The sequence below is a fragment of the Cyrtonyx montezumae genome, unplaced genomic scaffold (assembly GCF_038088225.1).
Source record: "Cyrtonyx montezumae isolate F1298 unplaced genomic scaffold, pur_monq_1.0 scaffold_10, whole genome shotgun sequence".
NCBI lineage: Eukaryota > Metazoa > Chordata > Aves > Galliformes > Odontophoridae > Cyrtonyx > Cyrtonyx montezumae.
Genome location: NW_027071826.1, coordinates 48,735,802 through 48,797,568, shown reverse-complemented (window position 1 = coordinate 48,797,568; position 61,767 = coordinate 48,735,802). Strand labels below are relative to the sequence as shown.

Below are 61,767 nucleotides of genomic sequence, written 5' to 3'. Positions count from 1 at the left end.
CGGCCCGCAGCAGCAGCAGAAGGAACGCGGGCTGCGGCCGAACATTGCGGCCACGGGCTCCCACCGCGTGCACGGGCGCCTTGCCGTGCCGTGCCGTGCCGATCCGAGCGCACAGGGCTGCGCGCCCGCCGGCCGCGCCGCTTGAGCCCGGCTCCTGCCGAGGACGGGTTTTTTTAAAGCAGCCGTGAAGGATGCTCAGTCGGAGGTGATTTTTGCAGCGCAGCAGTCCGGGGACGGCTCCAGAGGCAGTGGAAGCGCTGAGAGTCGGGGCTGGACGTCCGCAGCTGCGCTTCTTGGAGGCACTCGGAGAGCTGAGCAGAGCCGGGCGACGCGGACACCGGCGGTGTGCCCTGCAGCGCTCTGCCCACGGATCCCACTGTTGCTTTTTCACGCGGCTGTTTCTGGGCGAGGGGAAACAGGGCTGCTGCGCTGCTGATTCTTCCTTGTAGAGGATATACGGCCTCGGACCGTCTAAGCTTTGCTCATATTTCAATAGGCCTTGCTTTGGTACGAACTCAGGCGCAGGAGGTGACATGGATTAAGGAAGGGCTGCAAGAGAACTTAACTAAAGCAGGCTGGAATGGGTTGTAAAGCTTAACTCTCTGAGAACTGATAATTGCAAAAAGGCAATTATCTTTCGGCATATGCAGCTTATTACTCACCATCAAGCATTAGGCACACCTATAAGCACCTGGCTGCTTGTACAGTGCTTTGTGATTACTGCACACCTGAGTCTTGCAGTAGTAAATACAATGCTGAGACATCCAACCATAGCTTTGATGTACTACACCAAAACCTCAATTCTCTTAAAATAGGGCTGTAGGAAAAATGTGTGATCAAGCTTGTGATCACCAAGATGAACTTAACCCTTGATGTGGAAAAATAGAACAGTTCCAGAAATATCACCAATGGCACTAAATTGATAATTCTCCCTCTTGCCATCTGCACTGTACGTGCAGCCTTCTGGCTGCTGTGTTGCATCTCCTACCATAAGGCAAAAGCGGCATCTGTCCTGAAACTCAGACTTCTCGGGGGCAGGAAGCATAACAAGATAAGCAGATACCCAGCACGCAGATGTTCAGAAACGATTCAAGTCCAACTGGGTGTTTCTCAAAGTTAAGGAATGCATAGGAAAAAACATGCTGTGTTCATGTCTCACCTTTTCCTGCAAGATAAAAACTTTGTTAATGAGCTGGAGACCGGAATACACCTCTGGGGCTCAGGAGTCAACACATTTTACACAACACAGTTGTGCTTCATGTACTTGGACAGTCAGCTTAGGACTCGGAAGTACTGCTGAGGCTCCCTTACAACTAGTGTAACAGATACCTTGGGTTCAGTACTTATTTTTGTTCTCTTTGTTACTGCAATAGGGCAACGTGACAGTGTAGTGCTGCCTCAGCCTGTCCTGTCAGCACTCTGCACAGGGCAATGTTTCTTGCCTAAGAAAGGCTGTCCAGAGGAGAGAGTGAAAAAGCCCCATGTACCTTCCCTGCAGCACAGCACAGCACAGCACGAGCAGTCCTGTAATGAACAGAAGGCAGAGAACTGTGCCAGTCAGCTCAGCAAGGAAACCCCACACCACCAATTCCAGCTACGCTGCTGATGCAAAAAAACACACCACACGAACCAATTTTCTGAAGACTGCATTTTGAGTATCATAATATATATATGTGCATTTCATTTTTACAGATATAAACTCAGTTTATTTTTAACCTGTATTTAAATTTTGGAGGCTTACATTAAATTAAGGTAGCTCGTTTAATATCAATTGTAACAGCAGGTGACATTTTTTTATATAAAAACAGCCAAAAGAAAAAAAAAAACAAACACATTTGATTTAAAAGACCTGACACCAATGATCTCAAGGCAAGATCAAAAACCTATGGATTTATGCTTTAAGAAAAGAAAGGGGGGCATTTGAGCCAACCCATTCACAGCATCTCCCTGCTGGCTTCTTCATACAGTGGTTTTGATAGTGGTCCCAGAGGGAACTGTACTTTGCCTCTCTAGCTAAAATACTAGTTACTATAGCAACTTTGAAAGAAGAAAATTGTGGCTTCAAAACTGGAAGATTGGCAAAACTTCAAATACACTGTCTGGATCAGGCAGACAATCGTACACTAACACTGGGAGTGCAAAAAGAGATGGAACAAAATGCAGCAGTAGTGCAGTCGCACTACCACATATCGGGGGAAAAAAAGTTTTGCAAAATTAGGGGAAAACTGCATTCATAGATCAAAGCCCAGGTTAGCCAAATTATTATCTGTTTTTTAATAGATTGCATATATAGATGTTTCATCCACACACTTCAATCGACTCATTTAAGAGCAGAACTTCACATCTAATTTACATGCTTCAGAAGAGATCACTTTCTCAGTGCTTACAATAAACATTTGTATCCAAATTGCAACTCGTACAGTGAGATCTTTAAGAAAAACAAAAGACACAGAGGGTGTTGCTATTTGTCTTTTTTTAGCAGCAATGAAATATCACTAAACCCCTTTTTTACATAACCGAATTCAAGTCACAACCAGAGGTGACTGCACCACAAAGTCACCAGGTACAAAACTGCTAGGTCATTTTAAATTAATAACTTGAAATTATTTTCCCCAATACATCCCTTCTTTTTTATTTTTATTTTTTTATAAACAGCAAACATTTTGCTATTTTTGTACATAGGCTAGCAGGCTTGTTTCAATATGAAAGTGCTAATTCATTTACAGATTTATCAGTTATGTAGTGCTACATTGTGTCCAATATTCTACATATGAACAATCTCGATAAATGGAAACGATGAAGATTAAGTAAGGCTATTCGATTACCTTATTTACATCGATAGACACCCAAATAAGGGAGAAAAGGGAAGTTGGGCAAATACTCATACCGCCACTGGTGTAAAAATTAAGTCTGCCTCCTAACTTGTACTGTAAATGAGATTTCAAATAGTCCTGCAGCCCATGCCTATTTTTTTTCCTCAGAAAAAGAAAAGCTGCCTTCATGACATCCCTCTTGATTTCCGATTTCCCAAGTGTGTCATTTGAAGCTTTAAATTCAGATTCTTCCTATCTTCAAAAAAAAAACCCCTCTGGTTTGCTTTCCAGTATTAGATTGCATGATCGGGTCCCGCATCTGGGGCTTCTGTCCAATCTATTTATCAATTAGTTTAGAGTGAGCTGTAGATAACATGAACCGATTCTGGAACCACTATTGGGAGGAACACAAGCTCTTCACTACAATCACACAGTAGCAGGAAAAGTGATAATTCAATTCATTCCTGGGGCAGGGCCTCCGAAATTAAACGAAGTTGGCACGACTGGAGCATTGAATTTGTATCCTCCATGCTTTTCAATCATTTTGGATTCTAAAAAACAGAAGAAGAACAAAAATAGAAGGAAAATATTTAGTGCACGTGTAGGGAAGGTAAAGACAGATCAAGGATTTGTGTCTGACCGTTCTGATCCTCCAGGAGAGAGGATTTTAGAACGGGGGCTACCCGTGTAATTAATCACTGCCCACAGAGCAGAAGCGCGTCAAGCCCCAGCAGACAGACTTACAGTTATGCTGAAATGATTCATGACATCTATGTTTCCAATTTGGGAATGAGTATGCAATTCCCACATTTCAGAAACAAAACCCGAACAAATGCTGGATTTCTACAATTGCTGACAGATGCCCACTACTTTCTGATTAGAACACTCTACCATCAGATCAGTAACAGATCACATACACGAAGAAAAGCACTCAACAGATATCGACTCAGTTTTCATTTGTTCCTACGTCAGCTCAACATTATAAGCAGAAATAAGCTTAGTTCTGAGAGAAACCACCACATCTATCACTTTTCATTTTCAACCACGCCTTAACACCTTTAGGCACTGGAGGTATGCACACAGATGCATCCTCTATCTGTTTTTACTAGATACATACTACATCCTTTACAGATGACAGCACGGTTGCCTTTTACAAGTTCTCACCTTTTCAAAAGCTCTGAATGAAAGGAGGGCTCAAAAACAGGTTGGTAAAAAGCAAACATATGCATTTCTGTCAACCAACACTACAGTATAGGTAACATAAAAAGGTTGCACTATGCCTGGCTCAAAGTAACAAAGGTTATTAAATGCCTAACTTCAAGTCTATCTTTCTCCTCTCTCTTGGATTTCCAGTTGACCTCTTTCTGGGAATACAGGACAGCTCACCATCCAGAGGGTATGCATTTTGACTGCTTCATTTGAAATAGGCCAGAAAAATACTGCCATGGCTCACGAGGGACAGGGAGTGAACACAACGGGGGGAACACAGCTTTGTCTACTCTCTGTCTCTTAGAGCACAGAAGGCAAGTTTCTCCAAGCATGTGGAGATAAGGATATGGAGCAGTTACACTACTGAAACATTTAGATTCTAGATCTTTCTATTAGGTCGTGTCCACGGCTGACAAAGCCTGAATGAAGATCAATATAATCAGTTAGTAATAAAGATCCTGCAAGGATCTTATGCCTTAAGTTAGACTTCATGACCTGAACCTAATTTGTTCTATGAATAAGCAGTTGGAAAACAAAGAACGTTCTTATTCATAAAACGTACATGTAGAACACAGTGAGACTGTAGTTTATATTCATCAAAGTGGATCACCCTGGACACTTAATAAGCTTTGAGATAAATTTGGCTATTTTCTGTCAAAATTTTATAAAATGATTACTCTTAATACTAAGCTTTTCACTAAAAGCATTCTGAACTTCTAATCTGAAGCACCTTGCTACATTAAGACGCAGAATATGAACCTAGACAAATCCCTTAAGATTCCTTGACTTCAGAGAATGATATATATTGCCTTATTCTCTAGGACTCAAGAAATTAACAGAAGAACCATGAATATTTGCCCCTTTCCTATACTTAAAAGCCTCAATGCATGTTATCTCCTCTGAAGAATAGTATTTTGAAGTATTTAATAGGTTTAACAGTGTGGCTTTATAGATGGATGCTAGTTTTTAAGCTAGTGTTTTCTCACCCATAGAATCATTGCCTATCCCAGCTGGACTAAATCACATAGCGAAATACTCTATTGGCCACATCATGTTTGTTTAATACCGTACCAGTTAAGATCATCCACTTTGAGGTCATCAAATCAATTGTTTTCAAATCCAACATTATTAACAAGCAATATAATATAGAATTCCATATGTATAATGAAGTACATAATACATAATCCAAATTATAAACAGCTCTTTATTGAGACATTTCTACCATTTCATACAGCCATGATTTGCCACATAGATTATACACTAATGCTCTGTGACCTGGCAATCTTAAGCCTTTTCAAACATGGCTGGACTCTAAAACAAGCCTGCTTTGATGAATACTTTACCAGGCTTGAAATATAGGCTGCTGAGTATATGAACAGCATTCAAACAGCTGAAGAATCACTTAATGGTATAAAGAGGAAACAATACCATGTGCTGCCCGCCTCTGATCTGCCAGAGTTGCTATGTCCTGCAATTGTTTCCTTTGTTCTTCATTAAGGCCCTGCGTCAAAGTTTGGTACCACACAGGGTTACGGTTCTGAATTGCTGCAAGAGAAAGAAAACGTAAACAAAAGGCATACGTTCATTACAACATTCTGTAACTCAGATCATATTAACTCACTGCCAAATCCAAATAATCAAAATTAATTTATCCAAATATTATTCTGGTAAACCCTGTTAGTATTTTCACGTCTCGGATCGTGCAGTCCTCTCTGACTTATTTTCTTCCCTCCCACCACAAATTCATTCCAAGGGCTCCCCTTTCTCTGAAAGTGAAATGATGGCATCATTCTCCCCTTTTTCAAACAAAGAACTCATTCAAACCATATACTGGAAAACCATGTATTTCAGCAAGTTTTGGTTCACAGTGATGGGCCAAAATTAAGTTAAAATGTAGTTTGTCATCCAGAAAGTAAAATAAAATTACTTACTCTGAAAAATTGTTTTAAATATCTGATATTCATCAACAGGGTTGTCCTCATCATCAATAATTGTGGAATAGCCTTCCAAAGCAGTCTCTTCAGCATCATCTTCTTCCCAGTCTTCATCATCTCCATCTTCACCTGCCTGCTTTGCCAGAATTTCTAGATATTCTTGACCATCCTCATCAATGTCATCTTCATCACTCCCCAGTTCCTCTGCGTTAAACATCACACACACAAATGTTTAATCTCAAGAACAGTTAAAAAAGATACATAAACATACAGATAGTTTTGAAAAGCACTTGATAAAACTAAACAAAGCATTTGTACTCCAAAGGGTGTTAGAAATAATTTGATGAAAGCAGTTGTTTAAAGGGGTCTTCTAAAGGGACTTGGAAATGATGCCTGAGAAGTACAAGAAATGATAGGAATAAGTGTGCAATGAAAACAGTCTGGGGAATCCAGAAGGCAATAACAGAAATCAAAGAAACCTGCCTTCAACTAGATAGATGAAAACGACCTTAAATGCTGAAAGCTGCTTCAAATATTCAAAGACATCAGGATGACAATGTAACAAGCAAAATGAAGCAAGAGAAAAGCTTAAGCAGCGTACAGAAAAGATGAAAAACAGACGTAGGGAGAAATTGCATGTAATTTTCAACTTCAAATAAAGAACATGGAAAAAAAAGTGAAAGTTTGTGACGGGACTGTGTAGAGAAAACAGTCTATCTGAACTTCATCAGCCTTTATAATGAGAAATGAAAAATCCCTACCTCAGAAGAAACCTAAGAACTGTTATCTTCATTGGGGCAGTGCCTCTTCATTGGGGCAGTGCCTCTGCCCGGGGTAGGGGAGTAAGAACCAGACCAGTAAGAAAGTCCTTTCCTACTCAAACCATTCCATGACTATGATCCATTTTCAGTATGCATCTACAACTCCAGCATTTCATGCCACAATCTGTAATCTGTATTAGTCCAAACTGTACAATGAAGCACAGTAGGAAACTCCTTCTACTGACTATAACTTCTTTCTCAAAAACATGCTCCAGCACTAATTCCTTTCAGCACCAATAGGACCCACACACAAAAGCTATCCTGACAACAACTTTGAGGAGACAAAGTTGAGGAAATCAGTTTCTAAGAGTGAAGGAAAGCAAGCAGATATGCTTGAAAGACGCTTAAAAAAGTCTAATGCTCTATCTTAGCTTTGATTTTTGGAACTGGGGAATTCTGCAGAATCCCACAAAAAAAAAAACCTCCACACATCCACCAAGAAACACAACATAATGGATTTTCAGTTTCCATACCTGTTTCCTCATCTTCTTCAGCTTCATCATCATCATCACTGTCATTTTCATGCTCTGCATGACAGGCATAAGCTCTTTTTAAACCATTAAATAAAAGGATAAAAGCTGGCAGGATCTGGCCAGCAACTTGATTTAAAACCTGTGGTATTTGCTCCAGATCAATGAGAGCACACAAGCCGAGCACGCACATTTTTCTATCGTGAAGACTGTAAAACAAAACAGCGTACAAATTACAAATTCCACTATGACTCAGAAGCTGATAATAGATGTGTATCTTAAAGAACAATCTTCAAGATTAGAAACACTCACCCCAAGAAGCAGTCCACATCATTAAGCCACTGTGTTATGAAGTGATTAGTGACAGGCTCCACATTATTGGGAAAACGAAGATTTTCCAATGTATTTAATAATAGATGTGGATTGTAATACAAAGCAGCTATGGCAACCTGGAGGCACATTGTTCGTAGTTCACTCGTTTTCACTTCTCTGGTCAATCTCTCTAAAGCAGCTTCCACAAATAAGGGTATGCACTGAAGAAAGAAACGTAGTGGTCAAAATCAGATCTTTATTTCGCACTCCAGAAATGGTTGAAAAACCAGACCAGTCCATAAACACATAGGATGTAAAATGGAAATAATTGTTCAAAGCCAGCAGAAGTCACATATGAATGAAGTTGAAATAAGAACATGAAAAGTTATTGTCTTCTGAAGACATACGGATTTTGTGACGTCATGGACAGAAGTAAATCCCCATACTTTGATTGCTGAACATTTATGGAAGCCAGACAGTGCACATAAATGCAGTGAGATGGTAAGGCAGTGTGTTTCAGTAATGGTGACAGTAGGTCACCTCCACTGGTGCACATATTTTAATTTTTATTACATTCACATACATACACATTGCCTACAGTGACTTCATTGAGAAGTGCTTTGTAGTTGAGAATTTACTCTGTCTTTTAGTGCTATTACACTCTGTATCTGATGTAGTTTCCTTGAAAATAAATAGCAGGCATTACTTTCAGAGCGACCCACATAGCTATTATATAGTACTTGCCATATACACAAAGGAAGTGCACAAATCTCTCAAATCCTGACTTCCATTCGTATTTAATGAAATCCCGGGCTCCTCTATGACATTAATTGTGATTCTAAGAACTTCATTTTCATTCTTATTTAAAGGCTACTAATTTGACAGACTGAATCATGTTCATCAATATTGACTATAACTACCTTAGAATAAAATTAATCAACTTTTAGCTAAGATGCTCCTAAAACAGCTCTCTTCCAGATTCATGAAAACACTTTATACTGAGTTTTTCAGCATCCTAAATCCTGGAGACGAAGTGTGCAGTAACTACTTTCCTAGCGCTGTTAACTGCACAATAGGATTTGTGACACTGAGGGACAAGACAGGATCATTAGTCACCCTACACAAACTTCTTGTAACAGAAATTTTCATGTTAATAGGTAATCGATTCATATTTGAAAAAAATAGATATTTTTTTAACATTAGTAATATCAACCAAAGTTGTTACCAACCTGATCAATTCCACGCCCTTTACACTGAAGAATAATTACTTCTAATAGTTTTGCTGCATGACATTCCGCATCTTCTCCAGCAACTCCTGTCAGGACCTGAAAAGTAATTCCTTCTATTATGTACCGTTGAAAATAGCTCTCAAAATGCTGCTTTGCTCTGAAAAGCCAATATAAATTTACCCAATCTACAATGCTTGTGTGAACACCCCTCAGTGAAGAAGTCAAATCTACAGCAATGCTCACTATCAGAACCACAGAGAACACGACAGTGCAGAGTGCAGTTGAATTTACCCGTGCAAACAGGAAATAACTCTACGCACACAGTAGACCTCACCACACTAACTGCATTAAGAACTAGCTGCCATTTGGAAAAGGTTTATTTCCATACACCAAATAAAAGTTTCTCTTAAGAATTCATGCATTCTGTATTTTTTTTTAATACTTAGGATATTCTTTAGATTATATATCTACAGCTTTTACGCCAAAGATTCACTGCGCTCACCTAATAATACACTAATCACTAAGAGGTTCCCCCCCCAGTATATATTAAGCAGTATTTACAGCCAACCCAGTTGCAACTTTTCATCAAATGAAGATTGGCAACAGTCAGAATCACCACGTTCTACATTCAACTTGAGTCACTGATCTTATATAACCTCAGCAAAACATTTCTATTCCCATCCCTCTACTTTACATCTCCACTCTACTTGTTTTAGCTAACAGAGTTCAGATCTTCAGCATACATACAGTATTTGGTATCCTTGCTGTAGCAAGGTTACAAACCCCAGATTAAATTACCTACTCTTTGCAATATATATGTATGTATACACACATTATTCTATATAAAAAGCGTATTAATAAGACATGCACAAAAAGAGGGATGTTCAGTCTGCTTTTGTTGTTTATGTTTTCTTCTTCCCTTATGTTTTCTTCTTCCCTTTTAGCAAAAGCATATAACAACTAAAATTTGATGCAACCTCTTAACATTTTTCAGCAATAACATTATGATCTGTGAATTAACAAAAGATGGTAAAGAGGACAATGCTGTAAGAGCACACATCAGAATCTAACACTTTTCAAGTTTACTGCTGTGAAAAAGAATCAAAGTCATCTACTTACCTTCTTGCACATACTGTAGATCATTTCAAGGTATTTTGTGTCTGACAGAAGCGTATCCGTATCAACAGTCACATAATTATGTAAGAGAGGCATCATATCTGCATTAAGAATAAGTTAGATTTGTTTTCAAGTTTTATGAACAGGACGGCTCACAAAACCAGGTTAAAAGCCACACATTATGTTTATTTAAGTTTATCATGGTTCGTGCCTGATGTTTTTCAAGAAAGGTACGTATCTAGCCAGAGCTGCCCTTGCAAAGCAGATCTGTTTGCAGAATTAAGTATCTGGAGGTGAGAACACTCCGGTTTTCTCCTAAACATTTCAATAAAGATCTAATTCACTTTTCTGCATGAAATCATACATGAAACCACATGGCTTTCTGATTTATATTACCTACCAGTAAAATAATCAAAGCCATCCTGCTGAAAGACTTCGAAAACAAGAGGAAGAAGCTGCCACATTTGCGCAGAAACTTGCTGACAGGTCAAACTGTGAGCCAAGGAAAAAATCTCCTCGTAGAATTCTAAAAGGAACAGAAATATACACCAGTTTTAAAGCCCTTCCCATGCTACTGAAAACTTAAGCAAATTCAAGTCCACATACCTAATACATGCTGCTGCAAAACTGTTCCAATCACTTGCAAGCAGATCCCTTCCAGCTGCTGAGTAATCTGAAAAAGCAAGAAAATAAAGATTTATGACTGCTTTCCATAGTTTGGAGTCGAAATTAAACATATTTTAACTTTTTCCAACTTGCTTGTCTTTACAAAGTATCTTCTAAAAACAATTTAAAACTTCTCACATTTCAATACTCTTAACACTGGAAAAAAATCTTTAGAGTTTATTACAGTATATCCATTAAAAAAAGTCTGAGTAAGTCTACGCCTTAATTCCGTCCAATTAGAACACATGAAATCAACATACACTTCAAAGACCTAAGCAATGAAAGCTGTAGGAAGTATCTGCTGTTACAGAAAAGTGAAATTTCAGAAGAACCCTAACACTAATATGGATGGATTGGTTGCGTACTACATTAACTCCAGTGCTGGTCTACAGGTTTGTACAGTCTTCCCAAAAATAAGTTCTCAGTCTATGGAATAGCTAACAGAAAAAGTCAATAACCTGGCAATTTATGGCACTCACTCAGGTATAAATATGTATTGATCCATTTCTTACAAATGAGCTCCTCAGGATTAGCATATTGTTAATCCATTTGCCAACAAAAACAAGTAAATGCTTGTTTGGCAGCTTCAGCAGCCAAGTCTATAAGCATAACTGCTCCTTTGTTTATCACATGACAACACTGGACTGTTACACCTTGGACACACAATTTGTATTATGTTTCTTCAGTAAAGTCTTCAGAGTACAACTTATTACTTAACTACTTAGTCAAAGAAATAAAACCCCACTGTTAGTTATCAAACTGCAATAGCTGACTTGGCAGGGAAAGTTTATAATCAGTAGTAGCATATTTAAAACAAGATGTATTCCTGATAGGAGTTAGCCCATTTATTATGTCAGAAACCTGATCCAGTCTGCCACTGTCCTTCGTTTTAAGAAAAGTTTTGGCTGCTGACAGTTTTTCAACTAATTAACGTCAGACACACAAAAGACTTCCCAGTGGCTTAGACTTAAAGTATTCATTTTGAAAGTAAAACACACGTACTTCCTTGTGATCTTCAACTACACTGAGAAGTGTATCAATAGTATTCAGAATTCCCATTGCTGTCACTGCTTTGTCATCACTGCCCTCTTCATCGGGTCCAGTCTGGATCACCTGGTTAAATGTCATTGCCTGCGTGTAAGAACAAAACAGCCCATAAATGTCATTCAGTGAGGAAATGCTTGGAGACGAAGAACAACTGTGCAATTTTGACATTCTACAGAATTAATTTGAAGTGCTCTGCCAAGAAAATATTAAGGTGACAGCTTCATTCCTGAGTTTGTTTTCACGACTGATTAAGTTGGAAAATTAAGCCAGATGAACTGCCATCCCTTATCCATTCATGAATAAGAAGCGATGTTACTTTCCATGAAAAAAAACAAAACGACATTTGTACTACTAAGCTTTCTGAGACAAGGTCTGCAAACTAGATTGGATCTTTTTGCAGGTACTCTCAAGGAGAACATGCAAACCATTCAGACTTAACTGTAAGGTAAGGGCCTTGAACAGTTTGGCACCGAACTGACCTCTACTATTGAAACCATTAGTAGAGCTTGCTAGACACAGTCATCGAAGCTTAATCTCTGCTGCAAATAAGTTAGCTGCAGATTCAACCCTTTTTGTGCAACTCCTACCAAAATTCATTAACGCTTCCAGAAGAAAACATGGATAAGCGTTTCTCAGCAAATTCTACAACAATTCTTGGAAATATCCATTTAGTTCAACTTATGAAACCCAAATTCTGAGAAAAAAGTCAAATGGTAGAAGAAAATCATCTGTATTAATGCACTTAAGCAGATTGACCTCCCACACAGAAAACAACTTTCCAAGTCACCAGAAAGCCTTACCAAGTGCTGCGTCATTTCTACTGCAATTGGGGTAACTTCTTCACTATATTCACAGATCATCTTCTGAATCACGTTGGTAAGATCATCATTTTCAGTCTCTCTTATAATATGAAGTAAAGCTTGCATTACAGGTCTAATGAATGGAGTAATATATTCTTTTGCTGCAAACAAATAAGTGGAAATTAATATCTGACAGTATCACTCCTAGAGAACTACAATACCAGTATAAGCATGTCAATATATACTAGTGCTTTGGCATCACTGTACCATCAAAAAGAGTAGTACAAAACATTCAAACAATATTAACATTTAGATTTTTAATTAAGAAGGCTACATCAAGAGGATCACAACTGAACTAACAAAGGCCATAGAGTTCCACGATGTATGGAACGCAAGATTACTTCTCAACACAAGTTTTGATTAACAAAAAGAAGTATACAAGCATTTCTGTCAAATTAGCAGAACAGATATCTGATACAGAATTTATGCTTGCAGCGTTGTTTTTATTCCAGCTTCAGGAACATTAAGCTACATAAAGCATGCTAGGGCAAAACTTACTGTTTTTTAAGTGACAAATTTTAACATAAAGGAACACAGGCTCAGACATTCACCTATACTGCCACTGTATCTCTGACTTAACCATCAGGAGCTATCAAACCGGATGGGTTATATCATCTTATAACACATTTATTGTACTCATCTGAGTGCCTTAAACTGATGTTATTTATAAGAAACTTCTGCGAGCTGGAAGTTACCTTAAGTGATTACAGAATAGACTAACGACTACATTATCAGGGAAGAACAGAATAAAGCTTCCCTGAACACTACAATATTAATGCCTATTTCATTGACACAATTAAGTGTTATGTCTTCTTGAATAATGAAGTAAATACAGTCACTTGGTTGCAATTCATTATAATGAGGGTTACCTTTCTCTTGATTACTGATCAGAACTTGTAGCGCTATGGCAGCTTCCACTTTCACAGGCATTTCTCTATCATCTATCAGACACCGTCTTGTGAGTTCTAAAGCTGTTTGGAGATTCTGGTCACTCTTAAATTTGACTTCACAAAAATAATGAAGAACCCAACAAGCCTGAAAAAGAAGACACTGAGTAACTTCAGTGCTATAAAATTAAAAACAGGATTATTGACTATCCACATACCTAGAACCCATGCAAATTGTTAAATGTGAAATAAAACTAATGTTGAGTAACAATACTACAAAACTCATAGGATGAAGATGTTTGAGGGTATGGAGGCTGGCCAGTGGGAGGCGTGTCATTCAGACATCACTAGACCAGTACTATGATCTCAAGTTCATCTTTGGCTGCAGGTTTTGTGTGAGCAGTACAGTCTAAATGTAAAACACAAACAGACTATACCACCAGACACAGATGGAAAACTATGCACACAGTTCTGCAGCCATTTCATAGCTCCCAGTAGCCGTTCGTAATCATATACAAACACTGATCTATGTGTTCATTTTATTACAGGCAAGAAACAAGTGCACCTGTTCAAGGAAAAAGTAACACCAGGAATATTCCTTAACTCTTGAGCTGGAAAAACTGTACATTTTAACATTAAATCTTAGGCTTTCTTACCCGCGCTCTCATGTAACCCAGCTCACTGCTGAAGAGAGGGAACACGTGATTCTGCAACATATATTCCATTTGATCTTTATATATCTTCTTCTGTTGGAATATTAACAGAAACATTTATCAGTTTAAAATCTCATGTCAAAACATATTCCTAATACAATAAAAATGGCACATATGTAAGTCTGAACTCCTACAGCATGCAAGCTTAAAAAACCCTCACGTTTAACTTTCCCCTTTAAAATAAGGCATCAAGCAACACAAATCCCAGATTTTGCTCCAACTTTACATAGAATCAACTTGTAATTTTCAGACGTAATGGTTCACTATTTTCTTCATTATTTGTGGACTCTAAGAAAAGGCTTTTGTTTGGTGGCATATTACCCTGGTACCAAAAGCAAATGTGGTCTGAGAAACTTCTCAGTCATGGTCCAAAAACAAATGAAAGACCTTTTTCTTATTCACTGCCACGCTAATTGACAAAGTTCACTGATTTCACTTCATTTCTGCACTTCTACACAGAAAAGATCTTAAGTCATCAGCCCCTCACCGGATGGATTGTTGTCTTTTCTTCCATGAAAACGGAATGTAGTTAAATAGTACAGCATAGAAAATGGCACAACAATTCTTACTACAAGCAGAAAATTTCAAAGAACTTAAACACAAGTCATCTGAACTGGATCAAGACCTGGCAAAACCTGCACGATTAAAATGACAGCTGTATAAAAGCAAAAGAATTAAGTGCAATGATTTTTAAAAAGCCTGGCAGCAATTCCAAAGCATGAAAATTCAAACAGCTATTCCCACTTCTAAGACATACATGAGTGAAGGAAAAGGAGGAGAAAGAAAATAAAAGTAAAAAAAAAAAAACAACACAAGAAGAACCACCAGGTTTCTTACACTTACTTTTAGGAGAATTTCAGCTAAAGAACCAATCATATGTAAAGCACCATCTTTCTTACGAGGGTCAGCATTTGGCTCCGTAAGGATCTGATAGCAAAAGCCCATTGTCTTCTGCAAGACCTACATTGAATACACAAAGTATTTCAATCAGTCACGGCACAACCATTCTCAGTGCTCTGAAATGCTCAGGCTGTGTGAACGTCTAATAACCTGCTCTAAGTCTGGAATTTTGATTCTGTTTTACACATCAGTTGTAACACATAACATATACGATATATGGGTCCTAGAGGAGGATACAAATTCAAGTAGACCAGTACAAAATAAATGTGAGATAGATGGCAAATTTTACTGTACTATAATACGACAGAGCTGAAAAGTAAAGCTTCTCAGTAGTTCTTTCAGCAAGTAAATACAGATTATAAAATAAACCAAAGAAGCACTGTGTTTCAGCAAAATCCTTGAACAGCTTACCTCTTTCCTTTTACTACATGATGTAAACAATAACGTCTGAGCAGCAGTTGTTGGTGAAATGAAATCTTCAAATACATCTATTAAATAAATAGGAAAGCTATAAATTGCAGTCTTTTGATGTAAATAATTATCTTAATGTTATCCAATGGTTTCATACAAAACAAAAGAAAGCAATTTTCTGGTTTTATTTCAGGTGCTTCTTCATGCTTTCTTATTACAGATGTTTCAAGATCAGCAAACAGTAGCAGTGAGTTCAACATTCCTGAGAGCTGCATGATTTTTCATGATCACTGCCTCTGCACATCAAATTTGAAACGTCCCATTATTAGAATAAATATTTTTTAGCTAGACATCACTGCCTGCTTCCCTATGTTATCTGCTGCACCATTAAGGGCATGTAACTGGTTCAGTCAAAAAAGCATTTTTCCTTCTTCCCCTGCAGAAGAGGATTATCAGAGCCATATGTAATACCTGTATTGTTTAAAGGTCCTTCTGACCTAATGGACAAGAAATCTCCAAAACCATTATGATTTCTTGTTCTAACCACATAAAAATCGTAGAGGAAAGAAAGAAGAACTTGTTCTGGAAGTCTGAAGTTTCTTCTTTCTTCTCTAGCCTAAAAGAGCTGCACTGGATTACAATAAACTCCATGAACAAAGTAGCAAACCACAAAATAGGGTAAAACTAGACAAGTCTGGAAGGTGAGGCTTGCTTCATGCCATTTCATTTACTGTTATGGTACATCTGTTCAGAACTACAGCATATTTGAAATTCATGGAGATCATGAGAACACCAGAGCCTAAATTATTAGCCAAGGTAAATCACAGACTTTTAGTAGCACTAAACTTAGGAAAATGTAAGCTAGACCTGGACTGCTCGACTTTCCCAAAAGAAACAATGTAAAAATAAAAACCAGCTACTTTACAAGCACAGAAACAACTGTATCACTGACAAAACACTGTGTCTGTCCCATAGGCCAACCTATCTGAAGGTGGGCTACATAAGGTTGTACCATTTGGACATTCTATTTTTTTAAAGATTTGAGTCATCCCTGTTATCACAATCAAAAAAACCCAACCTTTTTTGTGAAGTTAAATTTTAACGTGAAGACATTCCTAAATTCTTACCAAATTTCATGCGAATATATTCGTATGGATCTTCTTGCCAAAGCTCCTCATCAGCATCTGTATAGCACATCAATGGGAAAATCACATCTTGGATAATCCCCTGCAATTAAAAGAAAAGTCGTAAACAAACTAACACTACTAAATTAATCTCTATATTCTGTCCTTCATTTAACAGAAATCAGATTTTTTTCCTCTTCAGTTCTGATACAACCTGGCAACCATCTCAAACTAATTGAAAACAGTCGACTTTTCTGTACTGCCTTAAAGTTTGCTTCGGATTATTCTGTATGGAGATGATTCAGTGTGATAAATCCAGTAGTTATCAACATTTCCAAATTTGTTATGTTGTTGTACAGCCAATTTCATTTGGTAAAATATGAAAGATTCATAGCAAAAAAATAACAGCTAGCTTCACTCATTCATCAAGAAAGACTTAATTAACGAGGCTTAAACTCTTTCTGCAGGTAATTTACAGCAGAGGCTCACAGAAGTTTATTTCTAGCAATGACAGGGACACTGTACTACGATGTAGTGCTGGCTCCTGTAAGTATTAAATCCAGAAAGTGTTTACCTGAATATGAGGTTTCAAATTCTTCCAGGTGACTGCATGTGACACTCCTTGATTAATGTAGTTCAGTGTTTGCTGCAGAACTCTAGGAGCCATGTACTGTTTTTCCTTGTATTGATACAGCACCTTCAGCAACACCTAGAAAAATCATATCTAATTAATAGCATATACTGAGCACTATTTTAAGGTGACAAATGACACAATCCATCAAAATCCTACAGATCCTCCCAAAATGCACCTTAAATGTTTACTCAGATTAAAATGGGTACTGACTAATGCATTAAATGCCACTGTTAATTTTATAAAGCAACTTAAAGCTCAAAACAGGTACTGCGTATTTTTTAAGCATGCAATCTTCTAAAATGAAAACAGTAATGCTAATTAATCACCACTGCTCAGGGAACCTTTTTCTATGAGGCTTATTGCCCTGTCTTCCCAACCCTTAGGGACAAAAATTCATGCCTAAACACTGGATTAGTAAAATGCACCCTGTCAGCCTACCATCCTCGTCTATGTGCTACATTACAACAGGGACACTGTACAAAGAATGTGTGGGCAACAGAGGGTGATGAACCAGTCTTTCCTTTTCTTCAGCTCCAGTTCTTCTGCAGACTAACCAACACGAGTCACAGGATGTTTGCTTAAGTCCCTGGCTCTCCACAATGACACGAAATGGACATGGAAACATTACTGGTATTTAAATTCTAGCTCACCCGAGTTTGCTACTAGTAATACAAGGCTTCCCCTGCAGCCCAACTCAGAGCAGTGGCAATGCTGTACTTGCAAGAGCAGCACCACCAACAGATCTCATTTCCAAGCTTTCATTCAATTTTTTAGATACAATATGAAAAAAAAAAAATCAAAACCAAAAGAACTTAGAAGAGAACTGTTCATTCTTAAATTCATCAATATTCAATGAAAAAAACGGGTGATAGTCTTTGAAAATGAAGACAAAACAGAGGATCAGCAAACGGTCTTCACAGCTACACTACTTAAAAAGTGTTCCAGACAAACATTTCAGGTTTCTTTTAACATATCTAAGTAATGACCTCCCTTCGCTCAGATGCAACAAATTTAAAAAAAATTAAAGCAAAGAATAAGAAAAGACATAAAAGCTCAAGTGAGAAAAAGCAAGATATGGGCTCAAGGGAAATGGGAAAACAAATTCTCTAACTGTATAAAGGAACAACCAAGGCAGCACAGCTCAACAAGTGTTTCGTACTGGTTCATCAGGTCTTTCAAAACAAAAACAAAATCCTGAGCAAAATAACCACAAACACTAGGAGTAAGAATCAATGTATTCCAGCTGGGTAGGGCAAGCCTGCTTCGGTCAAGCTTAAAGTAGTTTATGCAGATAAAATGCTGGATTTTTTTTTTGTTTGACATACACATGAAAAGAATATAGCCTAGATAGTCAACGAGAAATAATAAGATATTAATATTAGCAGTATGCTTCAAGTTTATACTTGAACAATCAGTGATCCCAACATACGTTTTTATCTGTTCATCCATAGCAAAAGGGTGAAAACCACTTCAATATTATTCCTGCAAATAGTCAGAATTTCATCAGGAATCAAATTAAAAAAATACTTAGGAAACTGAACTGAGAGGTGTTCCTCTCATCGTTGAAATAAAGCATTCAGCTCCCTCAGACTTTTCATAAATAGTCTATTTGCAATCTAATCCCTTTCAAATCAACAGATTTTGGAGCTAATACAAGCACACATTCTAGAAAAGCTAAGGAGTGTTTTTATAAAGTAAGAACGAGAAGGAAGAAACGGTTATGAACACTAAACCTAGCTCAATACTCCCAAGGTTCAGTGTTTCTTACTTGCTGAACACCAACAGCAAATGCCTTCAGGAACACTTCAGCAAACTCATTGTACTCCTTGGAAACATTTCCAGGGCTTCCATACCTAGAATTTGAAGCAAGTATGCAAATTAAAGCGTGAAGCACTATTACAGACAGTTATTTGGTTGAGTTCTTAAAAGAAATTATGATGGAAGCTAAAGTACCTCTCAAAAAGCCTAGCTAAGATATGCAAAGCCCACTTCTTGCACTTCCACCAAGGCAACTCAGGTCTATCATCTTCATCAACTTGAAGAGTTTCCTTTAGGAAAAAAATTAAAAAAATTACATGCATTTTGGACACCTACGTAGCATAGTTTAGTTCACTTTAATTTTACAATGCAATTTGCATATCACACTTCCAACTTAAGTATGAAGTACATCCCATCTAAAACTAAATCCCATGATATACATTGCATAAGTGGTCAAATTATTGAAACAAGAAGCCAAAATAAATAATGCTATAATTCAAAAACAGAACTCCTGCACAAGCTACACATTTTCAGAACTTGTCTAGCCTGCTCAAAATATCCTATTTACTTCCAAATTATTTTCTTGGCATCTATTGAGAAAAACATGCAGAAATAATATCTTTTAAAATTTATGAAATGAAAAGTACTTAAGATTAAACAGATAATAATCAAAAGACACTTACAGCTGGTACATCTCTGTCAACAACAGTCTTCAGGATTTCTATCCATTCAGTCAAATTCTGCTGATTTATCAACTCCAAAGGTAATGTGTACTTATCCAAAAGAGAAACAAAATAAATTACATAGCAATTTGAAAATAATGTTACATTCACAGTCTGAATTATAGTTTTTTCAAGTCTATGTCCACAACTAGCTCCCCTTAAAAAAACAAAACAAAAAAACCAAGAACTTAATACAATCTAGACTGCATCCTCCAAAATCTTCTATGGTGCTAGAAATCTTCACTGCTACTTTGCTTATGAAGTACTAAGACACTCCTTAAATAGATATTAGACTGAGTTCTGAAGCAGTTAACATGATGAGTTTCTTTATGAACTACTTTTGCACTGGTATTTCTGTGTAGGTTGGCCTCTACAATCTGTCATTAGAAAAGTAATTTCAACAGTTTTATAGAAAACACTCCAGCTGAGGGGAGAACATGCCTAAGTTTCTGTCTAATGCAAGGACAAAATACAGCACTGATTTTACAGCACAATGAATGATACAAAAAAACTTGTGATGCATACCAGAGCTGAGTAAACGTAAATAATCTGCCACAACTAATATAATACTGTTAATATTTCAGTCTACTTTAAGAAAAAAAAATGCTTTAAATTACTGATTATAAAAAATACACTATTTTTTACCTGGACAAGGGCATAAAATATTTTGAAGATCTGCTTCTGGATGAGGACAGACTGATCAGACGGATCACTCAAGAGTTGAATGAAACTATCCTTCAAAACTGGTAGAAAATGTTGCATTGCAGCTATCAAAGGGCTACGCTCCTCTGGTTTCTTGTACCTTTAGATAAAAGACAGCTAGCTTTATAAGTCTTTCAGGAAGTTTTGGAACTCTGTAAGCCCACCCTTCCCCAGGAGACACGAGCAGGTTGTTCTGAACTGAAATATAACCAATGTGTGGTTAAAAAATCCTAACCATTTCTTGCTACAGAACTCAGAGTAAAACTATAGCCTGGCAACATTACAAACAAAAAGCAAGTAGAAAAACAAAGTGGAGTTTGTTACTCCATTAGATATCCACGTTATGTTTCTGCTAGTACTGCATTCCTGCCAATTTACACACTCTGAATACTAAATCACATTCTGCCCCACCATTACTATAGTGAAAAAACAGTCAAAGCACTACACGAAGTGCAAGCAGAAGGAACATATTTATTGCTAAAAATAGCAGATGTTGGGCTACCAGTAAAATTCCAGAAGTACATTTATCAGGGTTCACACCTCATGAAAAATATTTCCAAAAGCTGGATAACTTCACCAGCATTGAAGAACGCAAACTGAAAGGTCTCCCACATCTCCCTATCCAATTTGCCCACATCTAACAACCTGAATGTAGGCTTGAAGGGCACATGACAGACTCGCAGCAGGCTTCAATTGCAATACACTTTGAAACAGGGCTGAAATGAGAGCTACATTCCCTTTCCCAAAACATTTCAACATTTCTGAAAGAAAATGAAGCCGCATTTTTATATTCCATCCCCAACTTTTAATTTGCTAAGAAGGAAGTCCTTGTTAACTCAAGTGTTATCTCTGCAAAACAGCATCTAGTTCATGCAAGTCCTAAGAACGAAGTAAAGATCACTAAGAATATACAGCATGATTTTTTGGTTTAAGCAGTTAATACTCTTGGATTCTTGTGGGAAGATTTTGCCTGTTTGTTGGTTTTTTTTTCTTTGTTTTAAAGATCTTTTGTAGACTTTTCACCACTATTAAACATTATCAGTGCACAGTCTCTTACCAGTGTCATTTTGCAGAAATATGAAATCTACTCAGTTTACTCCCAGATGGCATGTGCTGTAAAAATTACTAACAGAACAGTGAGCTCCAAAATCCTGTTCAAGTAATATAGCTTACACATTTCTGTATGACCGGCAAAGCTGATCCTGGCTAACTTCACCAGAAAGTGAAGTATGAGTAGTTATGAATAGCTGTTGGCCTCAATTAAAGCATGTGATCAGCTAACACTGTGAACACACCTGTTACCTTAGTTAATCACACAATAAATATGCTCATTATCTGGAGAGGTCCCACAAGATTGGAGGCTTGCCGATGTGACTCCCATCTACAAGAAAGGCCGTAAGAAAGACCCCGGGGAACTACAGGCCTGTCAGCCTGACCTCAGTAGCAGGGAAAGTTATGGAGCAGATGATCTTGAGGGAGATCACACGACACATGCATGGCAACCTGGGGATCAGACCCAGCCAGCACGGGTTCACCAGGGGCAGGTCATGCTTGTCCAACCTCATCTCCTTCTATGACTGGGTGACCAGACAGGTAGATGAGGGAAAGGCTGTTGATGTAGTCTACCTGGACTTCAGCAAGGCCTTTGACACAGTCAACCACAGTATTCTCCTGGGGAAACTGGCAGCCCGTGGTGTGGACAGGTTCACTCTTCTCTGGGTGGAGAACTGGCTGGAGGGCCGTGCCCAGAGGGTAGTGGTTAATGGAGTTAAGTCCAGCTGGCGTCCTGTTATGAGTGGTGTCCCTCAAGTGTCGGTATTGGGGCCCATCTTGTTTAATATCTTTATTGATGACCTAGACGAGGGAATTGAGTGTACCCTCAGTAAGTTTGCAGATGACACCAAGTTGGGAGGATGTGTCAAACTGCCTGAGGGTAGGGAGGCCCTTCAGAGGGATCTGGATAGGCTGAATAGCTGGGCTGAGCTCAATGGGATGAGGTTCAATAAGGCTGAGTGCCAGGTCCTGCACTTTGGCCATAATAACCCCATGCAATGCTATAGGCTTGGGGCAGAATGGCTTGAAGAATGTAGAGAGGAAAAGGACCTGGGGGTGTTGGCTGATGCTCGGCTTAACATGAGCCAGCAGTGTGCCCAGGTGGCCAAGAAAGCCAACAGCATCCTGGCCTGTATTAGAAATAGTGTAGCCAGCAGGAGCAGGGAGGTGATCGTCCCCCTGTACTCAGCTCTGGTACGGCTGCACCTCGAGTACTGTGTTCAGTTTTGGGCCCCTCACTACAAGAAGGACATTGAGGCCCTGGAGCGTGTTCAGAGAAGGGCAACAAAACTGGTGAGGGGTCTGGAGCACAAGTCTTATGAGGAGCAGCTGAGGGAGCTGGGATTGTTTAGTCTGGAGAAGAGGAGGCTCAGAGGAGACCTTATTGCACTCTACCACTTCCTGAAGGGGGGTTGTGGTGAGGAGGGGGTGGGCCTCTTCTCCCTGATAAATAACGACAGGACGAGAGGGAATGGCCACAAGTTGCGCCGGGGAAGATTTAGATTAGACCTGAGGAAGCATTTTTTCTCTGAAAGAGTGGTCAGGCACTGGAATGGCCTGCCTAGGGAGGTGGTTGAGGCACCATCCCTAGCGCTGTTCAAGAAGCGTTTCGATGAGGTGCTAAGGGATTTGATTTAGTATTTGGGTAGGGATAGTGATAGGAGGATGGTTGGACTAGATGATCTTGTAGGTCCTTTTCAACCTAATGTATCTATGAATCTATGAATCATATCAGAAGTTTTTTTTTTTTTTTTTTACACAAGGACTACTATAGTCATAATTTACCACAAGTCAACACTTAATGTTTATCTCATCAGTTTCTGCTGCATATTCAATGAAATATATTTAATTTAGAAGTTGAGCAAGCTTGCTTTCTCATTGGGACTTGCAATTTTCATTCACAGAAAGACTTCTGCAATATAATCACATACAGAGGTGTTTAAAGCTCTTCTCTTGAAAATCATTTGTGAGGAACCATTATCCACCTGTTCTACCATCACAAATTCAACATGGAGTAATACTGCACATAATGACTCAAAGATTAAACTGTGGATTCCCCCAGTTACAACAGTTGCATGACTTCAGGATTGCAATCTTTACCACTTAAGCCAGCCTCCTACAGGCCAGCAGCAAAGCTCCACTTGACTTCTCAAGCTTTAAAGCTCGGAGCGTTAAGACCAGATACAGAGCCAAAGACATTCAGAATTTACAGGAGGATTAAACCAAAGCCAAGTCATTTTGACATTTCCTAGCATTCAAGATTTCACACTTAGAAACCTTTGCAATGTTAACTGCTACTGATACCTAGAGTGCAAACTCCTTAAGTTTCAAACTGCTGGGAACACAGAATTGTTTGCTGCAAGAAGTCTGACTTGAAGCAGATTTTCTTACTGCTATGAAGCTTATATCACTGAAACATTTCAATCCAAATATAAGAAGCATCAAATCAGTGCTTTAAAGATGCACCCTTTCTTCCAATCTTAATTTCTTAATGGAAGCAGTTTTTCTGTCATTTCTTAGAAAAGATATGAGCCAGCAACAGCATGGTAAGTCTCTAAATTTAGATGTCTATCAACCTGTGCTTGATCCCACATGCAATTTTACACCATTGGAATATATATACAGTACACTAGAGATGTAAGTGTATTCATCCTGCTCTTATATACGGTAGAAAAAAAACCCCTACTTACTCATAGTTTTTCACAAGTTGATAAAGACATAGAAGAATCCCAAGCCAACAAGCACTGTTGTCAGATTGAAGATAAAACCCAATTTTCTCCACAACTGCAGTCCAACGACTAGGATAGTCATGCTTGATAATATGATGAATGCAAGTAGTAAGTTGTACTCTGGAAATCAAGTATACAGTGATTAAATAATACTCCTGTGGTTTTGAAACAGCTAATGTCATATAACACTTCACTTCAAGCTTTTTTTTTTTTAATAGAAAGTTTAGGTTCCATACTCTGTTTAATAGTATTCATTTGAGGAACATTAACTAATCAAGTGACAGGGGTCTGACTTTTCATTGTGAAGGATTTTGTACCAGGAAGTTTCCGCAGGCTGTATCAGTAGTGTAAAAAGAAAAATAAACAAGCAAAAAACAAGTCAGAAACCATAACGAATTCAAAAACATGTAAAAACTGCATACCTAATCAGCTCAGGAGATTGAATAATGGCTTCTACAATATTTTCACGAATGCAGTGTCTATCTTCTTCAGGGATGGAGTAAGGAGGGATCTCTCCTGGTGCAGTTTCACGGTCCGGCCAATACTGGGTTATCATATTTTTCAAGTAGATAACCCCTGTCAGACAAAAGTAACAAAACAGCTCGTAACCAAAATATCAAATGAACACGCATTTTGCCAAGATAAATCTATTTCAGAACATAACTGATTATAATGACCAATGTATGACCATTTCTAACAAGGAGATCCATAACACATACAAATTATTAATTTGCTGTGTTGATATTTCTTCACCTATTTATTCTGATTTTTGTATTTAGTACTGCAAACAATGTTTATCCACATGAAAACATTAAACACTGTTTTCTTCTGCTTCATATAAAAAGCTTGTATATCCCTTCAGCATAAAGCTGCTGAAAAAATCCATTACAACAATTTCTCACTATTTTCAGTAAAACAGTCTTTAGTATTAATTGCATTTGATCTATCTAAAACATCCTATGTATTTTCCAAATGAAAAAACCCCCTCAAGTAATCAGCTCTCCAATACAAGTATGAATGTTAAAAAGAAAGCAAGCTCCCTTTATACCAAGACTGCGGGCCATGGCTATTGGGCCGCTGACACAAATGCATGCTTTTACCTTTTGACAACCAAACTCAAACTGCTTATTTGGCTGAGTATAGTTTACAGCACTTGAAAAGAAACAGACTGACAAATGCAACAGGAAATCTTGAATTTCAAACTAACAGCAAAGTTACTATTAATCTAATCCTATACACAAACCCATTAAGCAAATTCTTTTTCCAAACCTCACATCCACCTCCTGAAGAGTCAGAAGCAAAGGGTTTCTGAAAGGGTCTGCAAGATACAAAACAACTCGCAGATATGTGCTATGACAACACTGAGGTGATGCAGACTTAAGCCTGTCCTCAGTGGGATTTATCATACCATTAATTGCTTCATAAAACACACACTTGGTAAGCCATGTGCTATGAGAGTTGTCTCCACTCACTGTGGACTGCTTTATTTTTTAATTAGCTTACATCAAGGTGGAATTCTCAGAGGTTTTCAATCTTCTTCCCCCTTTTTTCACATACACATTAAGCAGCAACCTAACACAATGCAATGCTTGCTGTCTCCAAGCATCAAGACAAAAACACAAATCAGGCTTACGCTGCAACCTGGAATAGTCTATTACCTGGGAAATCCCAACAAGTGATCAAGATCATATCACCTGAGCTGTTTAAGCCCACTGAATCATTGTATCAGAAACACTTCCCAAGTAATAATAGTAGCTTTAAAGTGATAATTGGAGCTGTCAATACTCAAAATTGAATTATACCGATGACTTGTGCAAATTATTGAGTTCCAAAGGACATGATTTGTTTTCTTATGCTTATAATGTCCAGAAACATTAGCATACCAGTGAAAGGAAAAAATCAGTGGCCCAGGCCAAGCATACTAGCACTACTCCGGTTTCCCAAAGATAAAGGGGAGCAATTGCTGAAAAGTCAGCCACCTTCTCTTTTTCTTCCCCACCTGATCTAGTGTACGGTGCCAGGTGCAGTTTACAATGACCATAATTCTGATGACTCCCAACTTTTAGGTATTTGAAATTAAAACCATTAGAATTCCTCAACGGTATCTGCACGTGTAGCTGTGTTGGCACACCATTACAGCAGAAACAACGCATAAGGATTTGAAAACTTGCCTGCCTGTCTCACTGGTAAATCCAGTTGCTCGGACATAGTGATCTGAAGCAAAGTTGAAACAAAGTTCACTGACTTATGAGCCTGTAAAACACACAAAAAAAAAGTTAAAATCATAGCACTGTCATCGTTTTAAGTTTTCATTCTGGAGCACTCCTGTTTGCTCTCACAACCTTTTTATAATGATGTAATGCTATCAATGGAATACCAACAACCCAGTTTCACAGTTAGCAAGCAAAACAAAGCATTCCAAAATGTCATGCTCATTGCACTCTGAAGATAGCACGTAGAGGAAAAGTCCTGCCATTTCAGGTAACAGAGTTGAAGAAACCGTTAAATAGGCTTCAGGAATCAGCCTTGTATAGTACTGGAAAAAATCACTGAATATCCAATTTTCAAGTGACTTAACAAGGTATGAATTCATTTTACCATCTTCTCAACAGACAGCAACTGCCTTGCTAAAACCACGCCCAGCCTTACCAAGCATGTCCAAGTCATACTCTGCCATGTTGATAAGAATGGCTTCAAGTGACCACCACTGCTTTGCTGCAGCGACTGTGAGTGCAACCCCTCAACAGCACATCAGCACTACAGAGAACTCCATGGAGTCAAATTCTATCCTTAAAAAATTAGCTATCCTTAACTGAAAACATCACTTCCTTCAAGTTCACGAGTCAATGGTCTGGAGCTGCACGTGCTTTACCTTCACTAACATGACAACTTTGGTTTGTGCACTCTTTAGAACTCTATCAAAGACAACTGTACAGATTTAACTACAGTTAACTGTTAAACTCAGAAAGCAAACTCTTACCTACTCTTTACTGAGCTTTTACTCCCTACGCAAAAAGCAAACAAAACAGTTCTTTGTAAAGCATTAGAATTACAATACCCATTTATAAAAACAAAACAAAGAAACAAAAGAATGTCTCATTTGCAGCAGAGCAAATGAACATCATAAGGAAAAAAGATAATTATGAACTATCTTTCTGTTCCTTTAGTAGAACTAAGAGCTCACAAACAGAAATGACAGTGTTCCTCCTAAGCAGGTGATGCTGCCCGGCTTACTCATACCACACCAGGTTCTTGTCTCTGACCTTAATTTTCCCAATAAAACATCTCCTAAATGTCCTAGTGTAAGCAAGATAAAAAGGGACGTGACAGCAACACACGTACTTGCACAAGAATTGGATTTGTGTAGCTTGCTTCATCCCCTCTAATACTTTATTCTGATTTTAAATGAAGAATTTATTTGACTGAAGACTTACCCCAAGATACTAAAGTGTAAAATCTACAGATTTTGGAAAGCCCACAGCAGCGACACTTGCATCAGGTCCAACTGTAATTGCTTATTTGTGCAGGGTGCCTTGATGCACTTGGGAGGAAGGCACACCGACATGAGCGTGCATCTTTCTGGCCCGATTCCCTCTGACATCCCTGACATTCTCATGAAGCAAATATACTTTCACATTAAAAAAAAAAAAAAGCTATTTGTTTTCAATTGTCAAGTATACTGTCAAATATTTTGAAGCAAAATTTACTTGTAACAATTTCTACTACAATTCCAGGACTATTCAGCTCCTTTTTCTTAAGTGACATTAACAGACACTTCTCTAACACTAATTCAGCACTGAACTGCACTGTACCCCTAATTTGTCAATGGGAGTACTCCTGTAACTCAATGCATTAAGAACATGTTGAAAAAGACTGCAGTTTCAGTAACATTTAATTTATACCTACACGTAAGGTTGTATTACAGGCAGCACAAAACAAACTTAAAGTAAAAACTGAAGTTTTTCTACAGTAAGAAGGATAAATTTCACTGCCTTTTTAATATTGAAAATTCTTTAATGCATTTCATGTTCAGAATTTGGGAACTATTTAAACCTAGAATACTGAAAACCAAGTATTCCTTTCATTTTCTTGTGATAAATGGTAACTTTAGACAGAAGTAAAGCTACTATAAAAGATATTTCAATATATAAATAAAAAAGTATAGTTTCCCAGAACCATTAAGGTTGGAAAAGACTACCTGTAAGATCACCTAGACCAATGCCAGCCCATCCCCACCATGTCCACTATCCACATCCCTCCATGCCACACCTGCATGGCTCTTGATGGTGACTCCACTTCCCCGGGTAGCCTGTGCCACTGCCTCACCACTCGTTCATTTTCACTGCATCCTCTGAACTATCAAAGAATTTAAGATGATAGGACCAGCACACGTAACACTACCTGTGTCTCCCAAAATCTTACAGAAATCTTCCTTATATTTCAGTCACCACACACCACCAATCATAGGGACGTGCTTCTCCATCAGTTTTACTGTCAAAGCACAGGTTTGAGCTGGAAATAATTGGTGACTTTAATACAGCTGGCATACAAAATAACTTTTCACTTGAAACATCCTATTAATTCATTCAGTTAGAGCAGAATTCACGCACAGAACACATTATATATGAAGGATTTCCCATCTCTTCATAATAAACTTTCCCACCCCACCAAAATGAACATGTTTCTAGAGAGGCTGAAACGTGAAGCACAGCTACATGAAAGGATGTAGATACTGAGTGGGCAAATAAAAGCTCAGCTTCTACAGAACTCCTCACTAGCTCCCTTGCTTTGCTTTACTATTAAGAAGAACATTCAGCCTTGGCATTCAGATAAAACAAATGAACTTAATTTGAGAATCGTTGCATAGGTGCCTATTTTCTATTTACAGCACTAAGAATACTGAACACACGCATTTCAGCTATTTTAATCTTTAGTATTTTTATACTGCAGAGATGGCTGGCCTTCAGGACATGGTGTACGCCTTCACTGACACCACTGCTAAAAAACCAACCAAACAAAAAGCCAACAACCAGCACTGACAATTAGCATTGGTCTACAGAGACCTTCCAAGGCTCCAGAACACAACTAAGGCTGCCACTCCACAACGGCCTCTTCCGTATGCACCAACAGCGTGGAAAATGGAAACAAGTTCTGACTGAAGTTTGACACAGATAAAACCCTTATTGTTGTGCTCCTTGCTTACAAGCACCCTTTACTTTTATAAATACGAAATTAAGAGAACTATGCTAATTGCAAAAAAAAAAAAGTTTGTGTCACAAACTCTATTTCCCAACATGCAAGTCAGCATTAAAAAAAAAAAATCATCTCAAGTCCTTTCCCGTTACTAATCTTCCGACGTGCCATGTCACTGCTATGACTTTCTGTTGTCTAAGAGCCAAAGAATCTGGGGACTTTTCCCAAGAGCAATCTCTGCTATGCAGCCTCACTGGCTGAGGAATGTGCTCTATCGGACCACAAACGTTGCACCACTGTCTGTTAATATCAGCATTCCAGAACATACAATCTTTGTTCATCTTTCTCTGCAGATTTTTCCTAGCCAAGCTGGTTTGCTCGCCATGTGCTAAAACAATTTTCTTATGAGGTGTCATGCCAGCCTCAATCTGAAACATATATCAAGTACAAAGAAACCAGATGATGGCACAAAGAACTACCGACAGTTCGTTATGATACACAAAGGCACTTCTTCCCACTAATGATATCCACTGAAGACATTCTTCTGTAATAGCACTATTATTTATATCTTACAAAGCATGCACAACATTAACTGATTAAAAACAACAAGCTTAATTCATCACAGGTGAAAGGGTCTCCATACATTCTTCTGAGATGTCAACTGCATCTGCAGAGTCAGAGTCCTACACCTGGAGAACGACAACTGTGTGCATCAGTACAGGTTAGGGGCTGGAGAGGAGCTTTGCAGAGAAGGACTTGGGTGTCCTTGTGGGCAACAGGTGGCCATGAGCAGCAGTGTGCCCTGATGGCCAAGGACAGTGATATCCAGAGGTGCATTACAAAGAGTGGGACCATCAGACTGAGGGTGGTGATCCTCCCCCTCTACTCTGCCCTAGTGGGGGTGCAGCTGGAGTGCTGTGTACCACTCTGGGCTCCCCAGTTCAGGAAAGATGGGGATCTCCAACAGGGAGTCCAGCAGAGGGCCGCAAAGATGCTGAGGGGCTTGGAGCATCCCCCTTGTGAGGAAAGGCTGAGAGAGCTGGGGCTGTTCAGCCTGGAGGAGAGAAGGCTGAGAGGGGATCTTACCAATGCTTATAAACATCCGCAGTGCGGGAGTCAGGATGGGGCCAGGCTCTTTTCAGTGGTGCCTGACAACAGAACAAGGGGCAATGGGCACCAACTGGCACACAGAAGTTTCACCTGAACACAAAGATAAACTCTACTATGCAGGTTGCGGAGCACTGGAATGGGCTGCCCAGAGAGGCTGCTGCAGTGACTCTTTCTATGGAGATATTCAAAACCTGCCTGGATGTTTTCCTGCGCAACATGCCGTGTGAAACCTGCTTTAACAGGAGTTGTGCTTGATGACGATCTCCTGAGGCCCCTTCCAATCCTTACAATTCTGTCATTCTGTGAAGCACCTCCTCAGCTGTCAGTAAAAAAGCAGATCAGAATGGTAATAAAATATACATTTCTGAACTAGAACTATAGGTTGTATTAATACAATTATTCAAATCAGTACATTTAAATAAAAGCTATAATTTATTTTTAAGAGAGCTAAAAAACACAATTTAAATACATTTCCTCAGTTCCAATTCTGAAGAGTGCAGTTTTTTTTTTATCTAGCCTGTAACAGCACTAGGCAAACACACAGATATGACAGGGAGACGAAACAGCTTGGCTTTTTTATAGAAAGGTAAGGTCAGGAACTGTAAGGCCACGCTGAATCAGCAAACTCCTCTGTAGCACTCTTTCAATCCTTTTTTAAGAACTCAGCAGGTGTGGAAGTCATTCTGACCTCAGGTTTTTGCAAGCTGGTTTTATCACCTTATGCAGCTGTAAGGCATATGTAAATGAAGTTTAAGGTCCACTAAAAACACACACGTGCATACCAAATCTGGGAAATGTATTTGATGCTCATTTCATCAGAATGCCGTCTGCAAGCTCTGAGACCTATTTACTCTTCCATTCAAAGGAAAAAGGATACGTGCTCTTGGTAAAAGTTAGCTAAGCACACACAGTGACCATTTGCTAAGCCTTGAGGAGTAAGGGGCAAATCACCCTCAGCTGCTCGGATTGTGCCTTGTGCTAGTCAGCATGATTCAAGCATCCAACTGCTTCCTAGTGACAGCAACACTCCCTTGATTCCTCACTGCCCCCAAGGGGATTTCTGGTGCTGGACAAGCCTCTGCATACACAACCTAAAACCACTCCCTCACAAAACACCTCTCATCCAGCACACATCAGTACAAATGGAAAAAAAGAGGAAACAGAAATAGGAGAGAATAATTGTGTACTTTCATAAAAATGTCATGCTAAGAAGTTCAAACAAATACCTATGATTCGGGAATCAGACAGAGTCAGGAAACTTGTGCTCTGTTCCTGGTCTTAGATGCACTACAGCATATAGCTGTGGGTGTCATAAATTAAGACCATGTTATACCTCCAAAGTAAATAAAAATAAAAGAAGTGAAAGCACCATTACAAAATACCTACTCCAAAGCATTCTAAAACACAGCACGCCACTATTTGGAAATCGCTGAGTGAAGCATATGTAGCAAGGAACTTGATTTTTCCCCTTCACTGCAAAGTTCCAATAGAGTCCAATCATTTTAGTTCATCAATCCATTCCTCTGGCATTTGGAACTACTGGGCAGGCAATGAAAGACACTACACGAGGTCGCACCACTCTTTGTTAAAGCCACCGCATGCTACCATGACTCGTTCACAAGCTCAAGCATTTTCTTTACTATCATTTGTATTAGAACATGAAAAAGGGTAAATACAACTCCTGAAAGGCTATTTTCAATGAAGCAACAGGGTAAATTTTTCCTTAAAATCCTGTTAAGCTTCGGCATACAAAGCACTGAGTTACTGGGGTTGTCTCTTCTTTTAAAAAATAAGATAAAATTTCTCAGGCAGAGAAGTTGGATAGCTCTTCTGAAAAGCAGCTCATGCACACTGGGGTCATCTCAAATGCAAAACATATGGTAAGGTTACATGATCAATTCTGCTAAACTGCAGAGGAGAAATCTGCAAGGAGAATATTATCTAACAACAGCACCTTTATAAATACGTTGATATTAAGAAATGAAACAGCAGCGTGCATAATTTTCAGGGGGTCAGTTCATGAGTGCATAGTTAAAAATATCTATTTTCATCATCGCTTCTTGGAAACACTTTATACACACAGTACAAAGACTGCTTCGAAAGGAAATGAAGTCCTCCTGCTGCTTTCCAGTAGCTTACTGGAAGAGTCTGGTTCTAAGGCCTTGTAAAACTCTGTCTCCTCTGAAAGACAGCACAGAGACACGTGAACATCTCACAGCGTACCATTAGCTGGAAGTCACACATTGGACACAAGCACTAGCAGTATCATTCTCTTTAACTTATCTAATTAATGAAAGTAAAACCAAAGAGATGGAGAACCCCGAGCTGCTTGCATTTAGCATATCTCAACTCAAAAACCTCACTGTACTTAAAGCACGGGTAATATAACACAAGACAACGTAATGAAAGAATAGAAGAACTCATGACTTAGCCAAGGTCAAAGGAAAAACAGTAAGGTCTAGCCAAATCAACAATCACACATCTCAGCCCCTTTCTCAAGTCAGTGGAAACTCTCGCTTGATAGGGTATGATGCAGACAGATCCGGATATTTAACTCTTGATTAATTAGAAATATCAGTTACTGGCTGAAGCTCATTCTCTTCTGATAAGGTAAAAGATCATCCTACTAGAAAGTGCCCTCAGCTCAACAGAGACACTTCAGGAAAAATAAGGAGACAAGAGAAAAGGTCAACCAAGGACAATTAATAGACAAGTTACAAAAGTGTTCCTCTGTCCCTAGCCACCTGCAAGAAGAGCATTCACTGCTGTAGGATTTCACCTCAGCAGAAAAGACATACTTGTACTCAAATATTAACTGAGAACACAACTGCTCTAACATTTAAATTCAGAGCAGTGTCCTGCAAGCAAACGCATAACTGATTTCAGTAACTCCGTGTAAAAACAAGGCCACGAATGTGAATACAATTACATGTTTTTACCAACATTTGCAGATTTAGGGTGTAGTTGTTTTTGCTGTTTTTCATTTTTTTTATCACAAATGGAGTGTGAAAGATCAGCGAGCCTGCATTTCAAATAGAGAATTCTTAGTCAAGGGTTCAGTGATGTCTGGTGCTTTTGAAAGGGCACACGTATTTGGGTTTCATACCAGTTTAATACTGGTGTAGTGCATGACAGGCCATGTTTTGATTCAGAAATGGGAGCAGAAGCCAGCAGATGGTGAGCACAACCCCTCACGTAACAGTTAGCCATTTGCTGAAGAACCCGACTGGCAGAGAACGCAATTTCCTGCACGTTCAGCAACTCAGTACCTGCAGAAAATAGCTGGAATAGATTTGAAGTAAGTTACTATATATAGATATTGACACACACAGAATAAAAACTTTGCATACCGGAGTCAGATTAAGAGTCCACGTATGTTGTTGCATTTATAAGCAGCTGCATTATTTTTACTTACAGCTTAAATAAAAACCACTGAGAATATATTTTTTTTACAGAAACGTACGGAGGGAGATAGCCAACTTACTTAACACAAGCCTAATCAGAGTGTGGTGTTAGAGCTATGGATTTCAGACGTGTCTAGCATTTGCTTATTGAACGTCTTCCAGCAGTTCGCTGTAGTTACACCTCTCATAGCACTGACAAGTTGTACTTCCAGTTTTTGGAGGTTCCCCTGCTGCCAGCAGAATGCCTGGGCCGGTTTGACTGAAGCTGACTGCACAGGGGCTGTGCTGGACACACCGAGGCAGGCCTGAGGTCCGCTTCAGGGTGACAAAGAAAAGCGTGCGTGGGAAGGCCTAGCTCAGGGCACCACGGGAGCTGCCACGTGGGCTCACCCCTCACCTCTCTGCCTCCTTCCCCTCCACGCCAACCACCAGAGCACCTTTTCATCAAGACTGTGTGGGAACCGCGAGGGTTGGGCTTCATCAATAAGGAGAAGCGTTCACCTACCAGGTGAAGTGAAACAAGAAAGCAGCCGTCTCCTCAGGCCTGTGGAGGCAGGGCCCGCCAGCTGTTAGGCCGCGGCACAGAGGCACGCGGTGCGAGCAGATGACAGGGCTGGGCCGGAGCCCCATCGTCTCTCTTTCTCTCTCTCCACGTCTCCCGGGCACGTGTTGCTGCTACACCCATTCAACACACCCAGCTCGGCCACGCTGCCGGGCCGGAGCCCGAAGGACGGGAGAATCCCCTCTCCCACCGAGTGAATTCGGCGCTCCCCTCCCGGCCTTCCGAACGGAGAAAGCCGGCTTCCGCTCTCGGGCAGCCCGAGGCCGCGAGCCGGCCCCGGCCGAGCAGAATCACAATGGAGTCGGCCCCTCCGCCGCCTCCGAGCCCCGCCCGGCCCGAGCACCGCAGCCACGTGCGGGGCGGCCGCGGCCCGGCGCTCGGCACCAGGCGGGGCCCGGCAGCCCGTGCGGGGGGCAGGCGGGCAGGGCCGAGTACGGCGGGGTGCGTGCGGCCCGGCCCGGCCCCCTCCAGCCGCTCCCCGCGCCGCTCCCGGCCCCGCAGGCCCCCTCCGCTCCGGCCCGACCCCGCCGCCCTCCCCGCGCCCCTTCCGGCCCAGGCCCCGCGGCTCCCCCTCACCTCGTTGAGCTGACGCTCGGCGGCTTCCCGAAGCGCCGGGTCCATCGTGCCCCGCAGGGCCTCGATGATGGTGTTGGGGTCCATGGCGGCGGGAGGCGGGGGGCAGGGGCCGGGGCCGCGCCGCGCCGTGCGCACATGGACCCGCCGCCTCGCAGCGGCCGCCGGCGCGAAAGGAAGGGAAGCGCCAAAGGCCCGGATAGAGCGGCCGCCGCCCGCCCGCCAGCCAGCGGCGCCCTTCCGCCGCCCGCGCCCCGCCCCGCGCCGCGCCGCACCACGGGAGCTGTAGTAGCGCGGCGCTGCCACGGGGCGCGGCCCCTGCGCCGCTGAGCGGGGCCGAGCTCAAGCGGCGCCGCCGAGGAAAGGAAGGGGGTCCCACGCTGCCCGTCCGGGAATAGCTCTCAGAAGAAGGCGCGTCGAGCGAAAAGAGGAAAACAAAAGTGCTCCGAGGCAGGCGCACCGAGGGGATCCTGGCACATACAAGACACGCACTAAAATTCCCAAGTGAATAGCTTTTCCATCATCGCTTCTAGACTCCAAACTGGATCCCCCCATTTCTCTTACTGCTACTTGGTTTTGTTTTCAAAGCTAACAGCACTTGTGATTAACAACGTGATTTTTTATTATTATTATTTATGGCAGGTATGAAAATTAGTCCATTTATAAATCTAACCACTGAAGCAGCGATGAATGGCTCCCTTTCCAAAACAGCCTATAAAACCTACAGCTCCAGCAGAACCCAGCGGTGGTGTAGCATCTTTTCAGGATACAATGTCCTGTAATACTCTACAAACTGCCTACATCTGCAGTTCATGCCACTTCGGGGTGCTGCCCAAAATGCAAACGAAGGTGAAATACTGTAGACTCAATATCATCAAAAATGCTACAACATAATCATTTCCATGCTTTTGTGTCACAGCACAGATAGCAAGATCAAATCTCAGTGCTCTTGGTATCAAAGAAGCAAGGCAATAATGCCTCTAACCAGGGAGAACACAGATGCTAAGCTGATCAGCAACTCCTGAAACAGAACGTGTCTGCTGTAAAACGAAAAATAAGAACTTTAGAGGACAAAGGACTGACAGTGTGAGGGTTTTATGAAATGCTCTTCATCAGATATACAGGTGCAAAATGCTGCAAAGAAAAGGAGCACAGTGGTGTAGCTGCAGAGTTAGTGACAGCCCCAGAGAGGCTGTGGTCACAGAAGGAATTGTCCAGAGTCTGAGTACTCTGGATCTGAAGATACGTATATGGTCGCTCCAAGAAGAAACACCCATGAGGTTAAAAAGGTATTTTTCACCAGTCTGAACAATTTGTTAATGCCAAGTGCTGTGGGTAACGTTGAGAGAGATGAAATAGGAAGGATCAAAGAAAGCACACGTACCAGCAGTGTGAGTGGAACAACATAGCAGGTGACAACTGACATCAAAGTGTGCGGAGCTGCTGAGCTGCAGCACCCCATATTGACACCTCTTTGGGATTGAATGAACACGCCCACTTCTGTGAAATTCTGCAAGCCAGACAAAGGAGACACTTAAAAGTAGCCACTAGAACGCGGTTATCAGTATGGATTATTAGCCAACACTGCTTGGCAGACACAGGAGTGTAAAATATCCTACTAAAATATGAGAAAACACCTCGCTGCATGCAAATGCTTTAGATTAATTGATAAAATAATTCGTTTTTAAATCAAATTTCAAAGCACAAAACTTAAGGTGGGAGAAAAACTCGTCTCTTAGCCAGAAAAAACTCATCAAATTGTTAATCTCCATACCAAACATAATAATAAATCATTGTATGTGCTGGAGAGGTTAGCTGTGTAACACTCTGCGTCTACCTGTACGAACACTTGTAGACAACCAGAGAGCACTGTGAGAGAACTGAGCTTCTCAAATTATTTCTTAAAGGCAAATGCGGTATTGTGTGGGCCTCAAATCTTGGATACAAATCAGTTACAATTACTCCTGAAGATAAACATAAACTGTTGCGGGTTTAGCAGTCCTGTATTTTCCCCATGAAGTTGGAACTGTAACAAAGAAAATATTTATTGGCTTCAATGAAGTTGCATTCTCCCTTGGAACTGAGTGCAGAGCACCGATCGGCCTGTATGCCTTTCCAGGATACAAGTCAATTTACAATAAATGAAAAGCCAGAAGCCAAACATTTGGGCCTCGTCAAGTTTGGGTACTTTACCACGTCTGTCCTGGAGCTACTCCTCTGAAAAATAATACGACGAAGGAAACGGCGTGCACAGAAATACTGTGCCAATATACAAATCTTCCTAGTAACTACTTCCACCATAAAAACTTACACAGGGCTCAGTTACGAGGTTATTGACTGATTAAATTATTAAAGATTAAATTATTATTATTATTATATACACTTCTTGAGTTTTAGCTTCCTGTCATTGCAATGCAGAACCCCCTCCAGCTCTGTAACACTAACCCTCAGCCTAACTGTATAAAACATACACTTTCCTTCATGCAAGAAAAATTAAACTGCAAGAGGTAGTTTCAAATAAGCCTCAAAGGCACACACACAGAAAATTAAACATCAGATTATAGAAAATGGCAAAATCTGTGGGGAAAATAAAAACCAACAAAAAACCAAATATTCAATTTCGTGGTCATTAGGAAAAATGCAGGACTGGCAAAGCTGGAGAATGGTGGATCTGTTATAACCTGTGGAGATCAGAAAGAGATATCAACTGCTACCTGTGAAACCTGGTAAGATGGCATAAACACTTCATTCCCTTTCTGTGTTTTTATTTCAATCCCCAAACCAGAGAAGTTAGAAATGCACTAAATGAAATGCACTGAGTTATTCTGAAGTGAAAACTCATACTGAAGATCCTAGAATTGCTTCAGGTGGATATGAAGTGTCCTCAAAATGACTGTGATCACTATGCTCTCCAGTAACGTTTTCGCTATGAATGCATTAGGTGCAAGAAAACAAGTGTGTCCTTTCCTTACTGTCCCTTAAGCAGGAGCCCAGCCTCATCTCTTTTATGATTATACCTGAAATGGTTACCTGTGCATTAAGTGTAATGCAGATGTCAAATTTTGAGGAAGCAAATCTATAGAAAATATGGGGGATGTGCACTCATTAGCATTCAAATGGAAGCTAACTTCTAAAATAAGATCTTAACATAGCAGCTTTTACAATTATGACATAGCAATAAGCTTAATTCGGTCAGAAATAAACATGCTTTTGACATTTTCTGAGAGTAAAAAGTGCATACAAGCTATGACTTCAGTGGTACTAGTAATACACAAACAACCGAGGACTATGTAGCCTATGCAACCATCAAAGTATAACACTTCTTTCTAAGAAGAGTTCAAGTTAGTCCTGTTGTTTAGAATAATTCTAATCTTTATAATCATGCCCTGTTTCCATCAAAGCCGATGAAATATCAGTGAGTAAAGTGGAAAAGGACATGGTTTTTATTGCATTAAAAATTCACCCAGAGTAAATTCCCACGTGTGTTTTTATTGATGACTGGCATCACTTCTACACCAACAACCACGTACACGGGGTAGAAAGTGGGTAAGCTGGGGCTATTACGTGCTGTAGCTGGGAATCTGTCTGTGATATATGAATGCAAAGGGCACATGTCTTTACCTCAGCATGAGCTGCTGCCCAGATGTGTTGGTGCTATCTGAGGCTAGCTGAGTTAGTACGGAGCTGGACAAGAAATGCATACTCCTGTGGCCTCCAGGCTCTTGGTAGCCAACAGCTAAATTAAAATTAGATCAGTTAGCCTGGCCTGTGGGCCAAACATACGGCAGGATTCCTGCGTGCTAATTCCAACACTCGTGGCAGCCAAATAGGTAATGTGTTTAGAAATGTAAGAACTATATTGCTATACCTTTCTCTTCAGCTACGCAAGTCTCCATAATTATTCCAGATGTTCTGTGAAGTAGCAGAGTGGAAGAGTTGTCCTTCATTTCACTTTCTGAAGGCATTTGAATTACGTGTGCAGGGCAACATATTTTCCTTGGGATAATCAAGAGCTGTATCAGCTTCCTTCCTCGGCTCTCCTCATTCATATTGGTTCCAGCTTGCCAGGATTCTGCTGTTCAGCTCCTGGCCTTTCCCAAGCAGGATTCTGTGCTTCAGAATGTGAAAGGAATTCTGATCTACATTTCTGCAAGGGTGATGTGATATAATAAGGAATTGCTACGGCTGAACCAGGTTGAAAATGTAATAAAGTATTTGCATGAAATTGAGTCACCAGTATGGTAATTCCACACACACACACACAAAGCAAACATGCTGGTTCAGCTGCCATAAGAATTTCTAAAGAATGACATCTGCTATTTTTTTTTTTAATCTCTTATAAAAATTCAGTATTCACGTGGGTTCCTTTCATTTTCTCTCTTGGTTATTCAGAAATTATTACATAATACTAATGAATAGTAAGTCTTATAAAAGCATTTGACATTTCTTTTCTGCAGACATCGGCTTTAGCCTGTTTTATTGTGGGAAGTGGGCCAAAAAGCTGATCCAGTCATCTGTGTACAGGCAAAAAGGAACTAGTGTGGTATGTAGCAGAAAAAAGTATGTGAACTTCCATATCACAGACATATGTAGATCTGCTTTCCTGCATTCAGCCAAGCCACTGAGCAGACATGTCTAGGACTAGGTGCATGATGTTCAACATTAAAATGAAGAAGTTTCCTTCAAAGAACTACCTTAGGTGGAAACTGTCTATACATATCAGCCTGTCCCCATTCAATCTCTAATCCTGAATAAAAACTGACTCTGTGATGCTCATTTATTGTGATAGTAAGTGCTACCAGTCATATTATAGCTTTTTCATTAATTTAATAATTTCCCCTAGGAAAACATGTATGGCAATTCATTTCTTAGAAAGTTGGCAGCTTTTAAAAATGTTTCAATTAAATACATCCTGACCTCTTTGATGCTGCCCTGAATTGTAATTATTTTCTGTTGCAGAATACAGGTTTAAAGATGGCTTCATTTAAAAAAAAACAACTAGCTGTGTGGTTTACTGTAGCACTGAATTTGTTCTGTGATTGGCTCAGTCATAAAAAAATATGAGTTACTGTAAAGGCCTTGCAGGCCAGATCAGAAGAAATGCTGAGCAGTCTCACCACAAATGTTTTGTACTTCACAGGAAAAAAAAGGAAAAAGAAAAATAAAGGAACATTTGATGAGATCTGCACAGTGAAACGTGTAACAACAAAGGAAAAATCAAACAAGTACTCCCTACTATCCCCTACTGCCCTGAAATGCAGCTCTTGCAATTCATCCGATGATCAGAGGGAACCCCTTTCATGAAAATACTTTTTTGGGAAATATTTAAGATTCCTTTCTCCACTGGGAAATTTGCTTCTTTGTAAAATGTAATACATGTTTTTCCAACTTTTCCTTTCTTCTTTACCATCCTCCCTTCTACGATGTCTTTCAAATTTCCACTTTACCTGAACACGCTTGTCCATCTTCCTTTCCTGTCATAATTTTTGTCCCAGTCATTTCATGTGCCTAAGCACCCTGTCTTTTTTTTTTTCCTGTATCTTTGCCTACTTTCCACATGCAAAGAACTCTTATTTTTCCTCCTTTCCTCCTCTAGTTAAAGCCACCTCTAATCACTCCATACCTTGTGTCAAACTGTGAGAAAAGTCCCACTGTTAGCAGGAGAGACTCCACATTCGCATGTGACGGACTGCTGTGCTTCCCTTCTTATCCCACAAATGGGCACTTAACTTTCCAGAGTAATGTCTCTCCGGTGATCCTCATCAGCAACAAAACACAATCCTCTCTCAAAGCAGGGAACGACTTTGGTCATCCAGCCTTCTATGATTTGGGGATACATTAGTGATGGGAATAGATTCAGTAGCAGCCCTAAAAGCAGCAGGACTTCAAGCTGATGGTTTCATGATGGTTGGAGGAAGGTAGACGAGTGATCTCATCACTCACAGCACCACCTAGTATGATGTGTAAAAGCTTGTATCACTGAGCCAGAACTGTGTTCCTGCTACGTGACATAACTCTGTTTACCAAGTTATTTAGCTAAGAGAGAAATGTATTCCTGAAACGTAAAACATTACGTTGTAAGCCTGAATTTCAGAGATGCTGAGATCAGAGGCCATATTTCACCTTTGTCAGGTATAGTTACCATGATTCATGCCACATTGCTTAAAGTCATTCTGTTATTTTTGTAATTAGTGAGAAGACATGCAGATTCTTCCTCGTCGCGAGTGTTAATTTTATGTTTTACTGGCCTGCTGTTCAAAAGTAACTGCTCATTAAATGTACTGCTGATTTGCTTCTCTTTTTTCCACACTGAATGCATTTACCACTTAACACCACAGAACCATGAAAACTCCACTCGAGCACATGGAAGATGATTGCTGATAATTTAACCATTTGACTTTGAGACACTGTTAGGCAACTGTTGACATACCCTTTCTGCTGACTGGTAGTGCCTCAGGTAGTGAGGCTTTGCAAAGACCACGTTCCGAGAGAGATATAGAATAATTGAGGAAGCTGAACTGGTTTCTGTTCAGATCTCAACAAGTTCTCTCTCACTCTTATTTTTTTTTAAATCTTTCAGTGTTTATTCTCCAACTTACATCTTATTGGTTTCATATATTTCTGATGAACATGTGTTCTCTTCTTGAATCTTTCCTAGCATTAGAAGACAGAGCTAGGACCTCAGTTCAGAGCAAACTAGAAGAAAAGGAAGCTTTCTTTATGATAGCATAACCTGCTTAGCCTGTTTGTAGAGTGAAAAAGCAAAAATGCAGAAAGGAAATGCCAATAGACAATTACAATGATTTGACCCCTTGTTTACTTTTAAAGACCCCTGCTCTTTTTGCTGCCAGCAAAAAGGAGGTTGCTCAGATCTTGGTGAGTTCAAGGAGGTGGTTCCACTTGGGCCTGTGTGAGGCTGCAAAAAATCTCCAAAACAAGATGGGATCTAAAGAGAAATTAAAACAGGTCTGTGGTCACATTAAATGTTGTGTTTTTATCAGCACGGAATAACTTAAGATTTGGAAACTTTTGTCCTGCAGGTATGTCCAACTACCTTACTGATATCAATTTGGTGGATTTCTTGAGGGAAGGTATCCTTCACTAGAAGGAAATACTTGATTTTTCAGCTTTGTTAGCACAAACTGAGCTGCAGACAGTATACGTTTGATCATAACATTTAATCTTATCCTAGTCTTAAGTATGAATCACGACTAATACATGAATCCCAGAATAAGGGCACACACATTCTCAACACTGAGATTTATAAATGCAAATGTTGTCACAAGTAATAAATGCCTGATTATAAATACCTCAACTGCAGACAAGTTCTGCTTTGCTGGAGTCTTGCACAGCTGTTTTTGAATCAGGCAAGGATTCTCCTTGCAGCTCTGAGTACTCATTCTCCTCTTCTTCTGTCTCCCTTTGTCTGTCCATGATTTTGACTGCTGGTCATGTTGTCCTCCCCATGCAGCACTGTGTTCCGTTAGGGGTGGGTTGTGCACAAAGCTTTAAAGAAGGAGACACTGGGCAAGAATAATGTGACAAGAATGTTTTTGCTTTGGATTTTTTTTAATTATTTTTTACTTTGGTAGCTATCTTCAACAGCTGTCTTTGTCTGAGCTCTTCAATATATTTTCTCGCTGAGTTTGTTCCCAGAGTTCAAACATTGTAGACTAGACTAAGAGTTGGGATGAGGTAATTAACAGAGTGAGATGGAGTTGTTCTGCTCTAAATAGTGTTACTTATTTCTGTCCATTCATCCTGTACTGTGATGACATCTCCCTCTATTCCTGGTTATTTTTAATAACAGCTTTGTCTCTTTAAAGAGAAAGTGCTTTCCAAGTCTGAAAAATAATGTATCGCAAGACCTCTGAAGTTTGGTGCTACATTTAAGGAGTTGTATGAAGTTTGGCTGGGATGACATAAGTTTATTATAAGGTACATTTCAATCTTTATTTTGCAGTGAGACAAAGTAACCTTTAATTTCTGTCATCCTGCATCTAACTATAGGATATGAGTCGACTAACCAGAAAAGCTTCTTTCCCTGTTTTGTGCACACCGCCATAGAATGTGATGGAGAAAATATGTAGCAGGCTACTTAAGATGATCTGTTAACTACCAAAGAAGAGCAAGTACTTCATCAGCACAGAAAAACTGGCCTTTATTTTTATCTTTTGGGATAGAAATACTATAACTATTTATTTTACTATGTTTCCAATTAAGCAGCAGTAAATTGAAAGTGCCTGACTTCAAATGTACATTTTAACAAACGTGTTCTTACAGACAAACAGCCAGGAGACAAACCAATCTGACTCAATGTGATTCCTGAGATCAGATTCAACTCATTTTGAGGCTTACAAGTTTTCCTCTTGCTATTTAATACATTTTTTCTTTTTCTTTGAGCACTTCTATTTTTAAATAGAAGTTATTATTACCTGTGGCTCTGGCACCAGATACTTCTAAGTCTTTATTCATCCAACCAGGACTACCCAGGTACAAACATGTGGTTATTTCTGTTTATCTCACACAGTAATATTTTTTTCATATTTATCAGTATGTTGCATCCTAACTTGTCTTCCACGCAGATGCCTGTTCACAAAGTTACATCCTCAATTTCTTTTTTTACCATAACTAACAGTATGAACTCATCAAAGCGCACCAACTCCATTCCATAAAAAGGGCATAGGTTTATTTGTTTTAAAGTATATTTTGGATAGAGTCATGATCACAAAAATTTTAGGGGTTTAATTTTGTCCAGATATCGCGTATTTACACAGTACACCAAGCAATTTTAATTGTGCTTCAGCAAAGCTATACTTACAAGAACTGAGAGGAAGGGGACTCTTTCAAAAGTTTCTAGCCCTCTTAAAACTAACTTGCAAGTATCACATCCATACACTTAATTTAGATATCCTTAATTTAATTAAAGCTAAGTTCTTGAAATGATGTTCATAAACCATGTGGGTAGTACCTTTAAACAAACGAGTGAAGAGTGGTACAAAAAAAAATCATGATAGCCATATGTACTTACAATTAGACCAACTGCTTCCCCAGTGTAGCTGTATCCGTGATTTTTGTTGTCTTAATTCTCTTCCTGAGTGATATAGATTAAGCTGTGGAAAGATCTTCCTCTAATACATTGAAAGCTTCTGCACAGCTTGGGGAATTAGTGTGTAACTCCAATGGTTAACACTTACACTCCAGTTACAGGTTTGTGCATCTGTTTTTTAAAGGCAAGCAGACGTAGAATAGAAATGTGCAGCTGCTCCAGAATACAAATTTATTTTCTGGTGTAAATTGGATCTCCTGATATAAATGGGGTAAAAACTATGGAAAAGGGAATCATATTCTAGCAGATGTCTGGGTATTGCGTGTATGCAGTGCTACACTACAGACCTTCGGTAGCTATGTCAGAATGACTAAGTCAGGTGCCCCTTCCCACATCTGTGGTCCAGGACAAGGGTCTCAGGCTATCCTCCTTCTGAACAGCTTCAAGCAACGTACTTTCTCTTTCATTGGCAAATATACAATCTATTGGCTTTGATTGCAGAGTTGGTTAAGGAGAGGTTATTTTTAACCCGGATGTGAACAGTGGTCTTGGAATCAGTATGCCTTTTCAGACATACGTACATCTGAAAGTAACGTAGCAGTATTTAGTGGCATCCTCATATTGGTTGTAGATTTTGGATGGGCTGCACATTAATGTGGAACAGGGCATAATCTTGTTTACTCAGTGTGACAAAGAATAAAATGGTACTGAGCTGTGTTATTTACTTCACACAGTCCTAGTGAGTATTTGGATACAGTAAATTTAATATTATTTAAACTCTTACTGTTGGTATTTTTTGCATCTCTGTTGACTTTGGCAGAGAGTTGTAAACAAATTTCTTGCCTGAATTGCTTATAGGCAAATACTGCACGCTTTAATGAGAGTTCTTAATCAAACTTGTCACTCTGTGTACATCAAACAGTTTCTTCCCGGCCCTTTATCTAATTTTCTTCATCTCTGATGTTCTGTTCCTTCTCATTCTGTTCACAATCCCTTTATCTTTTCTTCAGGGACATGCAACTGAAAAGTGTTTATTTTGACAATATTCCTCAGTGATCTCTCCATAGATGAATAATGCCTTTGGTGCACATCCAGCGATGCTCCTACAATAGAGGCCTTATCAGAGGGGGGAATTTGGCCCTTTGGCTTTTCAGTGGAGTAAATTAACACATTAAAAAGGAGCAGATAGGCAAGCTTGCCTAAATTGTAATCACAATTTCTCTCTCAACATTCAGAAAGCAGGGTTTCCAAATCATCAGTCGCAAATCAATGAGCAGAGCTGCCCACAAGCCTGGAGGCAGACTGTTATACAAATTCCCTTTGTAGTGCTGCCTTATTTTTCTTTTCCAAAGGCTTAAAGTGATTCAGTGAACTGAAGCGTGTTGGTGCCCTAGAACAGAGTTTGTTTTCTAGAAGCTAAACATCACTCTGTTCCTTTTGTAGGATAACATGTGGTGTAGAAAGGTGTGCTCATCCCATTGAACAGTGAAGTTGTGGCACATTGCTAGATTCTGACACTAAGAAGGCTATGAGAATGGTTTTGCAGTAATGCCTGTCCCCATCTCTCACTACTCATGTTGCCTCACTGTAGTGCCACAGTTCACTTCCTTGTGAGAGAGTGAAATTGAACGAGCCCTGGTGGAAAGAGCAGTCCATAATACCTGGTAGCTGCACGATCAAGAAGCACTACTGCAGACTCAGATGAGGTGTCGTGGGGAACCAATGCCAATTTGGTACATTGCTGTAGGAAGAGGACACAATTCAGAAACACTATGCCTACATTCTTTGGGTAAGAAAAAGTTCACTTTATAATCTGATTACAATTGGAAAAGTACTCTTGATGTTTGTTTCTCCCCTTGGATGTGACTCAGCTGTTCAAACTGTTGTTAGGGCTGACTTTGACTCCATCTGATTGAAAAGCGAGTCTCACAACTTCAGGATACCTTTATACTCCCATGGGATGTTAACAGCGCAGTCTGTTTCCCACATCTGTCCCCACAACTGCATCTCTTTTTTACTGAGGTTATCCCAGTTGGCATAATGCTGTCAGAAGTATCAGCAATTTATAGTGAACATTCTCAAAGTAACAATGCTGGTTATGAAAACCTGTTTATAGATTTTTTAATGTTAAAATCAAGCTAATTTTAAAGCTTACAGATTGGGTAGTATTTCACAGGATTTTCTTTCCTTAAGCTTGCCTTGAATTTTGAGCTCTCGTGTAAGCAGTCAGCTCCGGGTCCTGTTCCATACTCAGCACTAGGTCCAACCATGCAGACCTTCCTTGCCTAGATGGCTACTTCACTTTTTTCATCTTATAGCAGTATCTTTCAGTACACCTTGGGGCCAATCTGTTCTTAGGTAACATCATTTTAGTTTAAGATTGCTGATATTTATCCATCTATAACGCTCTCTCGTTTCAAGCTTGTACAGGTTTATCTGTATGGGGACTCTCAAGAAAGTTGGTAAAAACCTGTGTCAGTGAATGAAAGTGTGTTAAATCCCTATGTATATGTTCTCGTTTCAAAGTAGGGTGGCCTTTAATTCGGGTTGCATAATCCTCAGTGGAAGAATTCATCACGTTGCACAGTCCAAGGTTGCTGATCAATTGTAACATGCCGAGTGGATTTCTGGCTGGACCACTGGAGAACATATGCCAAAGGATTCTCCTGTCCATATTCTCAGGTGGCAATTACACAGTGCAGCACTCCTACCAGTTGCCTCCTTGAACTGTAGTCACAAAGCTCAGCACCTACGCACCACAGGTCTCATTTCTGAAGTCCTCTTTTTTACAGTAGTGGCTTTCAGCCCTCTCTGAATAACTGACAGCTGTGTAATGAATTTAAGCTTCCTTCTCAGGATTGTTGCTGTATGCTACAAGTGACTGCTTCAGTGGTGCAGCAGAGCAAGATGTTAAGAGCAAGCTGTAAAGTACGCTAGTATAATGAAAGTTTATTTTTACAGTGCCCATCACAGCTGTGCCTGTTCCTTAGTGAGAAAATAATCATACTTTCTCTTTTTCTTCTTCATTCCTATCTGCCTGGATCTGGAAGACAAGCGTCCATTTTAGCATCCATGCAAGCAGCCACCACATACAGAAATGAGCATGCAACGTATTTGTTACGGATGGGTTTATCACTAAGCAATGCCACCATTACATGCTCACTGTCATTCTGCCACATAACTGTGCACATTCACCCTGTGTGATCTTCCCCACCCTGCGTATTGTCAGTTCCAAAGATGTGCAGAGAAGCTTAGAAAAGAACTTAGAAAAGAATACTGACGAATCAGCACCTTCCGAAGGCACAGATTGGCACCTGTGGTTAAAGTTTTCAGATCTCTCCAGGCGTTTTCATTGCACGTAAGAAGGTAACACTTCTTCATTATACTTGCACTATATTCAGCCCAAAGCCCAAACAAAGGAACAATAAGTCAAAGGGGTGCAGATACAGAAAACAAGTCAAAAGCAAAAACAAGCTCCACTTACAGGTCTGGAGATGCACCAGCAAGGCAGCGGGTACGTACTGGGGAATGACAGCGGGGTGATTTCTGAGCAGAGAATGAACATCCTGCTTGGCATCCCTCAGAGTGAGCAATGGATTTCTGTACTTGTGGACAGACTGTGGGGGATCACTGCTTCTGTTGCACTGTTTGTCCATACCAATTGTTTTTCCCCTGTGCAGCTTTATTTATTTCATCAGTGTATGGGAACTGCTGAATCACAGCCTGAACCACTGATTGCTCACCTGAGGTGAGCACCGAGTCAGCCATGGGGCCACAGGTGAAGGTGATATACCTGTGTGATTGGAAGGGGTGGAGCCTGGCTCTGCCTCTCCCAAACCCCATTTAAGGGCTGACCACCACCAGGGAAGGATCTCTTCTTGGAGATCCCTCCCACGTGGAGTCCCCTGTGAGCCTTGACATCCTGAAGGTGAGCCATCTTCTCTTTGTATTATTTGTATCCTATCTATATAGAACTGCTCAAAATATACCATCATCTATACTATTTCTTTGTGTAGTACCATCCTTGGGAGTTATTTACCCCACAATCAGGATGACATTTTCACCCATTAATTTCAATTTAGGGATTAATCAAAGCCTCATCTAACTGGAAGTTTCTGTCTAGCTTCTGTTTTCCTTCCCTAATGAGGTAGGTGCACATCTTCACCGGAGTCCTCATGTTTTCTCCTTGATGGACTCATCAGAAATCAGACATTGCTGGCAAGAAGACTTCTGCACAGAGCCTTAGAAGGGAGCAAAGATTTTGCCTATGACTTGTTCATACTAGAAAGGGTAACTCAAGTTTCAGACAATGAAGAACTTCCCTTTTCTATTAGGCATGCCATAGAAGTCTTTGAAGTCATTATTGCAATTAAACAGGACATTTAGAAAAACCGTTGCTAATAGTTGTCCATGTTTTAAGGATTAATACTGAATAACTGACCCTGCACCCGAATTCCAAATCACATACAGAGTTTCCCGTATGTAAGAAACAAGGTCTGTAAGATGCAAACCCTTTTCAGTAGGTTACTGGAAAATACATACTGAAAAAGAGAAAAACTGGAGCTCTATTAATTTTGTTAGTATTGATAAAGTGTAAAATCTTCTACTTGTGATTGAAACAACCAATTTATTTCAAATAAAAAAATCTTGTACTCAGTGATGTGAAAATAAAGTCAGGTGGAGATGAAATACCTAGAACAAAGCAAGCAAAGCACACAGATGTGCCCTGAAAGGCAACATTCTCAGTATTAGTAGTAGGTTTAATTTATTACTTATTTTCCAGAGGTATATATGCTCATCTATGTGCTCTATACACATGCTACAGAATTCTAAGATTGTATTAGTCCTATCTAGGGATTAATTGATCTTCCTTTCCATTTCCACTGTCTGCAATGACAGAACAAAATAATTAATTAATTTTCCTGCAAGGCAATTATTGCAAGGTATCTACAATAAAGACTAGCACTTGAATAAGGTTTCCCTTTTTAATAAGGGAAACCTTTATGTGGACAAGGTTAAAAGAAAAAATAAATACATGACAACCATTTAAAGGTTTAAGGTGGACAACTGCGTGTGTTTTCTTTTAGCACTAAATTTCGGAAAGTTCCTGGCAGACACTGTTCTCATCCAGCAAGTGACAGGCTGAAAGATCCACTGTTTGGGAGCAGCAGCAGAAATAACTGTTTTAGCATTTGCTAAATAAAAGCAAAAAAAAAATAAAATAAAATAAATAAAATAAATAAAAGCATAAAGCCTCTACTATGTTACAGTTGTTTGCACAAGACTGTCCTGTTTTGAATAGCTAAGCATCTCGCCACATGAAGTTTCAGATAAAACTGCAAGAATATGCTGTTTTGAAGTCAATTTTTTTTAAAAGAAACTCTTTGGGATTCTGGAGTAAATGTGTTTATTTACTGGTGCTCTTTCTTACTTATTACATTACTTTATTTATGTCACAGAGGCTCCCCTGTCCATTAGTACAGAACACTACATAGAAATATTAAACTTCATTTGTTGGAAACAGCTGTCTTATCATACCTAAGGTCAGAAAATCCCTTAATAAATTAACTACACAGAATGCCAAGGTTTTCTAGATTAGGAGTTTGAACTCCTAGGGTGCAGTTAAAATTGTTTTTTTTTTTTACCATTAATGCTAATATGAGTTTCAAACGCAAAGTATAACCTTAAAAAGCTACTGTACCAGTCCCTGCTTCACCAGCAAGTTAAACTAACTCGTTCCAGTTATCAGTTAAAGACTACTTTTTTTTGGCATGCTCATTTACACAAAAATCAGTTTGAAAAGTGATCAGAAAAGCCAGGGATATCATTTTTTTTTTTAAGGACAAGAGCAAAGAACAGCTTAGAAAGGAATAATCTGTTGCACAATCCCAATAAACCCCCCAAGCTTCAAATAACTATGGGAAAGGAGAAAAGAAGCATATGTCCCCTGCCTCTAATAAAAGCAGATAATTCAAACAGCAGTCAAATGTTTCTGACTACAGCTCCAGTGATACAGGGCACACATCATTTTTAAAACAGTTTTAGAATCTTAGAAACTTTCATTAACAGTAGAGTCACATATGTGGTTGTATAAAAAGACTGAAACATAGATCATTTTATAACTCTTACCTGGGTTATCTTGACCAGTGCTTGTGATTCTTATGTTACTAACAACACTTTGATTCTAATACTTAAAAAACCCTTTAGAATTAGAGCACTTGATTGCTATGTGACCTCAAAATTAATAATTATTTTCACATCCTTAGCTGGGAAAAAAAAAAGAATCCAACATAAAAACACCAGTTTCTGATGCAGGGAGTCAGATCGTAAACTTCTTACATGCCTGCCTGTTATACAAACATTAGGTAGTAATTACTTTTACAGTATTTTTGAGACCAACACTCATATTTCATGCTTTATTTTCTGATGCCATCTCATGTCTGTAATTATCTGTAACCCTTAAACACCCAGGAATAATCAGCAATTCTATGTGGGCAACAGTTTTATCAGAAAGTCTAAGTTAAAGAACACATCCTGTTCATTTTAGCTTTAATGAAAAATGTACCCATTTATTTTTTTTCTCAAAAATTTTAAGAGCAAGCACTTTTACTGAGTAAGTCAGTCTGACTGCTTTCATTGGGAAACCAGAGCTACTGCATTTTTTTCTCCTCCAGTCCTGGGTTTGCTACTGTTCTGACCTATGAGTTTCATCTAATTGTCTAATAAAGGTTCTTTGCAGAATGCCAATTTTACTCAAACAAGCTTTTCTTCAAATTACAGCTCTTCCTCACTAAAAACAAGCAATTAGTAATCAAGAATGCTGGACAAACCTCTGAAATGATTTTCTAAAATACATTAAGTACACATTTCTATTTCAGAGGGGGAGGAAAGCTGAAGGAAAAAAAGGAAGTGTCGTAGGGACAAGAAAAACTATTATTTTGAAGGCTGTTGTTAAGCTGCTGTACGAGGTATCAAGGCTATGTCCTAAGAGCACTTCCTGGTACCCTGGATGCTGCCAAGGCAATCAAGACCTCAAGACTGAGCTGTTTAGTCTCTATGGCACCACTCAGTCAACTTGCATAAGTACTGCTTTCTCCTACTGGCACTGCAAAGGAACATGAAGCTGTAAGCTGTGCCACAGGTATCAAAAGCAGTCCTAACAACTGGTCTCTGTGCTAGGAGGGCACGCTTTCTTACTGGGAGGTTGGAAGACATCGAGGTCAAAATCCAGACTTCATTTAGGGATTAAGTCTTTGCTCTTAAAGTGGAAGCATAGTATTGCCACACTCACTGATTTATTGATATTTCTCCTGCTGATACAAGGAGAATTTAACTGCCAATGCAAAGTCAAACAGTTCCAAAGGAAACACTGTGAAGTCTATAGCCTGTTGGTAGGCCACCCTTGGGGGACAGCTGAGATCCTGCTTCAGATCACAACATGAGGATTTGCAGATGCCCCCCACTACTGTGGTGTGTGTCCTCACTACCACAGGCTGCCTTTACCCCTGGTGTCCATGAGCGAAGGCTGAGACAGCCCTTCAGTGCTTGACAAGCTTCTAACTGAGATTCAAAAATTGACATATCAACCTCTGAACCCAAAAATAATCTTTTTAAGGGTAAGTCTTCCCTTTGGCACTTCTGCTTCGCAGCTCTCAGCTCAGCTAGGTCACATCTAGCAGAATCTCACACTTCCTCTGCTGTGCTTAGAAAACAGAATTTCCACTAGACCAATGGGCACCTAAAATGCTGCCTCGTTGCTATTCCTTACTCACGTGGATCTAGCTCTTTGTTTACTATCAATCATCTATTCTTCTTTCAGAAAACATCACGTCAAAATATGCTGTTAATAAATTCATGGCATTAGGAGTGCCTCTCTCCTGTTTTACAAGAGATTTTCATGTTATGTGCCTGGCTATTGGGTTTACCTCTGTAGTATTTGGGCCGTAACTAACACAGTGCTCAAAAGTTAAAAGATAAAACAAACTTTTGTGTCTTCATTCTCATTGCTGTCTCAAGGCCATATCAGCCTACTCACTTAGCACAGATACACCAGCCACCAAAAGGTCAATAAGAACATTTATCCCACATTTGTGTTTATTATCTGAATGCTACTGTCGGCAGCAAGAGTATTGCACTGCAGTCTGCACTATATTTTTTTTTACAACAAAATCTGAAGCATATTGTTCCTTACACACAACAACTTACTACATTTTGGCTTCTCAGTGTACACAGCTAAATCTGTACCTTGTATTTCATGCATAGTGCCACTTTTCTGTATATTGCACAAAATTAAATGCACAAATTTGCATGAATTATTTAAATGAAACTGAACTTTTACAATTTCACATACCATTAAAATCAGCTGGAATTCAAAGTACAACATAAGCACATTATTTCTAGAGACAGGTAAAACTTAGTAAACTCCATTCCTACAAGGCACAGTAGAGCTAAGTTCCTCATGGCAATAGGCTGGGTTACCACTACATCCCTTGCAGCCTTCATCTGTCTCATTACACTGAAAAGTAAACGAATTAAGGCTACGCTCTGCAAGGCATGCAGCTCTGTCAGTCCAGCTTGACTATGCCTACAGAAGAACCGCAAACATCCACTGTGAAAATAGCCTTCCCCATCAGTGAGTGACTGACACAGCCGATGCTGCGCTCCAGCTCAAGGACAGTGACTAAAGCAGAACAAATACAATTTGGTATTCCCACCTGCAAAGCTTCTGGCTTAGACAGAAACGCTGTATCAGGTCCTGAGTGCTGTAGCAGTGCAGCTCGGATTCCCAGCGAAGACACTAGCCCTGCTCAGAGGCAGAGGTCAGACTACTGCCACGTGAAGACAGAAAGAGTGTCGAAAGTCCATGGAAAATAAATAAATAAATAAATAAATAAAAGTCTACAAAATTATTTTAAAAGATAAACACTTCTAGTAAGAAAGAGTATCAAATGTGTTTCCTCTATTTTCTCTCTTCCACCGCCATTAACTTACTCTCTTTCTTTTAATTCTACAGTAGGAATTCTTTATGAACAACATATACACTGTAAACATCAGACTACTGTTGTAACCCGGAAAACCAACCAATGAAAACAAAAGCAAAAAAGAGATGTCTCAAAGGCAGACACCCAGTGAACCACAAACCAGATAGGAATGTGTAGCAAAAGACGTTTTTTGGTTGTTGTTGCTGTTCTTTCCCTGGTCAAATTCAAGATATGTCCCAATGACTTGGAAATACAGCTGGCATGCAGTGGTTACACACATTTAGTTAAACAGGAGACATGCTTTGGTTTGAGAGAGTTGTTTCAATGTATTTCCAGTACTGCCCAAGTCCCACAGCTGACCAACCAGGGATGTATTTAATGTTCTTCTGTAGTGCCAAGCATGGGCTGATTCCAGAACTCATCTGAGATTGTCACCAAGACATTTCACCAAGGCGAAGACAACGAACAACTCCTCACGCTTCAGTGTCGCTCCTGCTCTTCTGGGGACACAAAACAGGTTAGGCTACAGGTTCTGCAGCAGAAAATTAACTGGGAAATGTGCTGTGGATTTTGGTTGCATATGAGTTTTAGGGATTGTCGCAACTATTTCTTGGAACTACAGCAGCAATAACACAGATGAAAGTTGCTTCTGTGACTACAGTCTATTATGCTGATCAGTTAAGAGTAAGAAGGCATACTTTCTCCCCCAGCTTTCTGATAATCTTTTGAATATATCTTAATTTGATTCATTTTCATAACTGGTAGCACACTGATTTATTTATTTTGAGAAAATTGATAGTTTGCTTACTCTTGGACAACAAAAAAAATCAAGAACTGCTCGTTCAGAAACTGGAAAGGAATAAAAACACAAATACCTGAATGGAATGATGTGCTTCAATGCATCAGTCCCAAAAAGCAATGAAAGTGCTTCTGGCAAAGCAGCAATGAGCTGACAAGAACTGCAGGAAAGAGGGCATCAGCTTCTAGTTCAGGTAGATGGTGTGATTGTTACTGTGGGAATGAAGTTAGTACAAGAAGATAATCAACAGTTTATGACCTTTACTGTCACCACTTTGATGGCATCCAAATTTTGTCACTATTATTCAAGTCCTTTTGCGTTGCGCTTTCTCAGCGTGACGGTTTCATCTGAATCACTGGCTTTTTGCTTTTTCAGTGCTGCGTTTTCATTGTCAAACTCCACAAACAGCTCCTCTGGGGTTGGCTCTTCCACTTCGCTGCAGCTCTCAGAATGAAATACAGCATTTTCCGCTATTACAGCGGGATCCTCCTCCTCCTCGTAACAGTAACAGCACTCCTCAATGCTTTGGCTGCGTTGAAGGTCCCTTTCCCCTTCGCTGATGCCAGCTACTTCATCTTTATTCTGCATTAAATCATGACTGTCCCTTCCTATGGTGAGATTAGATAGCAGGGCTTCACTGCACAGGTACTCCTCGTCTTCCATGCCCTCCATTCTTTCTGCCAGTTCTTCTGCGGAGGGCTGGCTCAGATCAGGGTAATCTACAAGGATTGTGTCCCGTTTGCGCTTGAAGCAATAGGAATTATCATAAATGGGATACGTCTCTTCTGGGTAACCTTAGAGATAAAGTGACAACAAGCAGCTTGAAATGTTAACAGCATATAAAAGTAGTGCTAATTTATAACTGTAGTGATGGATGCAGAAGAGTTAGAACAATTGTTCTTAGCACTGACAGTGTAATTGGCAACTACTCAAGGCTACGTATTTGTGACAGCATTTAATGTCACAGCAAGAACATGCAAACACTTCTTGGAAGTTGAATGACGAAACTGACTTTTTAGGGAGCCAGGATTTCAACACAGACTCCAAGGAGCGAGCGTTCAAGCTCTGCTAAAAGCTGTGGGAGCTAACAGGTGAAAACTGGGTATTGTTAAATACACCCATTTTTGTTCCTGGCTATACCGTGATTCATGCTTAACAGACTTTTTCTACAAAGGGCATTATTTCTAAAGCTGGAAAACAGATAGGAGTCAATGGCTTTGTGCCAAACACGCATCATGAGCTTGACTTAAGAAAACAGAGCTCGAGGCAGCTGTTTATGCTTTATATTAGGAAACACTGCTTCCTAAGGAGCAAGGAATTAGGTCTGCATAAAGATGTATTTAGAATTCTGAAAGCAAACAGCTCAACAAGGATGTCTTGAAAATACATTTCTGAAACAAGTCAACAATAAGCAACAGAAAGGACATTATAATTAAGAATATTTAACAGACAGGCTTCCTGGAGTTGTCTCTTACAGTATTGGAGCAAACAAATCAAAACTAAAAATGCTAAGTTTCCCAAAGCATGCTGACTCTGATTTCTAATGGCTCTACAATTTTCTAGAAAATCTAGCCCAGCAAAGAAATGGAAGGGTAAACCCATAGCAGCCAAGACCTAGCAGCCAAAGAAGTGTATGCGAATATTCATATGCCACCTCTAGCAGCAGACAGCACAGACTTTGCACTAAAGGAAATGCTGTCTGCCTCAGAATAATTTTTTTTCCTGTTACAGTTGGAATAACAAACCACTTCTCGCAAAGTTTTGAACATTGTTTTCTGAAAAAGAAAGATGAAGATAGATTCTGAAAGGAACTCAGACTGCAAGCAGCTCTCCTCATCAGGGTAATGCTAAGAAAAGCTCTTGCTTACCTTCCCAATCCTCCATGTAAGGAGCTTCTTCAGCTTCTTTCTCAGGAGAGATGCCATCTATGAATTTGCCCTCTTTCATGACCCTAGTAATTTCTCGGAGTTGCTGAAGTAACCTTTTTTCCTGGTCTGTTGTAACATTCTGAACCCTGGAAGAAAACATTGGACAGCTGAATTCAGTCCATAGTTACTGCAAACTGCTTACAGAGTTTGAGTACAACTGTCTCTCTGAGTAGGACAGGTGGAGGAAATCTAGATGCAGTGTGATCAGTAATCATGGAGTCCACGCTTCAACTCGGTATAAAGGCTTATCCAATCACCTAGAAAGCCTGCAACAGCTCAAGGCAGGCAGATTCAGATAGGATTCCACGGTGTGGAAGACAATACAAAAAGTCCTTGTCTTTTTTAAAAGTGTTAAGTGAGGATTAGAAAACCGTGCCCTGTTTGAAACACGGTAAGAAAACGTGATTCAGAATTAAACTGTATTTTAAATAAAACATGGGCCTGATCTAAATGTCTCACACAAGCGCCAGTCTCAATGGCATCATGCTGTCCTACAACTCTTAAAGATACTAAATCTGCAAGACCTCATTAAGAAGTAAGTCAGTTGGATATATATTGAACAAATCCAGCAACAATGCTGGCTAAGCAGATACGGAGGAGCAGAAAGGTTTAAAACTGCTAAGAAGGTGCAAGATTTAATTTTAATTTGCCCCTTAGAATCAGAGAGGGAGAAGACAGATTTTTAATCAGATTAAAAGCAAACTGTAATTCTGACTGGTTCTACACTGCTGATTCTTGTGATTACTACCAGTGATAACAGAGTTATTCTGAAATGATTGCTACTCCTCAGGTGATGCAATTACTGTTACAACAAAGTGATTCCAACAGATAAGATTATATAGTTATGTGCTATTTTCTATTACAAAAAAAAAAAACCTTATGAAAATTTTATTGCAAAAAAGAAGGAGTTGGAGAGTGGTGACCTGAGCAAGGCACTCAGTGTGGTATAGTAAGAAAGATCACTTTGGGTGATCAAAAATGGTTTCGACTGGTTTTGTTTCATCTGGTGTTTTACATTGTTCTCGAGAGGATGTTTGATCTCTCTGTGAGTACCAATCCAGGCCTCTTAGGAAACAGAGGCTCACTTTTGAATCCCACTGTGTTTTAAACAGGATCTACACCCCTCCTGTTGTTCAGAGAGTGGCTCTCATCATGCACAGAATGCTGAATTGCATCTCCACTGATCTCCAGACCATCAGACAGATCACCTCCAACGTTATTCAGCTGTTCAGTGACTCTGGGTGATTTGGAGAAGACACTGACTAATGATTTTGGATTTAGATGCTAAATATTTACATAATGCAATAAATACATGCCAAAATTCTCCAAAGCTTGCAGCATCCACCCTTTGGTTTTTCCTCTTATTAACTTAAGTGAATAGAGCAGCACCTGAACAGATGCCTTGTGCTGTTTCACAGAGGAATGATGACAACACGATAGCTTCTCCACTAAGGCAGCAGTGCCATACTGGTGTAAAGACAAAGATCAGTGTCACGTTGCTGGTTTGTTCTGTGCACAGTTACACGTGCTGCTGTACACTAACAGAACAGAGCTCAAAAGCCACTGGTATCACTTGCAGCTATCCAGATAGAAGCTGTCTGGCTGAGATAAAGATTAGGTCAGAAATCCTGTCCTATCCACTTCTCTATGCTCCCCCTAAGAGGCACTCTGCCCTCAATTTGTAGAGCTGATACAGTCCCACCCCTACACAGAGTCCCATCAAGTCATGTGGCAGTTTGTGGCACAGAAGAAGGGAAGGCGTGAGACAGCATCTCCTCAGAAGTGTGGGATATGCAGATGTAGAATTCAACAGGCAAATTAATCAGCACACCAAAAGAAATGGTTTCATCAGCTAGCTGCCTTTGACAGAAGCTGTAATAGAACTGCCAAATTAATCCTCCTTTTCTAGACAGAAGTGTATGTAATTTGAATATATATCACCTGGATAAAGACAGACAGATCTATCTGTTTAGCACAGTACAGAGATACGCCAGCACAAATAATAGAATTGATGAATGCAGCTACATATCAGTGGCATTTCATATCAGATTTCTTAATAAGCTGGATATTCCCATTAGAAAGCAGTACTTTCTTATTGCAACACAAGCTCTATGTGAGCATTTCAGAGATCCATTCCTACTCTAGATGTCTTATTTAAAACACAAATTTTCCTTAAATATAGAGAAATCAAAGCCCATGAATTACCTCTACATCATTTAAGGTCTCCAGGAAGATTTATTTGTAGGATGTGGGCAATGTATGAGACATCTGTCTGCCTGCATACAGGAGATTTACCAGGGTACAAGATACTTACGAACACTAACAGGACAGATGCAAGAAGTTCACAGTTTAAGATAAGGTCACTGCTTTTGCTCTGTACGTAGCTTAAACAGAGCTATCATGTCAGTGCTTACATAGAATCCTGAAGTACTCACTAACAGGTATAGCAAAGGTTTCTTGTTCTTAAATGGAAACAGAACGTTTCCTATTGAGCTATTGGAATGTAGTGACTATCCGCAATCTAATATGACTTCACAGACATGTCAGCTGTTTTATTTCTTGCTTCATTATCTTAAAGTAAGCACTACTTAAATTGCACTATAGCCCCTGAATTGTTTAAGATCTCTTTTCCTCAAAAGCTTCAAAGTTTTTTTTTTTTTTTCCCAAAGTTATTTGCTCCATCTAGAGGTGCTTTCCTCTATTTGTTAAAAAGAGTGGCTACACTCAAAATTCACTATGAGATTCCATTTCTGATTTCCCTTGAGGTCTTTAGATCCGTGTATATAAATAGACCAGGTGAACAAAGAAGAGAAATAATACAAATAAAGGCCCTCAGCCAATGGCATTGAGTGAAACAAATACTGCAATGGGCACTGAAGTCATTTCATTGATAAAAAAATCTCATCCTGAGTGACTAAGAGGCATATAAGCCTAATTCTGGCAGCTTAAATCGAAGTATAAAACTCTGCATTAGTTGTCCAAACAGAGGTGAGTCAAATAGTCAAACAGTATCCTGTTTCAAAAACAGTAACAAGGTAGCTTAGGGGTTCTTCAACTGAAACTCAGCCTAACTCACGTGTATTTAGCAACTTGCTTTGCTGACACCACAGCAGCTGCAAGAGGACAAAATTACAAAAGCCGTGACTTGAAGTGAAACAAACGTAACAGGCAAGTTCAGCACGGAATTGTTTCTGGTGGAGTGGTTTAAAACAGAAGCATGGACTGATCCAGGAAAAGTTAATGTGTTACAACCTGAAGAGCTACCTTTGCTTGCTGACTTTGCCTCGATATTGATGGTATTTCCTTTCCCAGACACTGCATTGTCAAGCTGTAGCATTGTCTTGCTACACAAAAACTTGTTACCAGTGTTCCCTTATAATGAAGACTAGTCCTCTCAAATTTAAAACAAACATTAATAAACATATTATTCGCTTAAATCCTGACTTTCCCACTTTTCTCTTATATTTCATTTACTGGTTATGGAGTGGAACTAAATTATTACACAGGCTGTTATAAATCCTGCTGATAAACAGGTAACTTATGGGGATTCTAACAGATATTTACGTAGATTATCATAGCATTTCTATTTAAAAAAATCCATAGCTCAGGAATATACCCTAAAACAAATGATTCTCTTGGGAATCATTCAGAAAATTATTTGGCAACATAAGACAGGCTATTTAAATACATGCATTTTATTTTCAGTTTAGACCTAGCTGGCGTTATCTTCCAAATAATGCACTATTCAAAATGGGAAGGGTAAGGGCAGTTGTTCTTCTGGTAAAGAAGGTAAAGTTGGAAAGAATTATTTATTAGATAAACGCAGACCCCAAGGAGAAAAGACTTGAGAATAATAAGCACCATGCTTAAAATTAAACTTCCACACCTTGAAGTATAATGAATAATTTCTAATCCAAAAGTAATTGCTCCTTAAAATGCTGTATTTTGAAACATACCTGTCATAGTTAGGGCCTACTCTGTTGATTAACTTTTCCATAGCTTCTTCAGTCTCTCTCAGCTTTTCCTGGAGTTGGGTCAGCTCATAGTCAGCTGTAGAAGAAAGAGAATCCCACGAGTTTTAAAACGTACCCTGGCCTCTTCATCACAGGTAGCAAACTGACTGTAAGGAAACCAAAACACACAGCTTCACAAGTTCTCTTGGTGAAACAGTGAAGAGTTTGACAGGGGTAAAGGGATGTACAGAAAGCACCTTTTTTCAATAGCTCCTGAGAAATCTCCCAATAAGCACAGTAAGTGAGCCACTGTCAGTGCTCTGAAGATTAAAGCTAGGAATGGGAATATGCTATTTATATATTCTTTCTTTCCTAAGGGAACCACAGTGGTTTACTGTCTATGGTTTCTCATGGAATTTGCCTGATAAGTCTTTGGGAACAGAGACAAAATGTTACTCAAGCATTTTAATGAGCTTTTAGAAACCATACGTTTGTCAAATGATCACAGAATGGGTGGCACCTGACCCTGCACAGGTGTGCCAGAGTAGGCAGGGACAGCTGTCTATCCATCAGGCTCGCCAGGATGCACAGCAGCTAACCACACAATGTCTGGAGAGCAAAGCATTTCTTCTGTGGTTGTACCTGCTTCTAAATATGTCAGTAGTACAATAATAGTCACACATGCACACGTCTGGGATCCATACTGTCTCTAATTTAGCCTGAAGTGTAAAAAGTACACATGGTGCTTTGTAGCTGAGAACTTGTTCTAGCAAATAGTGTTATTGAGCTCTTCGCATCTGTTGCATATTCCACGGAAATAATTAGGAGGTGTTATTTTTGGAGCAATTAGCCCAAAATGATTTTTTGACTCAGTGCAGCCCAGGCAAGCCGAAAGGCTGGACAATGATGCATTAGAGAAAAAATTACGATTACACTGTTCATAATTGGCACAAGGTTTCCACAATGTAGTACAAGTACAGTGCAGTACTAGTGCACCGAAAATAGTCTATATAATTGAGCGTGTTGGGTGACACAACACTGTATATAAGATAATAACAGCTGCATTAGCTTACTGTTAGTTTTGCATTTTCTATACAATCTCAAGTACTTTTCCTTCCTACTGCAATGTAGCCAGTTAAACACAATGCACTTAAATACTGATATGGTAACTGATAACTAAAACGTCCACAAATAGTTGAACCTATTAACTCACTGAATTGTGGTACACTGATTTTAAAAATATCTTACATAATACTACTGTAAAATTACATATTACAGAATAATTATAGATGAGCATCTTATTATCCATTTGCTAATTATTAACTACATTAGCTTTTCAGCACACAGGCAAGTGAACCTCATGAAAACCCACCATTTTCAAGGGGGCTTCCAAGGCCACTATTGTATATTCTCATCAGCCACATGAGAGTAGGAAGTGATGGTGCAGTAATTCACTTTAACACAGGCTCTTTTGGCCTGTGCTTCGTGCAGTGGAACAGCAGCTTTAAGAGCACATCCAGAACGTGAAAAACCCCGTAAGACTCAGTGGCTACTTAGATGCAACTTAGAAATAAATAGCACGTACTGATTTTCCTCTTCATGTTTCCAGGTGCAGCAGGGGGGCATTTCCGTTCTCCAGGGGCAGTTTTTCCCTTGGAAGCCAGCTGATAAGAGAAAAGAGCCAACCCCTTGATGAGTTAGAGCAATAGCAATATGCAAGTCCCAAAGGCAACACAGTAAAGGACAGAAAGCTAAAATTATGCTAGGAACTAATCACAGAAAGACATCCCCTGCAGCAAAGACAGACAACCATGAAAGATGCCTAGGAGATCTTCTCAGCTGAAAATTCCTAAAACACACTTGGAACAAATTTTATTTTGAAGCATAATGAAAGCATAACTTAATTTCCAAATATTTATCCATTGCAAGAAAGGGCCTGATCCTACAGTTATTCTCCACATACGTGAGAAGGAATTGTTGTCTTGCAATGTGAAAAGTGAAAGGTTCTGAAGGAATTACAGGTGACTCCACTTGATTCTCTCACATCTTCTGCCACTTCTTACCAACTTTGTACGCGCAGCAACACTATCATCTGGCTCTGTACA

At 39.7% G+C, this 61,767-nt stretch overlaps 2 protein-coding genes and 1 non-coding gene across 3 annotated transcripts in view; all 3 read right to left on the bottom strand.

The window, feature by feature from the left end:
* Positions 1 to 1,629: 1,629 nt before the first annotated feature.
* IPO7 (importin 7) lies at positions 1,630 to 35,138 on the bottom strand. The gene is made up of 25 exons (XM_065755316.1): positions 34,956 to 35,138; positions 26,282 to 26,363; positions 24,533 to 24,686; positions 24,072 to 24,230; positions 20,272 to 20,428; positions 19,588 to 19,677; positions 19,100 to 19,194; positions 18,915 to 18,999; positions 17,087 to 17,221; positions 16,516 to 16,615; positions 15,389 to 15,465; positions 14,921 to 15,037; positions 14,021 to 14,110; positions 13,347 to 13,512; positions 12,418 to 12,578; positions 11,573 to 11,701; positions 10,511 to 10,577; positions 10,305 to 10,430; positions 9,908 to 10,005; positions 8,789 to 8,884; positions 7,560 to 7,780; positions 7,251 to 7,456; positions 5,954 to 6,160; positions 5,451 to 5,567; positions 1,630 to 3,364 (listed from the first exon to the last, which is right to left on the bottom strand). Exons 1-25 carry the CDS (start codon positions 35,037 to 35,039, stop codon positions 3,267 to 3,269), a joined length of 3,117 nt encoding a protein of 1,038 aa, XP_065611388.1. The 5' UTR covers positions 35,040 to 35,138; the 3' UTR covers positions 1,630 to 3,266.
* On the bottom strand, positions 13,658 to 13,839 carry LOC136044025 (small nucleolar RNA SNORA23). Its single transcript, XR_010621776.1, has one exon. It is a non-coding gene; the product is annotated as a small nucleolar RNA SNORA23 (small nucleolar RNA).
* An 18,727-nt stretch (positions 35,139 to 53,865) lies between the features above and the next one.
* Positions 53,866 to 61,767, bottom strand: part of RIC3 (RIC3 acetylcholine receptor chaperone) — a 10,972-nt gene continuing 3,070 nt past the window's right edge. Inside the window, exons 3-7 of the mRNA XM_065755749.1 lie at positions 61,248 to 61,326; positions 59,666 to 59,759; positions 55,650 to 55,795; positions 54,352 to 54,575; positions 53,866 to 54,297 (exon numbers count right to left, since the gene is read on the bottom strand). Coding sequence (XP_065611821.1) covers positions 54,082 to 54,297; positions 54,352 to 54,575; positions 55,650 to 55,795; positions 59,666 to 59,759; positions 61,248 to 61,326 — 759 coding nt within the window. The 3' untranslated portion in view covers positions 53,866 to 54,081. The remainder of the gene's footprint in view (positions 54,298 to 54,351; positions 54,576 to 55,649; positions 55,796 to 59,665; positions 59,760 to 61,247; positions 61,327 to 61,767) is intronic.

Bases quoted from the DNA above. Each gene is read 5' to 3' on its own strand.
- IPO7 (XM_065755316.1), bottom strand. From the start codon at position 35,039: ATGGACCCCAACACCATCATCGAGGCCCTGCGGGGCACGATGGACCCG. The intron at 13,513-14,020 runs GTAAGAAAGCCT...CTTCTTTTTCAG, and splicing joins TGGGTTACATGAGAGCGCGG to GCTTGTTGGGTTCTTCATTA. The intron at 10,006-10,304 runs GTAGGTAATATA...TTCTTAATGCAG, and splicing joins TGGCTTTGATTATTTTACTG to ATATGATGCCTCTCTTACAT.